This window comes from Vitis riparia, chromosome 19 (genome assembly GCF_004353265.1).
Source record: "Vitis riparia cultivar Riparia Gloire de Montpellier isolate 1030 chromosome 19, EGFV_Vit.rip_1.0, whole genome shotgun sequence".
Taxonomy (NCBI): domain Eukaryota; kingdom Viridiplantae; phylum Streptophyta; class Magnoliopsida; order Vitales; family Vitaceae; genus Vitis; species Vitis riparia.
In genome coordinates this window covers 23292371-23357135 of record NC_048449.1, presented here as the reverse complement: position 1 = coordinate 23357135, position 64765 = coordinate 23292371, and the positions used below count along the sequence as shown (strand labels likewise).

Below are 64765 nucleotides of genomic sequence, written 5' to 3'. Positions count from 1 at the left end.
AAGTAATCTGAGATTTTCCTACAAGTACTATACTTGATCTGTCTTATTAAGTTATTTTTTTCTCACTAAGTTGTCGAGCTCACCTTTCTCTATTATTCCATTCTTCAGGCACAAGTGACATCGGTGAGGAAAGCTCATGATAGGAAGGGTGCTTTTATTAGAAACATATTTAGAGTTGATTATTTAGGATTCTTAACTTAACACCAAATCAATTTTTTATTTTTAAAATTTTCATTTAAGTGTTGGAAGGGAATAACAATGTAGGAAGGGCAGATTTAATAACAAGCAAAGCAATCAAATGCAAAAGAAATTTAGTTTAGTTGAAAGTAAAAAGGAATTGAATGTAATAGATGGAAGGCTTCACATATATATCCAAGAAAATAGATATCAGTTTATAAAAGGAATATATATATATATATATATATATAGTTACAAATTAACCAATAAATTCAAACTTTAAATCGGAATTCCACTACCCAATAAATCCATATATTAGAGTGATAGAAGAATGGAACAAGGGAAATCAGAAAAGAAATCTTGAGGACCCTTCACTGAGTTAGATGACAACACAAACGGAAGAAAAAAGGGGAAAAATGGAAGTGGTGGGGCTTACAATATTAATCTTTATAGAGTTTGAGAGTATGTATAGAAAACACGGGTATTACTGACATTCTGTATTCAATATAGTAATTAAATTGATTGTTAAGTTTTAAATTATTTTTGAAAATAATAAATCAAAACTGATATATTAATTTTACTGTTTTTGATATACACATTCATATTTTTTGAATTTAGGTAAATAAATTATAAATTAAAAAAAATATATTTAACAATTTAAATTCTTTAAAGAATTTTAAAATTTTTTTAATTCTTAAAAGGAATTTTGAATTCAAAAAAATCGATCTAATTAATTGTAGATTAAATAAAAATATTTTAAAATATTATGTTCATGATTTAAAACTAAATGTGTACATGAAATAAAATTTTTTGATTCATTTAAATGTTAAAAATTTAAACTTTATTCATTATTCATATTAAATAAAATATTATTAAAAATTATTATTTTAATTAAATTATTATTATTATAATTATTATTATTATTATTATTATTAGATGTAATATCCTTATGTTTCAAACATATATTAAAATAATATTTTTTTTATAAAAGATAAAATTTATAATTCTTATAATATTATTATTCATGTTTTACTATAAACTATTTATTTTTTAATTTATTTATAATTATAAAAATATTTTCATTTTCAATAAGACTTGAATTAAATTTAATTTATATTATTGTAGACCCCGTATTTCGGCTCATGCGTTTCCCACTCGATGGCAAAACTCGCTTTTTATTTGAAAAATTATGATTTTTATTTATTAAGAAAATGACTTGGAATCAACACTTATTTTTGTTTTATTTTTAAAGGGTAAACAAAATAAGAAAGAAAAACCCTAAGTGTGACTCCTTATTTTGGAAAAGGTGGTCTGTGAAAAACTGGATCGGGTTCGAGGGTCAGGTTACTTATCGGGAAGGTACGGTAAAGACCATACCACCCCTCTAAGTCCTTAAAATCGGGTCTCTACTAATAAAATGAAGCAATGGTGGCAATTAACTAATTAATCATGGGTACCAAAATTAATAATCAAGCAAATGAGCATGTACAAGTCATAGTGAAAAGCAATATACACAAATAATGATGAAATCTAATTATGAAAATACACAAAATAAATAATAAGAGAATTATGCAGAATAATTTATTGAATTAAATAAATAAAAGATATTAAAAAAAAGTTTTAAAGAAATTTCAAAGGATTTTATTAAAAATGATTTTGAATTAATGATTTCAATTTATTTACTTACAAAAAAAGAATCAATTTATTTTCTCAACTTCGTTTGTATTCAATTTTCAAAAAAAGTTATTTACACTTAGTATCAAAAGAATTTATTACAAAATTCAATTTGGGCACAAAAATTATTTTTACTTGCTTTTACTAGAAAATAATGAATTTTTACAATTTTATTTACAAAAGTATTTAGATTCATTTTCATTTAAAAGAGTGATTTTTACAAATTATTTAAAATGACATAACTTTATTTGCAAAAGAAATTTTGGACAATTTTTATTAAACAAATAAATTTTTGGACAATTCTAAATGCATTTTTCTGAATTTTTATAAATAATAAAAAAACTTTCTTTTATTAAAAATAATATTTTAAAATTATTGTTTCATCAAAACACATTTACTGAATTCTTCCTCTCATTTAAACAAAATTTCTAGTTTGTTCGATGTTCAATTCTGTACACACAAGTAAATATACACAGATAAATATTTACAGAAATCAATAAAAATAAAACTAAATATAAATGAGAAATCAAATATATACCCCAATAGGCTTACAACAAGTTCAATGCTCCATTTACAGCTTTTCGAGTCTCACTTTGTTCCATGAAATTCCGTGCTCCACGTGTCATAAATTTATGCTCAGCCAACAGGTTCGCAGAACGAACCCATGCAAAAACAAAAATAGTCCAAGTTTCATATTAATTCACCACCAACAAATTAACTCAAATTTCATATTAATTCAACAATTCAAATATCACAAACAACAATTATTATTATAATCAAATTAAGCAAAATGAACAATAATAATAATGATAAATAATAATAATAATAATAATAATAGTAGTAGTAATGGGAAACGGAGGAAATGGGAAGGGGGTCGCCGACCGGCAGTGGCTCACCGGCGGCGACTGGTTGGTGTCCCGGCGGCGGTGAGAGGTTGAGTTTTTGAAAATAATAATAATAATAATAAAGAAAATAAGGAAAAAATGGAAAATGAAAGGAAAAAAATGGGAAGGAAATGAAGGAGTGTTCGGCCGAGGTGTAGTGGAGGAAGGGCTGTTAAGAGAAAGAAAAATGGAGGGGAAAGATGGGAAAAACCAGAGGAGAAAATGGAGGGGGGTCGGTAGCTGTCGGGGAATAAATGGGAAAAGATGAGAGAAAATGAAGGGGAGTTGGGGACCTCCGGCCGTTAGTGGAGTGTGGAGGAAAAAAACCAAAGAAGAAAAAATCAGGCCAAAAATGGGGGAGCCGACCACCAGTGGGTCTCCTGGGAGTAGCAGAAAAAGAGCCAAGGAAGAGGGGAATGGGGGGTCGGCCATCTTTGCCTTGGGAATGGGGGAGATCTTAAAAAAAAGGGAGAATTGTGTTTTGGGCCCAGCTGGGCCCAAAAATTAAGAGAAGGTCCATCTAACCGACCCATTTAAGCTGAAAACCCATAAGAAGTGTCAAAATTAAAAAGAAGGATATGCACTTTTATTAATTCCAAAAATAACCTTTGCTGATTATGAAAAAAAAAATAATAAACAAAAAAATCCAGGTTGGAATTTTGCCCTAATTTTGGTGTCTCTTTAGATTTCAAGCCTAGAAGCCATTTTCTTCTCTTCATCTCGAGTTCCTCCATCGCTTGCATCTCAATCTCTGCGGCTCTTTGGAATTTTGCCCTAATTTTGCTCTCTTCAGCATTTCAAGCCTATAAGTCATTTTCTTCTCTGCCTAGAAGTCGTTTTCGGCTTCTCTTCTCTGCCTAGAAGCCGTTTTCTTCTCTGCCTAGAAGTCGTTTTCGGCTTCTCTTCTCTGCCTAGAAGCCGTTTTTTCTGTTCGTCCCGAGTTTCTCCATCGCTTGCATCTCAATCTCTGCGGCTTTTTGGAATTTTGCCTAATTTTGGTCTCTCTTCAGCATTTCAAGCCTAGAAGCCGTTTTCTTCTCTTCCTCCCGAGCACCTTCATTGCTTGCATCTCAATCTCTGCGGCTCTTTCATTTTTTCTCGCATTCGTCTCTCTCGAAAATTTCAATAAGGTATGGATTTCAGTTGGGTCTCTCTTGTTGCATATTTGAGGTTAGTAGATTGCTAAGCAAGGTTACATTTAGTTGTTAGATCCTTCTCATCCTTTATTTTTTGCTGTATTATAATATTTGTTTACATGGGTTTTTGCCCTTTTTTAGTTTGGTTGAATTGATTTCCTTGTCAGAAAACAACAAAACTGAAGGAATGGGAATCTTGTTCTATGACATAAACTCATATTTTAGTCGGTTTGTGCTTTGTAAATATGTTTTTCCAGCTGCTTTTAAATTTTTCATTCTAAAGAAAGAGATTATGATGTGTCTTTGGCTTGTCACCAGCTTCTCAATTTTTAGGAAAGAATCGGATTTTTGAAGGCTTCATGGTACCATAAGCTTGCCAATGCATTGATCTTCCAGTTTTTAGTTCTCCATGCCCTTAATATCATTAAGACCCAAGAGAACTTTTAAAATTTCCTTTAGATTTGCTGGGTTGAACAAAGAACTTGCACACACACAGAGTTCATGTGGAGCAACTTGTTAAAACTGTTTTTTTTACTGAAGTGACCATTTCATTTTCTTAGCTTTTGCTTGAATATTAAATTATATGGGGTAGACATCTCCAAACTCATTTCTCGAAAACAAAGATAGGTTCTTGAATAAAGAACTTTGAAACAGTACACGCACATGTAGGACATGAAGTGGAGATTGAACTTCATTTTTTAACAAAATCTTCTATAGGCTGCACTTGTTTTTCTTCTTTTTTGGGTATTTATTCAAAATTTATATGGTTAGAGCACTTTACTTGCTTCTTTTCTAGAACATACAATTAAAAAATGTCTAATTAAAACATAGTTACTAAGCTACCAAAGATGAGTTTTCCAACTCTGTTTTGGTTCTCATTAGATATATAGTTTACATTTTTGGGTTGGCAATTATTCTTCTGGAATTGTAAGGAACCAAAATTGCAGACTTCTACATCAATTGGATGTGTGTTGATAAAAGATTTCTATTGTTGTGGTGGGTTGCTTTTACTTCTCTTCCCCTTAAGTTATCTAGCTCATCTATCAATACATTGGTATTGCAAGGAACCTCCTCCACCTCTTCGTGCACTTGTTTGAGTTTTAATACATTTGTAATTTGATTGGCATAGAAGTCCTATTATTGCTATTTTACTTTGCAAAGAATAGTCTGTACGCATGTGTTCCATGGTGTACATGTTAAAGTTTATGGTCACTGATGTGAACCCTTGTACAGTTGTGCCATAAGAACATTCAACATTTAGTAATGATGGCTGGAGGTTGATTCTGTTGCGTATGAGAAACCATTACCCATATTCATATTTTGTTTATTAGTGCCTATCTTAAAATAATCTTACTGTTGACAATGGTTAGAATAATCAAAAGGAGCAACAAAAATTATTTTTTAAGACTTTAAAGTCACATTTTTTTGTATATACATTTTTTAAAATATAACTTTTTCGTATGGGAACATAGTATATTGTGAGATGAAAAAACTTTTAAGATCACATTGAATATGCATTATTGTTTGTTCAACAATATAAATTTGTGCTTTATTTCAATAGGTTGATGGATGCCACAAATAGAATATACTGTCATATTTTCGTGGGAGGCAAACTTGTCCAAAAAAATGATGGCCTTTGGGAATATGTTGGTGGAAGAAGCAAAGGTATTCACATTTATAAAGGAATGACATTTGAAGAATTCACTCACAAGGTGTTAGAAAAATTCGACATTTCCCTTCATGTGAGGAGGATGCACTACACCCTCAAGTTTAACCCTAGAGTCATCCAAGATTTAGAAGATGAGGATGACTTGGATAACGTGGTTTCCCACATTGATGACTTTGCAAATGTGTACATAGTTGAGTCACCCGGTGTGGAAGCCATAGAGGCAAATATACCGAATACACAGTTGGCACTTGGGTAATGCGTTTTCACTTGGATGTCTATTTAAAATTTGATGAATATCAATTTTACGCATTATGTAGTCTAATTTTGGTTATGAATGTAAATGCAGAGGTCCACATCCTACGTTTCCTTCGTCTAATGCATCATGCGATGCAAGTCCTAATACTATGATGTTATCAAGAGGTTTTGCATCGCGTTGTGCAGATAGTGAGTACACCCCTTTGGAATCGAATCGGTTTCGTGAGGCAATATTAGGTTCCGGACATACATTTAAGAATGCAGATGAGTTTCGGAATGCAATATACCAAATGTCATTAGCTGGAAGGTTTCAATACAAGTACAAGAAAAATTCACCTACTCATATGTTAGTAAAGTGTTCGGTTGAGGATTGTCCTTGGAAGATAACAGCTCATGCTGTTGAAGGAAATGAAATATTGTGAGTTTATACTTACCAAGTTAATCATAATGATATAGCTCAAGATGAGTGTTCAACTAAGGTGCGGGTTTCTTCCAAGAGAGGTGTTGTTGTTGTTGAAGACGTGTTTAGAACAACTCCAGAATACCTTCCTCGACAACTTTGCAAGGATTTTGAACGTGATCATGGAGTTCAATTAACTTATAACCAAGCATGGCATCTTAAAGAGAAGGCAAAAGAGCGTTTATATGGATCTCCACGTGAGTCCTACGCGTTTTTGCCTTGGTTATGCCATAGGCTAAGGGAAATTAACCCTGGAACTATTGCCGAGTACACTTCTCATGAAGGTCACTTCAAGCAATTGTTCATTGCCCATGCATTTTCAATTCAAGGGTTCACCATGGGGTGTCGACCAGTATTAGCAATTGATTCTTGCCACCTAAGTGGTCCATACAAAGGAGCTCCTTTGTCTGCCATTGCATATGACGTAGATGATGGAATGTTCCCTCTAGCCTTGGGTGTGGTTGGTTCAGAAAATTATGAGGATTGGTATTGGTTCTTGGAGAAATTGAAGGGGATCCTAGATGGTCAAGAAGTAATTATTATATCAGATAGACATCAAGGGATATTGCGTAGTGTTTCGGAGTTATTTGGGGTAGAAAATCACGCCTATTGTTATCGACATGTGAAAGAGAACTTTTCAAGCTTCTTCAATAGGCAAAACCTAAGGGGAAAGAAAGGGAAAGAAGATGCTTTGTTGCTTTTAGACAACATTGCATATGCTCGGTTGGATATAGACTACAATGAGGCGTTTGAAAAACTTGTGCGTTTTAATGGCGACCTAGCAAGGTGGGTTGCGGAGAATAGTCTGGAGCATTGGGCGATGTCAAAGTTCCTTAAAAAACGTTGGGATAAAATGACAACTAATATTGCAGAGTCCTTCAATGCGTGGTTAAGAGAGAAACGACACCAAACAATTTATACGTTGTTGTTGATGCACATGGATAAGCTTGTAGCCATGTTGGACACCCATATGCGTGGTACAGATAAGTGGAAGAGTGTGGTTGGACCCAAACAGAGGAAAAGCTAATGTCAAATATCACGAGATCTGCTCAGATTACTATGATGCCCTATTTGGGTGGGACGTTCAAGGTTTTTACTGGAGATGTTTATTTGGTTGTGGATATGCAGCAACATAAGTGTACATGTCTAACATGGCAAATGTCCGGGTTGCCATGTCCACATGTATGTGCTATGATCCGCACATTGAGACACGATGTGTATGACTATATCGACCCATGTTTTAAAGTCTCCACCCAACATTTGATTTACTCGGGTCAATTTCAACCATTACCAACACACAACATGCCTAAAGTTTGTGAGGCTGGGACTTTGCAAGATGGCTAAGGCAACGTATTTCCTAGTCTCCAACCCCCGCAAGTGAGACGTCCTCCAGGAAGACCCTGACAAAGGCGTATTGAGTCACAATTTAGCCATAAGAGAGCTATTCATTACTCTCGATGCAATGGCATAGGTCACAATCGATCTAAATGTAATAATCCATTGTCGTGACATGTTCATTTCTTTGCTTGTAAGGTTTTCATTTTGTGTACAATCCCTCATTGTTCCATTATTTGCTTTATGGTCATGGGGTTGTTGCTTTTGGATGTTATGTATTGTCTTTATTATAGACACGATGCACTACTTTTTTATTTTTTTTTATAAGACTACTTTTTAATTTTCATTATTTGGAGTTGCTTTCATTACTGATTTAATTTGAAATTGCACTTTCAATGTGGTATCCTTTAACTTGATGTATACTTTCACTTCCCTATTTTACGTATGTCCTACTCACATCATTGGATGCGTGCATTTTTCTTGTCACTTAGCTGAACTTTCATAGTATTGTACTATACTTGCTGTCTAGTTATTCAGTTGGTCAGTTTAGTTGTGCATAACATTCTACTTTTCTATGCCCAATGATGCAGTTATAATATTAACAATGGCTGGTAATGGCCTAGATGGTTCTGCTGCTAGTTCACTCCCACTCTCGGTATGGTTCATCATACTTGCTTATCTTTGTTGTTTTTTGCATTCTTCCGTTGCCAACATACTATTTGAGAGGTTTTCGTTTCTCTGGTAAAGTGCCACAAGAACTTATAATCTATAGTCATGCAATTTTAATGTATTGTGAGAACATAAATCAGAATGCATATTGGTATCAAAATGGGTAAATTTTCATTTTATGATATTTTACATATTTGAATTGGTGTGAACAAATGACTCCCTTGTTTATATATAATCTGAAATCATTTTATGAAATTTTCATTTTCAAATACCTTTTAAGTTAGTATATATATATATATATTATGCATGAAATTTAAGTGATTTCTTCATCTCCCTTATTATAGTTACCATGTATCAGTTATGTTGGAAAGTTCTCTAATATTGCAGTTTTAACAATTCAACGTTTATTTATTAAATACTATTATATCAGCTTTGTAAGTTGTAGGGTAATATTTGTGTACAATTTGGTAATATGGAAAATGTGGTTCACTAATGCCATATAAAATTATGCTTTAGGGATCTAATGGTCTTCGCTATACAGCTGTGGGGATAGGCAAAAACCATGTCCTCTAGGAGGAGGGAGGAGGGTAGAGAAAGGGATAAAGAGAGGTGTTCTAGTAGGAATGGTGATGGGGATGGGATTAATGCTAATGGATATACTAAAAGTATGTTCGGTTGTGTCATCTCAAACCATATTTTATAAAACCTATAAAAGTTTTAAGTCAAAATGAACTTCCTTACCTAGTGTAATGATTGGATTAAGTGAATATTGTTTCTTCTACGGAAAAAAATTATTTCTACTTCGCAAGATATTTTAGTTATTTAGGTTTGTGCAATAATTTATGAGAGAGAAGGAAGATATCTTAAACATTTTCCCAATCATAGACATGTAACTGTAGGACTTGAGATTTGGGGTCCTTTACAATCAATTTGAAATCTTCATTCCACTCAGGGTCTAATGTCTTCATCTTAATAGAAGTTTTCTTTGCTGGAAGCCTCTCCCCACTTAGACTGAGTTTAACATAAGGATCAGATGCTCCAAGGATGTCCATCTTCAAGAGTTTGCATGCCCGTACAACCTTTACATGTAATAACCCCACAGGCTTCTTGATAGGTGCTCTATCAAAATAAAAAGAAAATAAATAGAAGGATATATTTTAATGTTAATCTACGTTAGAAGTTACAAGCTAAATCTGATCTGACAATTGAAAACCTCTGTATTTTTTCTTGGACCCTTTTCCCCATATGTAAGAACATATTGATTGAATTTCAAGTCATGACTCATGAGCTCAATGCTAATTGCTAAAAGCACCCATATGTGGAATTTGCCTAACCATGTAATGAGGATGATGAATAAACTGTTGTTTCTGGTTCTACTACTACTAAGATTATTTCACAGAGAAAACTCATAATTCCATATTGAAAACTTACACCAGAGCATCAAGAATAGGCATTTCAAGAGTTTGGGGGCAAAGGTAGAGGCTAGCCACTTGTCTTCTTATAGTTTTCTGCTGACAGACAAAGAAGGTAAACAAACACATTAAAAATATTATGAGAAAAATATGAAACTTGAGTATAATCAAAACAAAGACATTAACAAAAGAAATAAGAAAAAGAAGAAGAATGTTTATAGCCACTACAATTATAAAATTTATACTTCAAATATTGTAGGCTATTAAAAGACTTCTAACCATATGCACTTCAAAAACCCAGGGCATCAATATGTACAAATAAATCAATGGAATATCAATATGTGTTTATGCATGCATAAGACATAAATCCAGAATCCTGATTAACTTTCTTAAGAAGTCATAAAGGGGAGAAAAATTGGGACCCCAACACTCAGACTTCACAGTCCACATTCCAACTTGTTATGAGGCTCCAAGTTTCTTTTCTCTTTCCCTTGCTTTTTCATCAATAAATAATCCAACTATTCAAGTTTGCATACCCTTTTCTTGGTTATTTCCTTTTTTATTTTTATAGGTAACCCTTACCTCTTTAGCCACTTGAGCCAGGTCCCCAAGGCAAAATGATCACAATTATTTATGGGGACCTCAATGGTATTGAGACATTAGTCTTCTTTTTGCTTCACTTTCTAAGTGATTTAAATATGAAGGTGGAGAGCCATGCCTTGCCAATTTCTCAGTGCCTTGGACTCTGGACATACCTTTTTTTCGGGTGGCAAATTCTGTATTATTTTTTGTCTGTAAGATTCAAACAATTGACTGAAGCAAGGTGCATAGCTCTTTAGACACTTCATATATCAGTATTTTGAACCAGTAACGAAAATTCATTTACGCTGATTCAAGCACTGACCAAGCAAACTGATGTGGCAAACTTGTACCCAATGTGGCTTTTGCCAGGAGCAGTACAAACATTTAAAATTGCTCATGTATATCTTCTTGTAGAATCCTTACGACAATGAAAATAATTCTATAAGTTAACAAAAAAAAAAAAAAAAAGTCACAACACATAACTTTATAATGTATTATATTACAATTATGTGGCGAAGCATAATTACAATTTCTTCACCTGTAAATGGGTACGCAGCCAAGCTGTTGAAACTCTAGTTGAGTCTTGCCTTATATTACAATTTTCATTTTTTAGGCAAACAGGAAACTTGTAATTAAGCAGGATATTATAAGTGTATGTTGTGAACTATGTTTTGGTTTGAAGACTGATGCATTGGCATAACACATAACTTAATGCTAGTTACTATGCTGTGGTAATGAAGGAGAACTGCTGTTGAAGTTCCAAGTGTAACAAGCAGTGTCATAACTTCTACTTGAAACTATGTTCGATGTTTCTTACCTTAGTTGATGTTCTTGTTGTATTGGGCATCTACCAGTTGGAGTTTATGGTTTCCAAACTCCTCTTCATTCATTTAATTCTCCAACACTCATGGATTCATCTTATTTATTCTTGTTTTCAAGCGTAAAGATACTCTTTGTTTACTATTCTACAAAAAATCATGTAGTAGCATTTCATAGTGTGTCAGTACCTAATTTGAAATGCCCACTTCCTCTATTCTGCAAATTTTAGATTATTATGCCCATTGAATCAGATTCAATCCTCAAAACTTTCACAAGTTTAAATTAATAGTCCTAGGTTTCATTTATTTTCCCATGAATCCTCACTCAGCTAACAACTTAGGTAGGAATGAACTTTGGTCAACACATGATTCGTGGTATCAAATGATAGTGTACAATTCTTCAATGATAGTTATTACCATGTGGGAATATTCTCAACAGAAACTTGGATTCCAAACCTTGTCCATGTTCAATGGCAGTAGCAAAGTGCTTGCTCTAGCAGTTCCTCCTGATTTTGTGTATGTCAGAAGTATCAAAAGGAGCAGGTTAAACCGCTTTTAAATAGCCAGAAGAATGAAAAGAACAGGGAAAATAAAGAAACCTCTTTAAGTTTTTTCTCTTGCTCACATCCATGAATGCAAGGCCCTTAGCAGCCACCATGTTGTTCGGTATAGTGGAAAACACTTGGGGGAATACAATTATTGTAAAGAAAATTCCTGACACAAAACCCAGTGTGTGCAAGGGAATACGAATACAAGGCCATTGAGTTTGTGAGCTTTTATTTCCACCTTCTCAAGCATTTTATTGTAAGCATGTTAAGGCAATGAAAGAAATTTGTTTTTCCATAGCATTTTCTGTTTACTCCATTTGTTCGTTGTTGTTGAATATCACAAATTCATTACCAAGGATTTTTGTTCTATCAAGTTGTCTTACAATCTAAATGGGAATTAAATAGGATTATTCATTGATTTGTTGATGGTTTCTTTCTCTAATAGAATTAGTCAATTTATTTGCATAAATTGATTTGATTTCTTTCTTTTATATATCATGTAGTATTCTCATATTTATTTTTGCACTTTTATAGTCTATTCTGTACATTTTTACTGTTATTAGCTATTCTATATAGGCTTATTCATAAATTTACAATCCTCCCTCTTATAGGATATCTCACTGTCAGTAGCACCCAACCCCATCTAATGTCTTACCCTATTGTATATTATTTCTAAATACAAGCAGACAAATCTTTGTAACTTTGAGAAATGACAGCTTTACTTTTTCACTTATTTTTTGCATTACCAACTACAAAAATGTTGTTATTCCTAACATGTCCATGTTGTCAAACATTACATACAGGGCACATTAATGTTTACACGATGCTCAGTTGCAAAATTTAAGAAACTCTGCAACCGGTTACCAGAGGAAAAAATACAAGCCATAAGAGACCTCCAATTTGGAGGTCTCTTAAACTTAAACTGCACAGAGGTGCGCCACAACATTTGTATCTTTCTAATCCAACATTTCAATGTTGAATTTAGACGGATAGAGTTCTCAGCCCAGAAACACTATCCTGTTACAACCATCGATGTTGGCCTCATTTTCGGCCTCCTAACAGAAGGGCGGATTTTGCAGGTGACCTCTACATCATCAGAGCATCCATTTGGGACTATTCGGGCATGCGAGGAGAAACTTCTGGACTTACCTGTAGGTGAGGAGTTCCGTAGAGCATTCATTTACTACGCATGTGCCACATTGTTGGCCCCCACGTCTAGGCTCAATGGTTGCCATAACTTGTGGCATACCATCCATGAGGATGGATTCCGAAATGACGTTAATTGGGCCCAGTTTGTGCTTGACCAACTGGTTGAGGGAATTAGGCGATACCAACAATCTAAGACCTCTTGGGTACATGGCTGCGTTTTATTTCTACAGGTAGTGAACTTATTCAGTCTTTGTCTCCCATTTTGTTATATAATTTTATTCCACAACATAGTCACATTTGCCTACTAATGTTTGTATTTATTATGCAGCTGCATTATGTCATTAAATTCCAAATTCCTTCAGTCCAAGTCCCCATTACAGTGCCCTCAGCATTGGCATGGACTGATGATTTGATTAAGCGACAACTAGTCGCTGAGATAAAGGAGTTTGGAGCATTCGGACATGCTGAGATTGATTTTGTAAGTTATGCATGCATACATATATTGTCATTACCAGCATAACACTCATTATTTAAGTACTAATCTTCAGTGCTAATTATAGGCGTCCTAGAGATCTCCAACCGTAGAGAGTACTATGGAGCCAGAGACTAATGTGGACCATGACACAAATGTTGATGCTGAAAATAGTGATGTAAGCTGTTAATTTTTTAAAAACTTAATAAATGTTCATTTCATTGTCATTGTAATTTATTTTTACTTCTTAACTACAAAGAAATATGTTCTTGTCACATTTTGTTCTCAAAGATTGACATCAATATCATGTCATAGGAAATATGGCATCAATATCATGATGCAGAACGAGCAATCGACCAATATCAACGGGGCATTCAGCAGCAGCTGAGAATAATGCGTGGCCTTATGCATAAGTTAGGGACTCGAAGACATAGTGGGGTAAATTCAGATGCGGGTGGTCACTCTAGCTATGCACCAGCCAACACTCCCACAGCCGATGACCATGCATTTCTTGGTGATGAGTACATGGCTTTGCATGCTGCAGACCATGTGCTAGACACACCAGATCGCATTGTCGCCCCTGAGTATGAGTTGCAGCCTAGTGTACCCATTAATGTAGTAAGCAGTAAGTGATAAAATTTATGCAAACACCCATATGGTTAACATAATGTATACCTTTGCTGACTAGTTCTAAATCTCGTATTGCAGATGGTGAAGAACAACCAGAAGGTAATGTTGTCCCCACAAATAGGAACGTCCGGAGACGCCGAGTGCGTCAAATGGCTCCAAACCTGTTGTCCCCATACATATCCCAACCATAAACCAAACAATCTGCCATTAAAATCGACCTAAAACAAGCAGCTGCACTGGTATTTGGAGAGGATTTGGATGCTAGGTAACATACTTCAGTGACACTCCTCTCATTGTATGATAGTGAAAACACAAAAACTAAATTGTATTTGTTTGTAACAGTGAGGAACTAGTGTCTATGCATGACACTATCCTAACCAGAGGCAATTTGGGCTGCTTCGAAGGGAATGGGTGGATAGGAAACGACGTGCATATCACTTCTTATCCCTCTTTATGCATTATTTTAAGTTTGAAAATGAAAGTGTGGTTCTAATATAATTAGTTGCTTACACTTTTATGATATACGAAATCAGGTCGTCGATGCCTACTGTAGATTGTTGCAGTATGAACATGAACCGAAGTCGAAACTGTTTCTATCCCCCTACATAGTTGTAATGATGACTATTCCATTAAATCCTTGCTTAACTTTATTTTTTGTCTTGAACCAAGCATCACCTACAATGACAAACTTGATATTATCCCCTATTTGACATGCAGGAAATGGTAATCCCCTCCCAGGCAAAACACTTAGTGAGGGAGGCAGTTATTGGACGCTTTGAACCACATCTGTATCAGATTGATATTCCATATGTCAATGTTAACGAGGTGGATTCCTATGTTTAATGCTTGGATTTGTATTTTTATTGCATGAAGGTACAATATTTAGATGTATGTTTAATGGCAGTCTATTGGTGCAGGTCTTCTTACCGGTTCTCATAAAGAACCATTGGACATTGTATGTATATGACCTAGCAAACAGGAGAATCCAACTGCTAGATTCTCGTCCTGGTAGGAAGAAGACAATGTTGAGTGGAGTTCAACAAAATCTGGTAAAGTAACAAGCAACAACTAATAATTTGTTAGGTATGTCTTCCCATAAAAATTTCAATTGTTGCGTTAATAAATGTTTCAGGCCAAGGTTGTCCTGTGGTTGGCTGCCCACAAAAAAGAGGTATCACCTTATGATTTGAGGACATTCAATTTCATAACACCTGATGTACCCCTCCAACCTAATGAGTGAGTGTTGACCTTGCAGTCCGGGATATTGTATAGGATTGCAACTTATTTTAAGTTCATCTCTTATTTATAATTCCACACTTAATAACGTTTTGGTAATTATATTGACGTAGGCACGATTGCGGAGTTTTTGTAGTGAAATTCATGGAATTGTGGTCAATGTGGGGGTTCTCCAAATCAATCGATGTGGTACGTAGGAGGAATTATCTATGACTATCTCATTAATGTTAAAATAGTTAGAAAAGCCTAATTAATTAATTTGCTGATTTGTTACTATCAACTTGAATGAATGCAGGGGAAATTGAAACATTACAGGTTGAAGATCATGGGGAGTATGTTGTTCTCGGCACAAAATGCACACCGAGACCGTGTCCGGAGAGATTAAAGGGGATTGTAATTTGTGATAAGATTGTATAAAGTTAGCACATTTGTATGTAATTTATGGTGGACAAATGTAGTTCTTTAAATTGTTTTTTTGGTGCCATATGCGGAAATGAACACTGGGATTATGGGATTAGTCGGAGTTTGATTGTTTTTTTACTTAAGTTGATTGTCATTGCATTGTAAGTAAATAGGGAGAATTAAATATTATTAGAATGAATCAGGAAGAGACTTGATGTCAGTAACTATTCTTCGTGGCTGTATGCATCTTCTTGATCAGGCTGACAGTGAGAGAGTAGACAAATCTGAGGTCAGTGGAGATAGACTAAAGGAGGCACAACATATTAACAGATCTCTCTCTGTTCTAGGGGATGTCATCTCTGCCCTTGCCCAGAAGAGTCCACATGTCCCTTACAGGAATAGTCAAGTAACAAAACTTCTTCAAGACTCACTTGGTAAGAATAAACTAATGCATTTTCAGAGTATGAACCTCATATTTGATTCTGTTTTCTTTAATTTTATTTTTTAAATTATAATATGGCTTTTGGATTGTAATTCTCTTTAGGGGGGCAAGCCAAGACATTAATGTTTGTTCACATTAGCCCTGAACCGGATGCTGATGGAGAAATAATTAGCACAGTTAAATTTGCAGAGCGATTTCCCATGGTAGAACTTGGTGCTGCTCGTGTAAACAAGGATAGAGCAGATGTCAACAATTCAGTACTGAAGATTGATGATTTTGGATTTGCAAGGTAAAATTCATATTATCTTTTACATTTTGTATGTGGGTTTTGATGGTGATTACTTTTCAAATCTTTTTGAGCAAGCCTATAAGATTCTTTCTTTTAATACATTCCTTTTCTTTTGATTTTTTTTGTTTATATTTCTTTTTAGAGAACACTTGATGGTCTGACTTTTAGCAAAACCAAGTTGTGATATTAACATTACATGGCAAAGTTTTAACAAGTTTTCCTCTGTTTGTATTCCAAAATGATTCAACAAACTGGACTTTCTCATGAGTCTCCTGATTTCAAAGGGTGTAAATATTCATTGAAATGAAACCTGTTCTCTTTCATTTTAAAAATCCTTTTGTTTAACGTTTCTAGTTTCTAGTACAGCTAAATGGGTTATATAGTTAAGGTCCTTTAAATAAGTTTATATGTTCCAATTCTTTTTTGGCAGATCTCTACAACCTAGAGGTCTTGCAGAAACATTGTGTGGTTCACCACTATAAGAATCCATCCATTTTCTCGCATAACCTTCTCCTATTAACTTCAACCAAATACGCAGGCAGATCTCTGGAGTGTTTGTGCCATTCTCTTTCAACTTGTGACTGGAAGAACACCGTTTACATGAAACAATCATATACAGGTTCTTTTTTCTTTTTCTTTTTTTTAGCACATCTGAAATAGTTAGTTGTAGTGGTTGGGTTTTCAACTTGGTTTAATTATTGATTCTTTTTGTGTTTAATTTAAGTAGTAATAATTCTGTAGCTATGTTTAATTTGTCTTTCTTTGTGCCCGTTGCACTATAGGTTAGAGTTGCATGCCTACCGTTGCACTATAGAGGCATTGCATGCATCAGGACCCTTAAGTTGGGAGTAAGAAACACTGGTGACAAACCTTCGTCTTTCTCTCCATATATCAAATGATGAACATTTGATGGAGCTAAGGAATTTAGTTTCTGCTGATATTAGCATTCCAATTAGTTGACAGGAAAAACTTGGAGTTCTTTTTCCCCTTTTTTCTTTTTTGTAAGTAGAATCTTTTTTACTTGATGGCTTCAAAACATTGTAAGAAACAGAATAACTGTTTTTTCTGCTACTTCTTTTTTAGTTATACATGTTATGGTCTAGTTTGGAACATTTGTACCACCAATTCTTACAAAGTAATGAATGTTTTGATGCTCACCTTTGTGTATATACTCTCTTCTTTCTCCAGTCCTTTGTGGATTATCCTATTTAATCGTTTTTCATTAAAATGTAAAATACATTTTTTGTCATAAAATACAATCTATTTGTTGTAGGTATGCCACAAAATATGCAAATCAGTGGCAAATATAAAAATTGTGATATCTGATTCCCCCATTTAAGGATTTGTATCTTAAGAGATGCAACAATTGAAGTAAGGTTTAGTTACATGAATTTACTGCTCTTGTTTTCAACCCTTGTGATTTTAAAGATGTTATTATGTTGCCAAGGACCTGGTGGGTTTTTACTGATGAATTTCCTTGATTTCCTTTTTGCATTGGATGCATCTTTTTCAGTTTTGTTCCTTTTAAGTGGAGTTCATAAGATTCCTCTTTTTTGGAATTCCTTTACTTCCATGCTCTCTACTTTATATGAATATTTTTTAAGGCCTACTTTTCAAATGATCTGATTTCCACCATACCATGTGGCAAGATAAGCAGTTTGATTTGAGGACATTATTGATGCCTCCCCTGCATTTTCCAGGGCCAAAGCATGAGGCTTGTACACCTTGCTTCCAAGTGTCTAAAGATGATGTTGGGATTTCCCACCTTTGTCTTGGTGTAGACAATGGGGCAATATCGGCATCAAAGTGGCTACAAAATAGGACAGCTTATGATGATGCACTGGTACCTTTAATTTATTTGGTTGCTGCATTCTTTCATCGATGGTCGTCTGTGAGCCTTAAATTTGTGTTTAGCTGAATGATGTAAGACCAGAATCTTGTGGCTGCCATGGGGTTTCCTGGTATGTGGATGCTTGGAAGGTTTTTTCCCAAACCTTTGCCTTGGCTCATCCATGTTACATCTTTTTCTTGCTGATGTGTGTTTTGCTCTTGACTTATTGTGAAGTTCTTCATAACCTTGAGCTATCCTCTTTTTTTGGTTTCTTTTTCTAGGAAGCTTTGCTTGATTTTCTTCATTTTTGCAAATTGATTTCTTTTTATATGTTGAAATCTGGAATCTAGAATTGAATAGTAGCTTGGATGAGGGTCATGATTTTTTTATTTTTTTATTTTTTAATGAAACTCTTAGTTGAAGAGACCCCTTTCAAACTCTATGCCTGGTATGATATGGGAGTCTGTACTTATATGACAATTGTCCAATGATTGATCTTTCCGTATGCTTATACATATACTGGTCTAGAAATGTCATATGAATCCTAGGAGGGATAACACGTTGTTTAAGAAGCCAAAAAGCAACCAATTCCAGGGAAAAAAGTGGCAACAAACTTCCTGTTAGTTGGAAGTCAAATGCATAACAAATGGAACATGACAAAACTTAACCTTTTATTTTGGTAGGTGAACTCCAAATGTTATTAAAAGCACCATAAAGAGAGGTGAATCCCAGATACATGCTAAGAGTAGAAGAAACAGTGAAAAAGAATGAAAAAAGGAACAAGAACGACCCCGTTCCTGCTTATGTCCGGACAGAGCCTCAACCATGCACATAAAATACATTTGCGAGATGATCTCCTTCATTTTGTGTCCCTTAATTCCACCACCTCAAATGAACCTTTATTATACTCTTTCTAATCTACCCTCTGCACCTTTTTTCTTCTGTTCCAGATAAACTTTCCATGCCAGCTAATTGGCAATTTAGCACCTTATGCACTGTCCTAGGAAGGACCTGCAAAACCCTTTTTCTTGAGATTGATTGAGGCTCTTTAATTATGGTTTTGACAATCTGTTCTCAGATTAAAACATTGATATTCTTGATGTGGAAGCATTGCATTTTTTAATTTTCCCTACATTTTATTGTTGATAGTATTGTAGTAGTTCTTATTCATGTGTTCTATAAGTACAGAACTGTTCATGCTACTGTAGCTTGCATTAGGAGGGGTGTTTGAGGCTTTATGTTTGTTTTTATCTATGTTACAGACATGTGACCAGGATTAAATCTAAGTGAGGACTAAAATGAAAGATCGGTAAGGCTTTAGGGTTCTATCTTCTTATAAATGGATGTTATGATTTATGAGAACATTATCAGGGCCTTTTTATTTATGGATTTTGCCTAGGGCGTTTACTTTTAATTTATTTTTGAGAATGTTTGGATTTCTTGTATTAACAACCTCAAGGAAGTTTCTTTACTTCCCCTGCAAACTTGAGGCTTTGGTAGGGATCAAGAGTATGTTTTTGTAATCTCAAACTTGTAGATGTCTCACCTCTGTGTATGACCATCTGCTTTCAATATTCAAATATAATCCTGGGGCTGTAGTTGTGACATTTCTACAAGGATGTACCTGATACCATTACAGCTTGTGGAAATGTTGATGGGATTTGGTTTTAATAGTGTTGCTTTTTTTAACTAAGAACTTTTAATCATTTTTGTTGCTTGTTTAACTAAGCACTTTGTGAGTCCATGTCTTAGTTCATTGGTAATGCTTCCTAGCCTTTTCAGCTTCAGAGGTTTCCTCATGACCCCCTTCCCAAAACCAAATCTCTGTTATAAGGGTGCCCAAACTGTGGTGTTACCGTAGTTGTGTTGTTACATTTCCTAGTTCTGCCCAACCAATGGATGTAACCGGTGATCAAGGTGCCCACTAATTTGGTGAACCCAGCTCACCATATATCATCTGTGTTTTTTTAAGGATCAAATTGGTACTTGCAATCTGCTTTCTTTTTGCATACAATTTTGGGCATATGTAATATCTAACAATGTTAGCATTAATGTAAATTAGTCTACATACAGCATTAGGATTGTTTATTATCCAAGTTATACTGGAAGCTTGGAAAGTCATAGCTCGGCACCTTCTGGGACTTCACAAGGATCCATGGATATAGGAGATGCTTTAGAGCAACCATCAACTCACTACATGACAAGGATTAAGTCATTGCAGCAATGTGCATCTGTCATCACTGAATTGGTAAATGAGAAGGTAACTTATCAATCCTACTTTAGAAATCAACTCTCCTTATTTTATCCTGTAATAAATTATTTTGTCGGTTAAAAGTGCAAGCATGGTTTCTGGGTGGCGCTGGACTAAATCTGCCCCAATACTGAATAACTCTAGATCACTTGTTCAAATTTGTTTCTCCTGTAGGTCTTTTTAATTTAGGATATTGTATAGGAATCATCAGCTAAATAACCATTGACCAATCATTGTAGAGCCACAATCCTGGCTCCATATAAATGGATTGGGATCCCCATAAGCTTTGGTGTGACTTAGTATCTGAGGTTAAATCTTTTCTTGCCTAATTGGAAGTGATCAGTATATTTAGCATCGGAAAACTGTTTTTTGTTTAAAACATGAAAATTTTTGTGTTAAGAACAATGTGTCAAGTAAATTCATAGATGCAATGTCTCATGCTAAAGTAGTATTTGAGAGCTCATTTCCATATAGACATTAACTTATTATTGATTCCTGGTCTCTATATGTGTGCCACATGCATACTGGTTTGTGGTAGACTCACCTTGTGGTATGTTTTACAGTACCATGTATTATTTCTGCTGATACAAACTTTTTTTAACAAACAATTTGTATATCTTTAAATGACTACATTGTATCTTTTTCATCAAAAAGATTGAGGCATGCCCATCATTACCACCTGAAGTATATTGAAACAAGTCAACAACACTCCTACATGCCTCCTTGATCCAGTGTGTGCCCAGTTTAGTTTTAACATATTGTTACTACCATAATGTCACTACAAACTCCATTTCGCTACACATTGACGTTTCTATGTTTGCCAACGAACTGTTTTTTATCATATGTTTCTACCTTGCATCATTCAATAAGGACATTCTTTTTTGGTGGATTGTTTTATTAGAAAACAGGGAGTTCTGGTTTTGATGGCATTTTTTGCTATGGCAAGTTCAAAAAATGGGATCAGTTGGGAGGTCAATTGATGTTGCAAGTTTTAAGAATTATGAAGAATTATGCTAGGCAATTGAATGCATGTTTGGAGTTAAAGGTGTGCTCAACGACGAGAAAGGCTCGGGTTGGAAAATGGTGTATGTGGATTATGAGAATGATGTACTTCTTGTTGGGGATGATCCCTGGAAGTAAGTTTTGTTCTGTTGTTTTGTGCATGCATGAACTATAGAACCCAGATCTACTGAACCCCCACTATACCATTATAGTAACTAGACCAATACATTATCATAGTAAAATTAACCAGAAATAAAGTCAGTATATACCTACATTTTTAGGATCATTTTGCTGGCATTCTGGTGGGGACTATTTATAGTTCACTTTCTTGCTATATCTTGCTTTCACAGCTTATGTTTTTAGTAGTTTGTGTTTTTCATTTCGAACAACTAGCACTATGGGTTTGATTCTGCAATTAGACATATTTCCAATGCTTATCAATGTTCCTCTGCCAGTGAGTTTGTTGGTTTTGAGTCTATAACCCATCACCACAAAGGAACTTCTGTTACAAATCATAATGCTTTAAACGAAGCCTTAAGAATATATTAATGCTCATCTCTAGACATCCATATTCTAGCCATGGTTGGGTCTATGCGTTGTTCTCTCCTTACCCATTGGGGCATAGGTTACTTCCATATTTCACCTAATGCAGAAGGCACTTTTTAATCACCACTATGTTGTTTCCTGTACAGGGTTGCCATTCTCCGCTATTTAGATTTCTTAACGAAAATTGAGAATTGAAACTGATGGAAGAAAAAGGTGATTGATGAGAAATTAAACCAAGTGGAATGCTATATCTTGTGGTCCTAGACTCTCCAATGGTTCATCCCTAGACAAAAACATGTCCTTCCCATGTGCTTTTGAAAGATATATCTTCAGCTTTTAGATTCTCTCTGTTTTCGTATTTATTGCATCTTTTGCATTTCAATAGCCTATACTTTGTTGTTGCATATTGTGCATTTATATGGGTTTCCATGATTCCTTTTGCATGTTTACACCTCTACTTCCACTCTTCTATAGATACTTTTTTCTCAGATTTAGGCCCTATCTTCTTTCAGATGAATTATTTTTAATGAAATTACCTCTGTATTTCAGACCATTGAGATTCTTTTCAGCAAAAAGATATTATTGAACATGGAGGTTAGTTGACACTTTCCTTTTATTGCTATGCTAATTCACAAATGATAGAATGTTTCAATTTTTTTCCCATTCAATTTTTTGTTCATTGCTATCAAATTGAAGATTTCTGTTTGATTCTATTGGTACATCATTGTTAACTGTATGAAAGCATGCTTTTGTAGAGGCATTTATTAAAATATTAAAATTTAATTTTTTTTGTAATAGTATCTATCATTTCATCCAACCAGAAGAGTTTCTCCAATTCTATGCATTTTTCTAGAATACACAGACAATCCTGACCTTTCAAGCCATTAAATTGAAATCTGGCTTACTGATGCAAAAGAATTACTAATTTAATCAAAGTAGTTTTTTTATCACTTGCATTATTTTTTCTTTTCTAGATCTTATCAGCTCAGTGTTTGTGCTGACATATAGACTGGTTCATAAATTCATGTTTCCCTAGAAGATTGAATTCAGAAGTCTCAATTTCTTGAGATGTGAAAGCATGCCAGATAAATGGTGTCCCTTGTCAGGCAATGTTAGTGGAAAATTTATCATTTCATTCAAGAGAACTTTATATTTGTTTTGACTTCCCATGTTGGTTGAATGCATTCCCTGGACTTGGTTAGTTTATTTTCTGTTCTACTTCAATCCATACCAAAACCAAACAATAGAAACAAGGTGACAATGACAGGACAGTTAGATGTTCCAGGACAACAATGAACCCTTCATGCAATTCTGGAATTGTTAATAAAATTTTCTATCCGACTAAATTCTTGTAATCAGAAAGATTAAGCTAATATTGGTTTTTTCATGATCCTGATTCCTTTGTGGAATTTTATGTCAGTAGTTTTAATTCTTTGGTGTCAACACATTTTTAAGATATCTCAATTTCCAGGGCCATACTCCAATCTTCTGTGTTGGTGTTTTGGATTCTCTGGCAGTGGAATTGAAGGCGACAAAGGATTTCTCCAAGTTATATGTTGGCATTGCAATACTTGGGTATATTGCTTCCATTCCAGAATCCGTCAACACCCGAGCCTTTTCTCATCTTCTCACTTTCATGGGCCATAGATATCCCAAGGTATGTGGTGCACACAAAATATTATCACTTTTATTGAATTTTAAACCCTCAAAATTTTGCCTCTCAATTATATAATAAACTGTCCCTTGCTGATGGATTGGTTTTTTGCTATCTCCCTTAGATCCAGAAGGCTTCTGCTGAACAAGTTTACTTTGTCCTCCTGCAAAATGGAGAGCTTGTGACAGAGGATAAGATGGAGAAAGCGCTTGAAATTATTTCCAAAACTTGATGGGAAGGTGATATAGAAGAAGCAAAACAGCGACGATTAGAGTTGCATGATATGGCTGGTCTAGAAACAGGGCTACTTCCCAAAATTGGGAATGGAGCATCAAATAGGGATGGTGAGAAGAGGCCAACAGCCAGTAATGAGAATGCATCATACTCTTCCTTAGTTGGGTCAACTAGGTTCTGATTGACTTGAATTAAACCATCTTTCATGTTTGTTGTACATTTTCGTCACTTCTCTTCACCTTAGACATCTACCTCTCTAGCTTTTCCTGCATGTCGCACAATTTGCATGACATAAGTCTTGTTTGGATAGACTTATTAGAAGCGCAAGGCATTTTTTTTTTTTTTTTGTTATACATAATATTTTTATGTGCCCGTTTTAGCTTCTGCTGTTCAATAGAAGTCGGTGAAAGTTTCGAAGGGAAAGTTATATCACTTGAAAAATTCGTCTAAAGCCTTTAGCGACTTAGGGAAAGTTTCAGAATGTCGGAGCCCATAACTTAATTGAAGCACATGAGCATGCCATCACATGTTGACAGTGTCACATGACGTGCCCATAAGTCATGCAGTGCCTATTGGCAGTGTCATGCCCAGTCGATTTGCCATTGAATATCTGATCACTTGCTGTTGGTTGTTCCAATGGTGAAGATGGAAACCTTGGCTTCATCAGGGGCTCATCATCAATCCTGGCAACCTTGGGTGTACACAGCCTCAATGCAAGCTTAGGCAATCTGGGTGCTGAAATGCAAATGGCTCTAGCTTAGGCCTTTTGTTTTAGCTTTTGTTTGGTTGAAGTTGGAATGTAGTGTATGAATTATAAATGCAATTCTACATGTGAAACTAGAATAGGAACCCTTTTAGTAGATGTAATGCTATGGAGGATGATGTACCACTGTCAGAAATTAAATCAGTTGATATTTCTGCCAGAGCAATTACTTCCTTCATTTGACAAAGTTCTTAAATTAAATTGGGTATCTCTGTTTAGTTCATAAGGCCTTCGGTGGTGGCTTTATATAAGAGGGCAAGATGTGTAGGTGAAACCAAGTTGCGTGCTTGCATTCCTTAATTGGAAGGGAGAAGGAAAAGGATTACAATTCAGGAATCCAAAGCCCCGAAGGGAAAGCAAAAGGATCTCAGCGAAGAATGATCTTGCAATAAGGGTAGAATTATGAGTAATTGATCTCATCCATCAACTGTCTACAGTCATAAGAAAATACGCCATTATTCTTTTAGAAAATTGCACTAGAAAATATGTCATGAATATTCATTCCTTTCGTTTCTCTACTCTTATGCCTTATACATCATCAGACTGCATGTTCATGGGGGTTTTGAACAAAAATAACTTGTTTTCAAAAAATATTCTCTAAAGTAAATCCCCTATCAAAATAAATTCTAAATTGGTGTTTCTCAATCATGTGGATGCCATGTGGTTTGAGATCTTTTTTTTTTTTCATATATATATATATATATATATAACATTTTTTTCGTGTGGCTTTTTCATTTTTTTGTCCTAGGTTTTTTTTGTGGGCAAAATTGCTCATGGCTTGGTAATGAGAACCCACTTTGCCCTTGGGTTAGTTGGGTGGATATTGGCTTGATTGATTACAATAATAAGGTTTTTCAGAGACTTATAGTCAATATTTGTGTTTAAATTATCAATGGACTCCTACTTTAGTATTAGGAACTAGCAAGTTCAGACAAGAGAAAAGGGAAACTCAAGAATAATCCATAATCACTTGAAAATTATTAGTCTTTATTTTGGAAGCTATTATGTATGATTTTAAATTTTATTATTAACCATTCTCAGAATGCAACAGCTCCACACCTTAAAAGTAATCATTCGGCACATCGAAAAATGGCGATCATCATCCCAAAATTTTAGACTAATGGGAATGACACCGTTCAAGCACAAAACACATTTGCATCACTAAGTACTTGGTTAAAAAGCAAATCTATCAAGTCAATTCTCGTTAGATTACAGGCAGGTTACCTCTATAATTCCTAATTTACAACTGTTACAATTATTGAAGCACGTGTTTGTCATACAAAGCAAGATGTCTCTCTTGCTGGGATTCCTGAACTGAAGCAGCTCAACCCCATAATGATGTTTTGTGAGTTCTTCCATAAGTGTCAGCACAATGAATTTTGTATAGTCCTCTAGGTTCGTATGTTGGTTGTTGTTGTTCCTCACGTTTAGAAAAAGTAAGACAGACACCCTTGTGCACCCTTGTACTTTTAGTACATTGGCCTTGTACACTTAGTGTAAATGCCTTGTACAATTGCAGAAATTCAACCTAGATCATACAACATAACTAGTGCATATGGATAAGTTAACCACGTTCCAATGTCATGGCTCACCGAGTTGGGGAAAAATGACACCAAATCGAGGTTCCCATTCATCATAAGCCCGCTATCTAATCCAATGAATGTGTACGAAGGGAAATGAGGAATGTCCCCCTTAGAAAAAATAAATGAGCAAGCAATTTTTTCAAAAGCATTTCAAATCCTTCAGGATAGGCACCCTTGTACACACTTGTACAGTTAGCACATTTGCTTTGTACACTTAGTGTAAATGCCTTGTCCAGTCACCAAATCCCTAATAGGTACATATTTTCAAGTGAATATGGGTGGGTAACCAATGTTTCCATTACCATGGACTAGGGAAAATGACAAAAAGGTTTACCCTAATTTCGATTCATATTCATCATTACTAGGGAAGCTAATAGGATGAATGAACATGGTAGACATCAATTAAATTGCATGCAGTGCGTGTGTTATCAAGCAACATGTGTGAGGATTGTTCCCAACGTTTGGAAAAAGTAAGATAGAAGCCCTTGTACACCCTTGTACTTTTAGTACATTGGCCTTGTACACTTAGTGTAAATGCCTTGTACAGTTGCAGAAATTCAACCTAGATCATACAACATAACTAGTGCATATGACTGGGTTAACCACGTTCCAATGTCATGGCTCACCGAGTTGGGGAAAAATGACACCAAATCTAGGTTCCCATTCATCATAAGCGCGCTATCTCATCCAATGAATGTGTACAAAGGGAAATGAGAAATGTCCCCCTTAGAAAAAATAAATGAGCAAGCAATTTTTTCAAAAGCATTTCAAATCCTTCAAGATAGGCACCCTTGTACACACTTGTACAGTTAGCACATTTGCTTTGTACACTTAGTGTGAATGCCTTGTACAGTCACCAAATCCCTAATAGGTACATATTTTCAAGTGAATATGGTTGGGTAACCAATGTTTCCATTACCATGGACTAGGGAAAATGACAAAAATGTTTACCCTAATTTCGGTTCATATTCATCATTACTAGGGAAGCTAATAGGATGAATGAACATGGTAGACATCAATTAAATTGCATGCAGTGCGTGTGTTATCAAGCAACATGTGTGAGGATTGTTCCCCACGTTTGGAAAAAGTAAGATAGACACCCTTATACACCCTTGTACTTTTAGTACATTGGCCTTGTACACTTAGTGCAAATGCCTTGTATAGTTGCAGAAATTCAACCTAGATCATACAACATAACTAGTGTATATGGTTGGGTTAACCACGTTCCAATGTCATGGCTCACCGAGTTGGGGAAAAATGACACCAAATCGAGGTTCCTATTCATCATAAGCGCGCTATCTCATCCAATGAATGTGTACGAAGGGAAATGAGGAATGTCCCCCTTAGAAAAAATAAATGAGCAAGCAATTTTTTCAAAAGCATTTCAAATCCTTCAAGATAGGCACCCTTGTACACACTTGTACAGTTAGCACATGTGCTTTGTATACTTAGTGTAAATGCCTTATCCAGTCACCAAATCCCTAATAGGTACATATTTTCAAGTGAATATGGGTGGGTAACCAATGTTTCCATTACCATGGACTAGGGAAAATGACACAAAAGTTTACCCTAATTTCGGTTCATATTCATCATTACTAGGGAAGCTAATAGGATGAATGAACATGGTAGACATCAATTAAATTGCATGCAGTGCGTGTGTTATCAAGCAACATGTGTGAGGATTGTTCCCAACGTTTGGAAAAAGTAAGATAGACACCTTTGTACACCCTTGTACTTTTAGTACATTGGCCTTGTACACTTAGTGTAAATGCCTTGTACAGTTGCAGAAATTCAACCTAGATCATACAACATAACTAGTGCATATGGCTGGTTTAACCACGTTCCAATGTCATGGCTCACCAAGTTGGGGAAAAATGACACCAAATCGAGGTTCCCAATCATCGTAAGCGCGCTATCTTATCCAATGAATGTGTACGAAGGGAAATGAGGAATGTCCCCCTTAGAAAAAATAAATGAGCAAGCAATTTTTTCAAAAGCATTTCAAATCCTTCAAGATAGGGGCACCCTTGTACACACTTGTATAGTTAGCACATTTGCTTTGTAAACTTAGTGTAAATGCCTTGTCCGGTCACCAAATACCTAATAGGTACATATTTTCAAGTGAATATGGGTGGGTAACCAATGTTTCCATTACCATGGACTAGGGAAAATGACAAAAATGTTTACCCTAATTTCGATTCATATTCATCATTACTAGGGAAGCTAATAGGATGAATGAACATGGTAGACATCAATTAAATTGCATGCAGTGCGTGTGTTATCAAGCAACATGTGTGAGGATTGTTCCCCACGTTTGGAAAAAGTAAGATAGAAACCCTTGTACACCCTTGTACTTTTAGTACATTGGCCTTGTACACTTAGTGTAAATGCCTTGTACAGTTGGAGAAATTCAACCTAGATACAACATAAATAGTGCATATGTCTGGGTTAACCACGTTCCAATGTCATGGCTAACCGAGTTGGGAAAAAATGACACCAAATCGAGGTTCCTATTCATCATAAGCGCGCTATCTCATCCAATGAATGTGTACGAAGGGAAATGAGGAATGTCCCCCTTAGAAAAAATAAATGAGCAAGCAATTTTTTCAAAAGCATTTCAAATCCTTCAAGATAGGCACCCTTGTACACACTTGTATAGTTAGCACATTTGCTTTGTACACTTAGTGTAAATGCCTTGTCCAGTCACCAAATCCCTAATAGGTACATATTTTCAAGTGAATATGGGTGGGTAACCAATATTTCCATTACCATGGACTAGGGAAAACGACAAAAATGTTTACCCTAATTTCGATTCATATTCATCATTCCTAGGGAAGCTAATAGAATGAATTAACATGGTAGACATCAAATAAAATGCATGCAATGAGTGTTATCAAGCAACATGTCTGAGGATTGTTCCCCACGTTTGGAAAAAGTAAGATAGAAACCCTTGTACACCCTTGTACTTTTAGTACATTAGCCTTGTACACTTAGTTTAAATGCCTTGTACAGTTGCAGAAATTCCACCTAGATACAATAGAACTAGTGCATATGGCCAGGTTAACCACGTTCCAATGTCATGGCTCACTGAAAAGGGGAAAAATGACACTAAATCGAGGTTCTTATTCATCATAAGCGCGTTATCTCATCCAATGAATGTGTAGAAATGGAAATGAGGAATGTCTATGAGGAATGTCACCCTTAGAAAAATAAAATGAGCAAGCAATTTATTCAAAACCATTTGAAATCCTTCAACATAGGTAGCATTGTACACACTTGTACAGTTAGCACATTTGCATTGTACACTTAGTGTAAATGTCTTATACAATGGCAAAAATTTGACATACCTAAAACTAAAAGCGTGCATATGGGTGAGCTACCATGTTCCAATGTGATGCCTAAGGGAAAATGGGGAAGAGAAAAGGGGGAAGTGAAACCCAATATAGGTTCCTATTTATCATTATTGTGGTTGGTCATCCAATCAACATGTATGAAGTAATAAAATTGAACGGGATGAGTGCGTGATCAAGGAATGTGTGTGAGGGAATGTTCCTCATCCTTTCAAAATGGAAATGATTTTAAAACATTGCAAATACTTCAACATAGGTACATTTGTACACCCTTGTACATTAAGCACAAGTACCTTGTACACTTAGTGTAAATGTCTTGTACACAGACATAAATTCCATACAACCACTACTGAATGTGTACTCATGCATAGGTTAATCATGTTTGCAATCTTTTGGTTAATAAAATAAGGAAAAACTGAAGTCTTAATTTGTTCCCTATACTTTTGTAACAATACAAGAAAATTAAAAAATAGCAATCTGTCCATTAATGTGAAGTTATTCGAAGTTAATTCCAACTTTCCAACTAGAATTCAAAATAAGATTATATGTTAAGCATGACAAATTATTATTCAAACATATATTTTATTCAGTAAAAAGCATGCCTAAAGATGGGTTCCATTCAACTAGTGAACAGTTTTTTAAACATCACATGTGGCACCAGGCCTAACAATAGTCTATAATTTACAAGGAAACTCTGAAGAAGACCAAAATGCTTCTAACTGTGGCTCACTTTTAGAGTACTCACCATTTTCTCATCCAAGCAATTCTTCAAAGCCAAACATGGATAGAAAAACAAGCCAAATCTCATATTTTGATCACAAAATATTATAATTTCCAGTATTGCAAGTACTGATTGTGGTATTACTCATGATGGGTGTGATCAGGCACTGGGCGAGACGATTTCCAAAAGAGAAGACCAGGTTCCAGAGACTCCAAAAACCAGTCCAAGAACCAGAATGGCCACATCCAAGGCCATGTCTTTCCTGCTCAACTGATCCTTGAAGACTATCAGATGAAACAAATAGGGCAACACAAAGGCCAGAACACAACACACACTGCTGCCCACTAGAGATAAGAAGTCTGCGAAATTGGGGACCATCAGAGCCACCAGGATCACCCCCAGCACCGCCACCCATCTCAGCCAGAGGCAGTAGGCGCCATCATGGAACCGCCTCTCCATCACTTCATAGACGGGGTTCATCATGAGAGGAAAAGTGAAGAAGAGGTTCACACAGGGACCCAATTGAACCATGATGCTCAGCGGACCTTGCCCCAGATTGGTGGTGATAATGTCTTTGGTTTCTTCCCCGAATGCGAAGTAGCCCAAAGCGCCGAATCCTCCGTACATCACAGAAATGAAGGCCATGGACACGGCGAGAACTTTTCCGAATTTGTCTTTGTCTTTAGCCTCTTATTCTAATGGCAATACCATGCCGATTCCTTCAAAGGCGTAGACAGCAATGCCCAGACCATAGAATAAAACAGATAAACCCCCAAAAGCCCGCAAGGCAGGCCTTTGCTTTAGAAAAATCAATACATCTTCCACCATAACCACGCCCATGGCTCCGATCTCGACCACATCCGCAAAAATACTCAAGGGAGCTAAGTGAGTCAGCGTGGGAATCGAATTCAACCCCAGTTGAAACGGAAAGCAACCCCAGATGTAGAGCGATTTGGGAGTTAAACCCAGAATCGGAATCAAGGGCGAGCTGTTGGAAACGTACGCCAGACTATTGGCAATGAAGATGAGGTAGTTGATGCAGAACCCAGCCTGGGAGAGAACGATCATGGCGTCCACGGCGATCCGTCCGAAGGCCAGAACATAGCAAATAATTCAGCAAAATAATTCAGACCCCCATCATTTGGATTTGGGAATGATCATTGATAAAATACCTACAAAAGCTTTTCTAAAATGCTCACAATCCTCGGCTGCTGAAGAAAGCGATTGAGGGACAGTTAAGGTCGGCATCGTTTGTGCGTATGTTGTTTACAGAGGGGGAGAAAAAGGTAGGAAGATTCACAATTTTCACTCTGGTGACATGGCATTTCAAGTTTACCAGTTGTGAAACCCATTAATTTACAACCATTTGAGTTGGAAACGTAAAGGGCATTTTCGTCTGTTAACATCTGATATCCTTATCATTAATTAGATCAGTTAGATGGACCTTCTCTTAATTTTTGGGCCCAGCTGGGCCCAAAACACAATTCTCCCTAAAAAAAATTCAAAAAAGAAAGAGCTCATGAATGGGGGCCGGCCAAAAAGAAAAAGAAAGGGGAAAAACATAATAAAAAAAATGAAATAGGGAGAATAGGGGTATGGCTTGGACGTGGGGTGATGGGGGTAGGTAGGGGAGTGAGAGGAGAGAGGAGAGAGAAATGAAGGAAATAAAAGAAAAAATAAAAATAAAAATAAAATAATAATAATAATAATAATAAAATAATAATAATAGTAATAATAAATAACATAAAAGAAAAAATAAAATATAATAATAATAATAAAATAATATACAAAATAATAAAAACTAAGAAATAAATGGTGAGTGGATAAAAAAAATACATGTAATCGAGATTTAAAATCTATAAACAAAATTGGGTTCAAAATTAATGTAAAATAAAAATAAGACAAATTTTGGGGTTTATAATTATATAAGTTGAATTTTCATTGTTTTTAAAATACTAAAACAAAAAAATTATTTTTAAAAATAACTTATCCAAATAAGTTTTTAATTTGTTTTTCATTTTTAAAAACTGTTTTTAAATACAACTTGTCAAACTCCCTTACTTTTATGAAGCAGTAGAAAGTTGTTTATTATTCTTTAACTTAAAAATAATTTTTAAAAACATGTTCCAAAAACCAAGGTCAAATAGGTCATTCTATTTTAAAAACTTATTAAATTATCTTAATCTCGTACAATTTGAACAAAAAATGAATTAAATTTAAATTAACACGAATATTTTAAAAAGACCAAATATGACTTAAATGGTTTTTTTTTTCTTCTTTTTATCAATAAATTTTATATCTTAAATTTACTTAATTTAATTGAGAAATTAATCTAAAATAAATTTGTAAAATTTTAAAATCAAAACTGAAATTCTATCACAAGCCACACTTTTTACCTCATAATTTATCAAATTCTTAACAAACTTAAATTCCATAAATTTCTATAAATTTCTTATACAAAAAAAAAATAACAAAAATAACAACAGTAACAATCATAAAATTTATATTAAAAATGAATTTACTCCAATTATTTAAAAGAAATTAAAAAATAGGATTTGATACTCTTTTCTAAATAAAAAACTCTAAAAGTTAATGAATTGATTTCCACGATATTCCAATCACAAACCCATAAATTGGACACACATAAAAACAAAGTGTTAATTAAAAATTTTCTAATATTTTCTTAGCAACAAAGTATAATTAGAAATTCTAATAATTATATAATCACCAATTTCCTATTAAGTAAGGAATTTAACATTATAAAAATTTTATTATGGTAATAAATTGTGATGTTTCTTCGTTCAATCATCCAAATTCAAGATAAGACATGTTTGCCTTTCCTTTTAAGTAGCAGTCATGTCATGTTTGTTGTTAATAATGCTGACATCCAAGTTTACTGTTTCCTTATCATTTCTTTCTTTTTGATACTATTCCAGTAGACCACTCTGTCGAGGGCCCATAAACATAAGCCGGTAACTATTCACACTCTCATCTCTCCCACTGCAATCCATCACTTGTGAATTTGATCCTCATATCTGCTTTGCTTCAATTTTCCCACTCTTTGCTTTTGCCATGGATTTTGTGAGCCCAGCCTTGGACATTGCCTCTTGCTTGTGGGATTATACTGCCAAGCGTGCTGTTTACATCCGTGAGCTCCCAGAAAACCTCAACTCTCTAAGAACTGCAATGGAGGACCTCAAGAACGTCTATGAAGAAGTGAAGGAAAAGGTGGACCGTGAAGAGAAACTTCGGAAGAAACGTACTCGTGCAATGGACGGCTGGATCCAGAGCTTAGAAGCCATGGAAAAAGAAGTGAATGATTTGTTGGCAAAAGGTGATGAAGAAATCCAGAAGAAATGTCTTGGAACCTGTTGTCCCAAAAACTACCGTGCCAGCTACAAGATTGGGAAGATGGTTCGTGGAAAGATGGATGAGGTGGCTTTAAAGAAGACGGAGGGCTTCAATTTTAGTGTGGTGGCTGAACCTCTGCCCAGTCCTACCGTGATCGAGAGGCCTCTGGACAAGATGGTGGGCTTAGATTCATTGTTTGACCACGTTTGTATGCAACTCCAGGATGACAAAGTAGGAAGTGTCGGATTATATGGCATGGGGGGTGTGGGCAAAACCACCCTCTTGACCAGGATTAACAATGAGTTCCTCAAAACCAGGGTTGAGTTTGATGCAGTGATTTGGGTGACTGTGTCCAGACCAGCTAATGTGGAAAAGGTCCAGCAAGTTCTTTTCAATAAATTGGAGATTCCTAGTTTCCAATGGAAAGGTAGGAGTGAGGATGAAAGGAAAGACGCAATATTCAACGTCTTGAAGACGAAGAAATTCCTCCTCTTATTGGATGATATATGGGAGCCTCTTGATCTCTTTGCAGTGGGGATTCCTCCTGTAAATGATGGAAGTAAGTCCAAGGTAGTATTTACTACCCGTTTTTCAACTGTATGCCGAGATATGGGAGCTAAGAAGAGGATTGAAGTCAAGTGCTTGGAATGGGCGGAAGCATTTGCTCTGTTTCAGATATATGTAGGCAAGGACACTATAAATTCCCACCCACATATACCAAAGCTGGCGGAGATTGTTGCCAGAGTGTGACGGCCTCCCACTTGCCCTCATCACCATAGGACGAGCAATGGCAGGAGTAAAAACACCCGAGGAATGGGAGAAAAAAAATACAAATGTTGAAGAATTATCCAAAAAATCATGCATGCCTACTGGAGGTGAATGACAATATTGATCATTATCTAGGGGAACGAGCAAGATTTGTGAAGATGCATGATGTCATACGTGATATGGCTTTGTGGTTATCTTGTCAAAATGGGAATAAGAAGCAAAACAGATTTGTGGTTGTAGATGGAAGTGAATTGGTTACTTCTCAAGAAGTTGAAAAATGGAAGGGCACACAAAGGATATCCTGTCTCTGCTACTTTTGAAGAACTCATGGAACCACCATCTTTTCCTAATCTTCAGACTTTGCTGCTAGTTGTCAATCCGAGGAGACCATTATCATTTCCAAGTGGGTTCTTCACAGATATGCCTCTTATAACAGTTTTGGACTTTGCAAGCCTTGATAATTTAGTTGCATTGCCTAGGAACATTGGCAAATTAGTTAGTCTACAGTATCTTAATTTGTCTGATACAGGGATACGAAGGATACCAAGGGAGCTTAGGAATTTAAAAAAAAATTAAGGGTTTTGATTTTGAATCAAATGTTAGAACTTAACGAAATTCCATCTCAAGTCATATCAGGTCTTTCTTCCTTGCAGTTGTTTAGTATTATTGATTCCCAGGAAGATATCCCGGGAGATTATAGAGCCTTATTAGAGGAGTTAGAGGGGTTGAAATGCATGGGAGAAGTTTTCATTAGTCTCTATTCTGTTCCTTCCATCCAAACATTATTGAACTCTCGTAAGTTACAAAGGTGCTTGAAAATCTTACAAGTATTCTGTCCGGATATAAACTTACTCCACCTGTTATTTCCTTATCTGGAGAAGCTTGTGGTCATGCATTGTTGGAAGTTGGAAGATGTGACAATCAATTTGGAAAAGGAAGTGGTCCACTCAACATTCCCAAGGCATCGGTACTTGTACCATCTTTCTGAAGTAAAAATAGCAAATTGTGAAAAATTGATGAAATTGACATGTCTTATTTATGCTCCAAATCTTAAGTTGCTAAACATTCTAGACTGTGCCTCTTTGGAAGAAGTGATACTAGTTGGCGAGTGTGGAGTTTCAGAAATGGAATCCGATTTGGGCCTGTTTTCAAGACTTGTTCTTGTCAATTTGCGGAGTCTACCAAAGCTAAGGAGTATATGCGAATGGAGCTTGCTCTTTCCTTCTTTAAGAGTGATGAATGTGGTTCGATGTCCAAATTTAAGGAAACTGCCTTTTGATTCCAACATCAAAATTAGTAAGAATTTAGAGGAAATCAAGGGAGAACAAGAATGGTGGGCCGAGTTGGAGTGGGAGGACCAAACCATTAAGCACAACCTCACTCCATATTTCAAGCCTCAAGACTGGTAGATCCACTTCCATGCATGTCCAGGTACTTTCATTTTTTTTTCTTCTTAGTTTATTTTATTTTTTATTTTTCATATTATTATTACTATTTTATAGTATAAAATGCATGTACTGGATACAGAAGACAACTAATTAATTGTCAAATTTGGTTAGTTACGATGATGTTGGTTTGATTTTCCCAAAAACTTATTTTTGCTATAGTAGACTTCCTATGATTTTCGCAAAAAGGCATTAAACTTCTTTGTGCAAGATTTACATTAATCTTTGAAATATTTTAATTATAGAAATAGGTGGTGTTTGTTTTTTTGGCTTTTTGTTAAAAACAATTTGTTTTAAAAATTTAGGTTGTTTGATTTTCTACTTTTTCATGACTTATTATAAACTTTTTATTAAATAGAAAAAGTCAAAATATGTAGCTTTTTCTAAATAAAAAAAATAATACATTAGTTTTTCTTTACTTTTTAATACTTAATAAAAATAAAATACTACAAAAACAAACAACTTAATATTTAACATTATTAAGCATTAAGGTTCTATTTAGAATTAAGTAAAAAAAAAAAAACAAACACTATCTTATTCAAATGATTTTTTCTCAGTTGTAAACACCTCAAAGATTCTCATTGAAAATTCTCTTTGTTTTGTTAAATTCATTTAAATTAATTTACCATTTAGATATTCCTCATAGACTTTTTATCACTAAGATTCCTTTACACATTTTTTTATGCTTCAGATAATATAGTTTTTCCTCTAAGCTAATTTAAGGAAATTGTACCGAGTACAAATTAAATCTTCTAAATTTTAGAAATTTAAGAAATAAAAAGTTTGTGCAAGCATATTTAATTTGCATCCCCAATTCAAGTAATTCATACTTAAATAAGCAAATTAATTTTCTTCTCTTTTTTTTTAATCTTTATTAATATTATTATTATGTGTTTTTTTCTTTTTTAGGCTAAATATTTGGGGAGATTTTCAAGAAGATCTTTGAGAAATTTCCAATTACCCAACACCATGTGAAATGTTGATTATATGTCATATTTTCTATTTGTATGTGGTATGAGTAAACTCTAAATTGTGATGACATGTTTTGTTTATGTACCATGTGATCTTAATGTATTGTTGTCATCTTAATGTGTTCTTATTTAATTATATGCATCTACTAGTTATTAATCCTAATGTGTTGTTCTCATCGCTTTTCTTTTTCATTTTATACAAACTCTTATTTGAATAGAAAAGTACACAAAATTGGACTTAGTTTTAGATATGATCTTTGTCTTTACCATTCATTTAGATTTATCCAAAAACTAGGAGAGAATTTTCCTTATTTGGTGTGACATAAAAGTATTTTCAAAACCTATTGTTTTCATGGTAAAATAGAAAGATTAAGGTGGTGTTTGTATTTTGGTGGAATAGAGAAAACTAAAATATTTAGCTTTTTCTATTCAGTTAATTAACCAATATAATTAAAGTGAATTTGTTATCAATATGTTCAATTTAGTTATATTAATTGATATCAACATGTATTTTTAACTGAATAGAAAAAATCAATATTTTCATAATCGAATCGGTCATTGAACCGAAAAAGTTATCTGTTCACGGTTCACTAGTCGGATTGGCGGTCGAACTGATGACATCATAAATATATAGTTTATAAATTATTAAATTTTAAAATAATAATAAAAATAAAAATAATAATTTATATATTATTTAAAAATTACAATTTTATTTGAAAATCATAAATTAAAATTGAAATCATAATTTTAATTTAAAATTTGAAATTTTAAAATTTGTTTTTAAATCAAAAACTTGTTTTAAAATAATAAATTATTTAAAATTGTAAAATCAAAAATTTATTTAAAATTATAATGTTTTCATTAATTTAAATTAAAATTATAAGTTTTAAAAATTATAAAGTAAAAATATAATAAATATAAAAGAAGATAAATAATAATGAGATGAGGTAAAAAATAAAAATAAAAATAAAATATCTGGAAGAATGAAGGATTGGGGGGAGGGGGGAGAGTTCTGCCGGTAGGAGAGCAACATTCGACTGACCAGTGGCCGGCAACAATAGCTTGGTGCGACAGTGGGAGGTGGTAGCCACATGGGAAGGGTTGTTGGAAAAAAAAAAAAGGTTGAACCAAACGATTCGGAGGGAACCGTTCGGTTCATCCGGTTCGCCGATCGAACCATTGATTCAACCAGTCTGATTCTGACCCAACCACTTTTTGGTCCAATTGACCGAACCGGATCGGAATCATGACTAGTCAGCTATCGGATCGGCCGGTCCGATCTGGTTTTTAAAACCATGGAAAAAACTAAATATTTTGACTTTTCTATTCAACTAAAAAAAAAACACCACCTAATAATTTTTTTTTTTATTAAACCTAGGGCATTTTCTTTTTCATTGTTTTCTTTTTCTTTTTTCTCACACTTCCATGATCAAAGTGGATGTGAAAAAATTTGACATAAAAAACTTCTTAGTCAAACTATAGAAAAATTGAACTTGGGGTAAATTGAGCAAAACACTAAAATTAGGGGAATTCCATAAGTAAATTATAAAATTTTGGTTATTTGAATTTCCTAAGGTTATGTTTGGTTATTGAAAAAATTGAGAGAAAATATGAGGGAAAGAAATATAGAAGAAAAGTGGAAGGAAAGAAAAAATGAAGAAAAATTAAAAAAAGATTTAAAATCAATAAATTATTTTTATTTTCTTATTTAAATTCATTTTAACTTATTTTTCTCCAATATATAAAGATCAAATAATTTTAAATTTATAAATTTCTAACTAATTTTAATTACATTAGATTTTATTTTGTATTTTTCACGGTGAAACTAAATATGAGAAAACCATTTTCTTTAATATTTTTTTCTTTTTTTAATATTTTCGAGGAACCAAATATAACCTGAAACTCTTTTGAATTGATCTTTTACAAAAGAATATGATTTGGATATTGTATTCATGATTCAAAGCTTTCGAATAAAAAATAAATTATAGCAATGCAATATTTTGAATGTAAAAGAAGTTAAAATTTTTATGCATGGTTACTATTATAAGGGTAGTTATTTTTTACTACTAAAAATATTATTATTTTTATTTAATTAAAAATATTTTCAGTTTTAAATTTAAAAATTTTTAAAAATACGATTTTTAAATATAAATCAATCACTAAAATGGTCATTACTTTTATTATTTACTATAAATAAATAAATCAATCACTAAAGTGATTATTCTTAGTTCCAAAATATACAAATCTAAAGTTATCTTCCTTTACCTTTTGGATAAACTAGAATTAGGTTAATTTGAAATGAATCACCTACCCAATCATTGTTCAAAAATCAGTTTAAATGATACTCTAAATTTTTTAAAATGACTTTAAATTTTTTTAAACACTTAATTTTTTTTAAATACTTAAAAACACTTCCATACATTTTAAAAGGCTTTTAACTCTTCAAAAATCTCTTCAAGATGGTTCTAAATAGTTACTACTAAATCACTTACATTTTCAAAAAGATGCAATTAGTCATGTATATTATATCCAAAATGCTCCAAGAAACTAAAAATTGGCTAAATGTCTAAATTGAAAAATTGTAATAATAAAATGTAGCATTGACCATAAATGCACTGTGAATAAGCTCATTTCTTAACTTTAATTCCATTTTTTACTAGAATTAACTTAGAATTTAGAATGATAAGAATTGTTGTATCATAGGAAGAAGTTTTTCCACCAGTTTAACGTGACAAGAGCCTATCAGCTTTCTAGTGTATTTGACAATGATTTTAAGAAGTGTTTTTGGTTTTTCTAATACTTGAAAGATAAAAAAAAATTTAAGTATTAAAAATGATAGAAACAATTCCTAGAATAAAGATCAAACAAACTCTTTAAGTAGCATCTTTCACATTTCCAACCTATAAGCCAAAGAACATGCAAAATCTCTAACAGACTAACATGACTTTTTTGAAGAGAATGAAATAAATTTATGGATTCAAGTGTTCTCTGTAAGGATTACCCAAACTACTCGCAGAAATACCCAAGTGTTAGATCTCATCCTATAACCCATTCAAGATCTCATATTAATAGCCTAAAAACAACAAGATCATGTTATAACCCAAAATCAAAATCATGTTAAATCATCAAGAAAAATAAATCAGAAGTGTACATGGATCCATTGTGACGCAGTAAAATGAGGTTTTAGTCTTTCACGTCTAAACCTTTCTTCTTCAAAGAGAAAACCCTTATTTCACTCAATGATGGGATATGAGTATATTCTCTAAATCTGTTTAGACTAGGGACCTTAACCTATTTATAGTTTTTTATGTTTTTATTTTATTTTTGGCCCATCATAAAAATAAAATAAAATCAAGTCCTCTCTATGCATTAAAGCCCATATTTAATGAGATGCCTAAGCAAAGCAAAAAAACAAGCAAACAAACACTAATTTGATTACTTTAATGGGCTAAACGAAAATGATATCTAATAAATTACAATTAATCAACATATGTGAGCCCACTTTAATAATTTCCCAACAATCTCCCACTTGGCCACACATGTCACTTTACATTTGTACATTATTAAACAACTTTATGAGCTCAATATTTGTTATCTTCATCAAGTAACATCTTTAAACAATTTGGTCCATCCATTATACCAATATAGGATCAAAGCGATCTTCATTACATATTTCGTAACTAGGCCAATCAATGGACACATATATCAATATAATCAACAACATAGATCAAGTGTGGATGCATAGCATGAAAATTTCATGCAATGTGATCCCTTAACATGCCTATTTCAAACTGGTCCAACTTTATAACTTAAAAGAGTTAAAATAACACACTTTCAAACTTTATGTAAAACTCTACAATTTAAAAAATGTAATTTTATTTTAGAGGTTTCAATAAAGAAAGAACAATACTTAAGTTTGATAAACAAAAAAAAAACATGTCAATAACAAATGAACATCAACTAACAAACTCCCACTATATTAGCATATCACTAAGATGAACTACACCCATACAAGCTACATGCTCATGGAACACTTTAGGTGATAAACCCTTAGTGAGTAGATCCACAATCATGAAGTTTGTACTAATATGTTCAGTGGATACTTGAATAATCATAACTCTTTCCATAGCAACCAGAAACCTTAAGCCAATATGCTTCAATTTTGATGAGCTTCTATTATTCTTATAATACAATTCAACAGCTTTGTTATCACACTTTATCCTCAATAGTCTTTCAATGCCATCAACAATACATACTCTAGTAATAAAATTTTGTAGTCATATTCCTTGATTCGTTGCCTCATAACAAGCTATAAATTCTGCTTCCATGGTGGAAGTAGTTATGAGTGATTGCTTGACACTCTTCCATGACACAACTTCTCCAACCAACACGAAAACATAGCCAAAAGTGGATCTTTTGCTATCAAGGCAACCAGCAAAGTCGAAGTCAAAATACCCCATGATTTCTAAATGATCAAATCTCTGATATGTGAACATGAAATCTTTTGTTCTCTATAAATATCGCATAGCCCTCTTAATTGCTCTCCAATGATCCATTTCTGGGTTACTTAAATATCTGCCAAGCATACCAACTATATACACAATATCCATACACATAGAAACTTGAGCATAAATAAGACTCCTTACTACTGAAGCATAAGGAATCTTCTCCATCTTTTTCTTCTCAATTTCGTTCCTTGGGCATTGAAGCAAATTGAATTTATCAACCTTAGCAATGGGCGTATCTCTTAGTGCACAATCCTTTATGCCAAATCTACTAAGCACTTTATCAATATATGTCTTTCATGCTAAGCTAAGGATACCATGAGAACAATCTCGATGAATCTGTATGCCCAACACAAAAAATGCATTACCAAGATCTTCAAAATAGTTTGCAAGAAATCTCATAGTTTCATGACTTGATAAATTGTTAAATGTATATTCTCATATATTTCTAAGGGTGTTTATATAGGATACACAAGGCTATTTCAGGACAGCCAACTGTACAAAATAATCAACAACCATGTAGAATAAATCACAACTATTCGACAACTATACAAATGGTTGTACATAGTTGTACCAATAGTTGGACTTAGTTGTACCGACAGTTGACTGTCTCCCTCAAGTTGGTGCATAGATATTGCACATGCCCAACTTAGGTAATGATGCATAAAATGGACCACTAGTAACAACATGAGTCATCATATCCAATGATTCCAATTACAATGATTTCACAAAATCTACATATTTGGGTTGACCATTTCTACCGCCTATAATTGTTACAATAATATGCCTTATTTCAATTCCATTTCCATCCATCATGGTTGCTTTCATTTCCTACCACAAAAGAATAGTCAACAAAAAATGGAATAAAAAAGAGAACAAAAGAATTAGGTATAGAAACCTTCAAGTTATGCCCTCAAAATTTGTGAGAGGCAACCTTTTCAACCTTGTCATTCCTAATCTTCATTTCATTGATTTCTTTCAAGAGCTTATCAACAAACATTGCATTGCCACTAGGTTTTCCAACTATCGAAGCAAAGTGGAATGCCAATAGAAGCCATGTTGGTGAAGGGCAACAGAAGTAAGATGTTTGCACTTTCTTAAAAGAGATAATATCAAAGAGAATCAATTTAACAACCTAAATAAAAATGAGAAAACTATAGATTAGGCTTCATGAAATAGAACAATATCAAATTTGTGGGTGTTTGGGGATTTAGGGTTTTAAAGGAAGAACAAAGAAGGAGGAAGAAGTTAATTGTAGGTATTTTGGTGTTTCAAATTACAAATTTACCCTCACTTATTAAGTAACGTGCACAACACATGACATTTTCGTTCAATCATATTAACACTGTTCAACAAAAAAAAGGTACAATGTCGATCTTTAAGAAGCTTAGAGAGCAAGTTGTTGGATTTTAAACATGAGGGGGGGCAATGAATAAAACATGCAATAGGTTGAGAGGGCAAAATGTATTAAACCTTTCATTTAAATTAATATATATATTTTTAGAAAGTATTTTTCAAAATAGTTTTTGCATCATTAATTTAATTTTTTATTTATAATTTAAAAATAGGAAATAATGTTGATTTTCAATTATTTATAAAAAAGTTTTAAATGCAATGAAAAATCCAAACATCAGTTAAAATAAGGGAGAATTATGCTAGATCTAGCATGTGAAGAGTGGTGCAATAAAGACAAGAGAGTTTCATAAATATTGGGTCCCACTAGCTTGAGTTGTTACAATTAATTATTTGGGACAATTTTTATGATATCTGATTTGGTAAGTCAAATCGGTATTTTTGTCCATTACTATTTCATATCCTTGTCATCAATTATGGGTGATATGAGGATGTATGTTGGATCAATTTTTAGGCTCATCTTACTTAAAAGCACAATTCTCCCTATTGTTTTTATTTAATGTTGATTTAAAAAAATTGTACGATTCAATTTTCTCCTCAAATTAAGTCATCAATTAGAAATTTGTGAATTATAAATTACCTAATTGCAAATTTTGCATCCTCAATTCACGTAGCAATTTGTTCTCAAATAAGGAAATTAATTTCCTTCTTTTTTCTTCTAGGCTAAATTTTTGGGCAGACATTCAAGATCTTTTTGAAATTTCTAATTACCAAACACCATCTACAATGTTAAATTGTGTAATGTTTTATTATTATTATTATTATTATTTGTATGTTCTATGAGTAAACTCTAAATTATGATGGTTATTTTTTTTGTCATGGACCATGAAATCAAAGTTGTAGCTTATCAAATTTAATATTTATATGCTTCTAAAAAGTATGCAAAACTGCATTTAATTTTGGATATGATCTTAACCTAACCATTGAAAAAAATTAAGAAGAAAATTCTTTCAAAAATGTGTGGAAAAATTTCATAGAAGAAACTTAAAATTACATAAAAGCCTTAGGGTAAATGGAGCAAAACACAAAATTATGGCAATTCTAGCGGTAAATTAGAATATTTAGGTTATATAAATTTTCTGAAACTCATATGTATTAATTTTTTTCATAAAAGGTTATAATTTGAATATTGTATTCATAATTCAGAGTAAAGTTTTCAAACTAAAATAAATAAATAAAAATCATAAAAATACAATATTTTGAGTTCAAAGAATTACAATTTTTATATATGGTCACTGCTACAAGGGTGGTTATTTTTTACCATTAAAATATTATTATTTGTATTTAATTAAAAAAAAATTCAAAATTGTTCTTAGCTTTTTAATTAAAACATTTTAAAAATAAAACTTCTAAATATAAAATCAACCATATGACTAGATCATTACTTTTTCCTCACTATTGAAGCCAAAACAAACCAATATATACGAGTACAATATAAAAAGAAGTGATTTTTTAAGTTAAGCATCTACATGTTATATCTCAAAATTCAGTTCTCTAAAACAAAATAAAATAAAATAAACCCATATTACTTCTTCCATTTTAAAAAAACTAAATATTTTATAATAATTAAAAAAATAGAAAAACAAACAATATATAATTAAAAAGCAAATTCTTTCAATAAAAAAATTAAAAAAAAAACAAACACCCACTTAATTTTTATAGGAAAATGCTTTCAAAAACATTTTTTAACCCTTCCAAAATCACTCTAAAACAGCTCTAAATAAGTTTCATTTCACTGTCAAACTAATTACATTTTTAAAAAAATGCAATTGGCCATGCACTTACAAAGAAACCAGAAATTGAATAAATGTTCAAATTGACAAATTGCAATAACAAAATGTAATATTGACTCAAAACACAGACAATTCCTACCTAAGTTTTGTGAAATGCCTTGGAAAGGGGGCCTTTCAACCAACCATTTAACATAACAAAGTTTCAAGTAATATCTTCCACACCCCCAACCTGTAAGGCCAAAGAATAATGCAAAGACTCTTAACAGACCAACAATACATTTTTCAGAAGAATGAAATAAATTTACTGTCTTCCAAGTGTTCTCAATGTACTCAAATATTTTAAATTGTTAGTAAGATATAATTGAAAATGTTTATAAAAGAAAAGAAAAAGGGTCTAAGCAGACGATTCTTGTCGCAGCCTCTTACCACTTTGAAAAGATAAGAAAGGGGGCAACTCACCCCAGAGTTAGCATACAACATTAATATTCCGCAGGTAAAACACAGAGAAAAAAAAATTGTGTTTATCTTTCAATGGAAAGGAGGGGGAGGGGGGTGTTGGGTGAGCATAATTTGCAAATATCAGAATCTGAAATCCGGAGGAACGTCCATTGCCCAGGCAAATTTTGCCAGGAGAGACTTATTGAATATCTGCACAAGATAGGAAACATTAAGGAAGAAATTGAGGATTCACTGGTGAAGAAATAGATGAACTGTATCGTATTAAAAATAATTGCAAAAGCTATTCACCTTCTCAATGGGAACTTCTTGTCGTTTACACCATGCAACCGAGATCCTGGGGTCAAGGTAGTTGATCTTTGAGGTACCCAATGCAACAGTTTTTAGATCCTCTTCGTATCCTTGTCCCGCTCCATTTTCTCAATCTTTGCATTTGTTTGAGCTATCTTCCTCTCTAATCTGTATGTTCTAAATTAGTCAGCCACAAAAAATAGCATATCAACCCAAGATTATTATGTGCAAAAAAAGGACACGTTTGTATTACGCTTCAGGGGTCAGGTTCCTTCGCTTCCCATCAGCATCCTTCAAAGGGGCTTCCCCTTCTTGGCTCTAGCTAAATCTGTTTTCAGCCCATTAAGAACACCCTACATACAAGAAGAGAATCAGTTCAAGAAAAATGAATGTGAGAGTTAGGGAAGCAGACAAACTGCTCTGAAATTTCTGGTTTTTGAAAGGACTCCACAGCTAAGAAGGTCCAGAGAAGTTCCCAATTCTCCAATGATAGACTTGGACTATGAAAATGCTCCTTCGCATCAGCAGAAACCGATGCACATCGATGAATTATGAAGTAAGAGCTCCCCTCCCATCTCATCACATTGTGTACCCTTGTAAGGCCCCAGCATTACTTCTAAGATTCTAAAAATCGTAATTACCTTCATTTCATCTATCTTCTCAGTCAACCTTGTCATTTGTGCTGTATGAGACTTCGAGATAGTCCGTTGATGGTTACAAATGATAGCAACCTACAATAAGTCATACAATATTAACTTCAAGTCATCATAAAGGAACTCAAAATTGATGCTGAATGTTACCAGCAATGAAATGTCTTTACCTCCTTGTTTGCATGCTGATAAACTATGACTTTCTGTGCAACATCTCCTTCCTTGGTGTCTTTATTCAACTGTCATCAGCCAAAACAAATTCGAACAAAATAAACATTAGCAAGAAATTGAATAAAAACATCCTACAAAAGAATAAACCCATAAGAAAAAGGAAATTCTTGTAATGTCTAAGAAACAAAAACGGGAGCAAACGACCATCAACTATTTTTAATGCCTCAAAGATAAACCTAAACCTAATGTGAAAAAAATTTCATCTAATAGAGTGATTTAAATTCTTTTATTTATTTATTTATTTATTTACTTTTATTTATTCACTTATTTATTTATTTTGATAGGCTACTTGGGAATGAATGTTCCTTTATATTCTGATAGGCTAACAAAAAGTGGTCACCAATATTATACAAATTAATATTAACAGGGATTAAGTTAGAATTGCTAGTATGCAACTGCACTTCAAGACTGAACTAAGTCAATTCCGATTCTCATAAACTGTGATCCAAGTTACAACACTCCTCTAAAATATGAACCATCATTCCCAGATGTATGATAATGAAGCAAAGAACTATAATTGAAAAAATTGTAGCAAAGTGTGATTTCAGGTCAAAAGAGGACCATATTGAATACTATCATTGAAAATTGGCCAAATGTAGATTTTAAGTGGTCTTTGTAAATTATAAGGAACACACAAGTACCAGATTCATCTTACCATCTCATCCAATGTGATAGATGCATTATATGTACGGAAAACCTTTGCTGTGAGGCCCGGCATTAGTTCCTTTAGATGAGCATTTAGTTTACTGGTATCCAGCTTGTCAAAAAGATCATCACTACCACTTTTCCCTGAAGAAGAAAATATGACAAAATAAAAAATATTTATGGGCTGGTTCATGAAATTGAAAACATATGTTGTGATACAAAGGGTCATTTACTCACCCACTCGGAACTGTTCAATTGCCTTGTATACAGGAAGCTCAACTTCAACTGTCTTTTCATATCTAATTGAATCTTTACCGAGGAAATCAAACTGGATTATCAGAGCAGGAGTTCATTTGCCATTAGTTAAAACAAGTTAGAATGAGAAACAATCTGGAATTGTCAATGTACTCCTACTTTCAGAGCAGCTGAAGTTTCACAAAGTCAAACAGAACTTCCATACCAAATTTGGTTTTGTTTTCAACTTCATAGAAATTGTGAAAATTGGTTTTGTTTTTGCAATAAATAAATCTAACAGAATCAACATTTGAAAACATTGCTATCAGAGAGAGACAAATCAATCATACCTGCAAGGAATTTGGCGGTTCAGGTATTACATTTTCTACTTTCAAGGTACAGCAACCAACAGTATCCGCCTCATCATCATCCTGCAGAAAGGCAACCATTATATGAAGAAAGCTTGATAACTCATTTTTCCAATCCATTCAACCTACTTTTTCCAATGCCTAGTTGTAACTACCACTAATATTTTTTCTTTATATTTATACACTATTTTGTTCCTTGTGCCTTTAACAAGGGACTGATTTTGATTCAACTTTAAGTTGCTCAAAGGATGATAAGAGGACAAAAGAACTGCACAACTTGGATCAAGGTAGTTAGAATTGGCATCAAATTTTTTCATTAAACATAGGACATCAATGTAGAAAGATGAATGGAAAACAAGGAATTTAAACCCTTTTTCACTGTTTTGTTAAGACTCCTTACTACTAAAACAGGCCATTGCCCAAAACCCAGTACAAACTTCTCCCATGTTTATAGGAAAGCTACCATTGACAAGGTTTTGCCACCTGTCTTAGTTGATAGTTCCATGAGTGCTGATATAGGGTTATCAAACAATTCAAACCTATAACATCACCTATTGAAGCTGAACCTAAGGAACCAAACCACTGTATGGTTTTCTAAATGAGGCATTGGAAAAGAATAGCCTATTAAGGAGGGGGTGGAATGGAGATACAGGGAGAAGAGACAGTGGTACTTAGGAGGGGAAGTGCCAGTTCCACATGAGAAGGAGCTCTGGAAGTGTACAAGGCAAGTGCAGGATAACTTCTCAATGTTCATTTCTTTAGTGTATTGAGGGGCACAGAGAAGATCCTAGCATGATGTTTGGCACAGAAATAGGCTGTTGACGGAGATTCCAACACCTAGAAAAGATCGCTGAAAACAGGAGACATCACATTAACAGAACATTGCAAATGCTTAGTGGATGGAGAACACTATGCTCCTAAGTTTACCAGATATTTCTATTACAAGAAGCAGGATATCATTTATATGGTCAAGTAGTTGATAGAGATTCAAAGATGATAATGGATGGAGGACATCCAAAATAAAATTATACTTCAATGTTGTATCAATGGACCCTGAAAGAGATATTGACAATGGCAGCATCAAAGTAAATTTGGGCCTAATGATGACTGAGAAAATCCTAGTTAATGGGTGCTGCACATGCAAGAGGGACAAGGAGGAAGTCAATCACTTTATTATTACTATTTTTAATTTTCTTTTTCTTTTCTTTTATTTTTTTTTATTTTTTATTTTATATAAAAGGGAACCTTTAATTACTCTTGTGGCCATTAGCCAGTAGGTCAGGATCTTTGGGCAGCGTACTTGTACTTTGGAATGAAGTGATTCCTCCAGATCAATGAGGAGGCTGCTACGTAGTGGGCACAACAAATTTGTAACAAAAATAGGAGAAAGGTGTTGAGAACAGCTTCCATTAGATTTGACATGATAATAGTTTTCTAATGGAAGCTATTAAAAAACTAAAAAAACAATTTAATAGTTTTCTTTTCCTTATCTACACACATATCCGTGAGAATGCATGCACATGTGTGTATGATGAACTGGCATTACATTAGAGGAGGAATTTATAGAGCTGTTCTTATGATGAATCAGAAATTTAGGAACTTTGTGCGTGTGGGATTGATAGGCTGCAATTGGATCCCTATACTCTTAAAAAGCATTCCAAGACTGAAAGTTGAAGGTCGTTTTGCAGTTCTTCAAAAGGATATGCTCCCAATGCTTAGTAGGGTTGAAAAGAAAACTTCAATTCAGAAGGGTCCAACAGGTTGTCGGTAGTAAAGGTGTTCTACAAGTTGCAGGGTGTGGAAGATGGACATCCTTAATTAAGTGAAGTCTCGACTCACGGGAACGATTTGAGCAGTTTACTATCCCTCAAAAGTGGCTTTCTCATGCAGACCAGGATTAGTGGTAAATGCTGAACAGTGGATGTAAAAGATAGCAATCTCAAGGAGGTGTACAACATGCAAAAGGATGGCTGAGTAAGTAAACCTTCTCTTTGCTTACTGTTTGGTACCCCAGGAGCTTTGGGATTTTCCTTTTGCAGAGTCCTTTGATTGTGCCAAGATCACAAAGGATCTGTTTTGTTGATGGTTGATTATTGTTGAGAATGCAGATTGAAAGAACATTCAGAAGTTAAGCTTCCTTGACTCATTTGTACGCCTCTTTGACTCATTTGTACATTTGGGAGGCACATCACACAGAAGAATCTTTGACAATGCACATCCAACATCTTTGAAATTAAAATAAATTTCCCTTAGGCTATGTTTGGTTCCCGAAAATTTTGAAGGAAAATGCGAGGGAAAGAAAATAAAAAGGAAGAAAAGTAAAAGGAAATAAAAAGTGAAGAAAAATTAAAAATAAAATAAAATAAAATCAATAAATTATTATTATTATTATTATTATTTATTTATTTTTTATAAATAAACCTGAAGTATATTATCAAAAGGCAAACAGCCACAAAGCATACAAGATGTATACAAGGTAGCCTAAACCTCTAAGAGTAAGCTATGAAACAAAAAAACCTCACCAACCCTTAAGTGAAAGCTAACCACTCCAAAAAACCTATAAGAGATGAGGACTCCTCTCCAATATACACACTAGCCTAACTCCACAAATTACAAACAAAAGAATTTTTGAGTTTCTGTATTGCTAAAGAGCCCCCCCCCCCCTAAAAGCTAATCTATTTCTTTCCTTTCAAACCGTCCAAAAATTACACAACGGAATGGATTTCCAGATCTTTTTCCTTTTTTTGCCCACAAAAGGGCCCCTCCAACTAGATAACATCTCTTTTACTATTTCAGGGAACACCCACTGAATGCCAAACAAGGCAAGGACAATCTCCCTAAGGACTCTGTCCACTATACAGTGTAAAAAAATATGATTTACAATTTCTTCTTCACAGCCGCACAAAAAACAACGATTTGGGAGCTGCCACCCTCTTTTTTGGAGTCTATCTAGGGTAAAAACCTTCCCCCACGTAGCCTCCCAAGCAAAAAAGGCAACTTTGGTTAGGGCCTCTATCCACCCAAATGCAATTCTTCGAGAAGGAAATGTCATTGGGAGCAAACAGCAGATTGTACGCTTCCTTAACACCAAACTTTCCATTTCCCCCACCCTTCCAAGTAACTGAATCCTCCTCTAAAGTTAGCCTGTAGCCCCTCAAAATAGTTAACAAGTCTCCTCCCAAATCTAGCTCTCAATCATTAAAAGCTCTAATGAATCTTAGATTTCATCCTCCCTGACCAAAAAACGAATCCCACACTTCATCCACCGTTGCATTCCTATGGACAGCCAAAGCATATAATTGGGGCAAGCTTTAAGACAGCGCTGCAATGCCACACCAATGATCAGTCTAGAATCTTATTTTAGTGCCATTACCAACTTTGAACTCTATATTTTCCCAGCCCCAGTTTGTTTCCTTCAAAATCTCCTTCCAAACCCCCACTCCAAACGTCCCATTAGCCTCATTTGTCCTCCAACCCAGGCCCTCTTGCCCATACTTCACCAAAATCACCTTCTTCCAAAGGTTTTCCTTTTCACAGGCAAATCTCCATGTCCATTTTCCAAGCAAGGCCTTGTTCAAAAGAGCTAGCTTCCTTATGCCTAGTCCACCCTTCTCCTTATTCGCACACACCACCTCCCATTTAACTAAGTGAACTTTTCTCTCCAAATTTCCCCCTCCCCATAGAAAATCTCTTTGTAAATTTTCTAGTCTTCTTGCAACTACCTTGGGCATTCGAAAGAGAGACATCTGGTAGAGGGGCATACTAGCCATCATGCTCTTTATGAGAGTGATTCTTCCGCCTTTGGAAATACATTGTCTTTTCCAAAGCACTAATCTCCTCCGCACTCTCTCTTCCACCCCATCCCACACAAAAAGAGAATTATGATGAGCCCCTAAGAGTAGGCCCAAGTAAGAAGAGGACAAAGACCCCACCCTACACCCTAACTCCACCGCCAATTCCTCAACCTCTTCCACCTCACCAACTGGAAAGATTTCACTTTTATCCAAGTTGATTCTTAAGCCAGACGCAGCTTCAAACCAAAACAAAGTCCAGTTCAAATAAGTTAGATGCTCTTTCTTTGCCTCATAGAAAACAACTGTATCATCAGCAAAAAGCAAATGAGAAATATTCATTTCCGTCCTTCCTCTTCCCCGAATTCTGCACCCTAAGAGAAAGCCCCCATCAATAGCCCTTGTTATGAGAACACTCAACACTTCCATTCCCATAACAAAGAGGTAAGGAGATAAGGGGTCTCCTTGACGCAGCCCCTTGGAACTCGAAAAGAACCCTGTCAACACCCCATTAACCAAGACAGAAAACTTAACTGTTGAAATGCATCTCCACATCCATCCCATCCACTTAGACCCAAAGCCCATCTTTTGCATAACCCTCATTAGAAAGTGCCAATTGATGTTGTCATAAGTTTTTTCATATATCCAATTTACAGATTAGCCCTTTCTCTTTTCTTTTTTACCAAGAATCAATCACCTCATTTGCTATTAGAGAAGCATCCAAGATCTGTCTACTCATCACAAATGCATTTTGATCCAACGAAACCACTTTTCCTATCACCTTCTTAAGCCTGTTTGCCAACACCTTAGCCAACAATTCATATAGTCCCCCTAACAATCTTATAGGTCGGAAATCCCTAAGGTCCTCAGCCCCTCCTTTCTTTGGGATTAGCACCAGAAAAGTAGTATTTAGGCTTTTGACAAAGAAACTTTGATCATAAAATTCCTTAAACAATTCCAAGATCTCCTCATTCACAAAGTCCGAACAAGTTTGCCAAAAAGCCACTGTGAATCCATCCGGGCCTGGGGCTTTATCATCATTCATTTCCATCAAAGCAAAACTGATTTCTTCCTCAGAGAAAGGTAGTTCCAAACTCTCAACTTCTTGGGTACTTAGATGATTGAGTTGCAGCCCCTCAATATCAGCTTTCCATTCTGAATTTTCTAATAACAACTGATGAAAAGCATTAGCTACCCTTTCCCTCACATCTTGCTCCTCAGTCAGCCACACCCCATTTATCTTAATTTTATCCAAAGAGTTATTTCTACGGTGGGCATTTGCCATCCGGTGAAAGAAACCTGTGTTCTTATCCCCTTCCTTTAACCATATTTCCCTTGAAAGTTGTCTCCAATGAATTTCTTCCAATAGAACCCACTTTTTATAATTTTCCTTTGCTTCCTTTTTTATCTTTGTTTCCTTTTCTGACAAACTCCTCTCACTTTCCACCAAATCCCAAAACTCCACTTGTTGAAAAGCTGAATTTTTGTTTAATTCCAGCCTTCCAAAAACGTCCCTATTCCAAAATCTGATTTTTTTGTTTTACCTCTTTCAGCTTAGCAACCAGTTTAAAACTAGCACTGCCTCTTACAACAGTCCCCTGCCACCAGCTCCGTAGGAGATCCTTGAAACCTTCTACTTTGAGCCACATATTTTCAAATCTAAAAGGGGAAGGTCCTCTTCTTAACCCACCACCCTCTAGCAAAATAGGGAAATGATCTGAAGTAGGTCTAGGCAGCCTGCTCTGAAGGACTCCACTGAACTGGTCAAGCCAATTTTGAGTCACTAGAAATCTTTCCAATCTAGCCCAAGGCTGATTATTCTATCCCCCATTCCAAGTGAGCAATCCCCCTTGCAAAGGTAAGTCTACTAGCCCTAACTCATCAACAATCTAGGCAAATCTTCTCGTCGCTGTTGTTAACCTCCCCTACCTACTTCATTCCCTTTGAAATAGAATGATATTGAAATCACCCCCTAAACACCAGGGGTCTTCCCAAATTCCTCTGATCGCCCCTAGCTCTTCCCATAGGCATTCCCTTTCCTCTCTAGTGAACGGACCATATACTCCTATGAACATCCAGACAAACCCATATTCCACATTTTTGAACCTACAAGAGACTAAAAATTGACCTACCTCCAAAGCTAGTACTTCCAATGTCCTTTTATCCCAACAGATCAAAATTCCTCCCGCTGAGCCAGAAGCATCCAAGGCCTCCCAATCTAAAAATCTCCTAGTGCCCAAATTCCTCACCACACCCTCAGTCATTGCATGAATTTTCGTCTCCTGAAGACCAAATAAATCCACCCTCTGATTTCTTCTGAGAGCCTTTATTAACTTCCTTTTGGAGCTGTCATTTGCTCCATGCACATTCCAACTCAACAATCTGATCTTCATTAGACTTTTGTGATCTAACACCCTCTTCCCTGCATGGAGCATTTTTGCTTTTTCCCTCCCTCATAGTTAATTGAGCACTCTAATCTCTTTAGCTCCCTTTCAAATTTTGATTTCTCCAATAAACCTTTACTATGAATTCTCTCCCTTCTTTTTCTGATTTTAATAAAAAAAAAACTAGAATGTCCTTCTCCACCCCTCTGTCGAGAAGCCCAGGAAATTGTTGAAACTTGCCAGGCTGCTTTCCTCCCAACTATTCTCCTCCCAATCCCTATCTTCCTGTGGCTCACATTGAGCTGAACACAACTCCACTTTTCTTTCTTTATTTCTACCATTATTCACCTCTATCAAATCCCAACATGTCGTGGGTGCACCCTCTGTAATCCCAAATCCAGTGACCATACGCAACGGTATCTCCCCCTGGACTGCCTCACTAACTGCCACCGAATAGTCGTAATACTCCCCCAATGGAGTCCGACCAAAAGGAAAAGAAAGAGATGGAGAGGGCCCAGAAACCCTTTTTCCCCAAGAAGCAAAAACATTCCCATACCTCATAGCTTCTTCAATTAAGGCATGATCGGTCTTCGACCTCTCCACTGTTTGTTGTTCTTCTGCTAGCTGCTTTCTCAAACCTTCCATCACCCAAATTTTAATAAACTCTGATTCTGAGTTACTCCAATTGCTTGGGCCAGACCAGGCCGGAGAATGGGCCAAATCATTCTGGGCACTATCCACTAGCGGAAGCTGAGATGGGCCTGGGTCCCCATCCAAGTCATCAATCCCAATAGCCTTGTTGTTCTCCTCTTCACCAGCCCACCAAAATCCCTTTAGCGATGTTGGCCCATCTTCAGCCACTGTAGCCCCTTTTGAATTTAAATTCGCTACTGGGCCTAACTTAGAGAGCCCACCTGCCAACTTAAGATTTCTTGGATCCACTACTGGGCTTGACTTAGAAGGCCCACTCAACAGCTTAAGACCTTTAGGGGGCCGGGCCACCAACCCATTTTGACTTGGGTCCAAATTTCGCCCCGACCCACTCGCCTGCCCCCACGTCCCTTCGGCCGGCTGCTACAGAACCTCGAGCCTTGCGTCGCCCTCCTCTTCCACCACGCGTTGGCCAGCGCGTGCATTAACGTCACCCCCAACCTCATCTCTTGAGTTGTTTGCCTTCCCTCAACTGTCGAACGGAATCTTCCTCAATGACGACCTAATCTCCCACCATAGAACCAAGGAGTAGCATACCTCGTCGATCCAAATCTCCAGCACGTGAGGTAGGTCTTCGTCGTTCGTCTTCACCGGAATTCTAGCCCACTGTAATTCCTCCAAATTCTCCGTCTAGGAATCGATTGCTAAAAAGCAACCGTATTCCTCCCCCACCCTTCTCAAAATGATCGGATCCCATAAGAAGACTGATAACCCCACGATTCTTACCCAAGCCTCACTTCTTTTCTCTCCTTCAACCAAGCACCCTGTCTTAGGGCTCCAGCTCTCCAAACGCAAAAGCAACCCTCCAGACGAAATCTTCCCATAGTTGAGCACTCGCTTAGCTTCAGCGATCAATTCAAATTCCAACAGCACCTTACCCTTTTCCATCTTTGCCAATCCTAGCTTGCCTTTTAGCCCCCAAGTTTTTGCCATTAGGCTCCCCAATTTTTCTAAGTCTTCTCCTCTCGCTGAACTAGGGTTCCAATATCCAACGAGGCAATGATCCAATTTTTTCAAATTTCTGCTACATTCCTTCTCTCCTACCTCCACCCTGACTAGATTTCTACCTCTGTCCCTCGGCATCTTCACCGCGTCTTGTTCTGCCTTCTTTCCCTCCTTCTGGTGACTATTCCCAAACTCCGTAACATCTCCGCCATGGTAAGCCAACCTCCCCTTTCTCCTCTACCTTTCGGGATGAAGATACTGTAACGCTTCTTCTCCAGATCCACAACACCTAACCGGAGAAAGCCCCCCCATTCTCATCTCGCACCAGGGAGTAAGATCTCCCATTTTCTTTCAACCCCTTTCCCATCTTCCAATTATCACTTCTTTGATGCACTGAATCAGGCTTTCTAGAAGGAACCCTAGACTCGCCGATCCCAACCTGACCCAAGAAGAGATTCCTCTCTTTCTCTCCACAATAATAGCTCGCGGTCTTCCTTTCTTCTCCTCTACTTCGATCTCAAACACCTTTGATTCCACTCCGAAACTACGCCCCTTCAAACTCTTCCGAGACCCCGATCGATTTTCTCTCTTCGCACTCACTAACACTCTCGCTCTCTCTCTCCCATCAGGAAACCTTACCATATTTTTATATACTACTTCAAACTCATTTCACTTATTTTTCCTCTTCTATATAAAGATTAAACAATTTAAGAATTTATAAATTTATAACTAATTTTAATTATGTTTGATTTTCTTTTGTATTTTCCCTACTAAAACTAAACATAAAAAAATCATTTTCCTTAGTATTTTTTTTTTCTTTTCTTAGTACTTTTTGAAAACCAAACATGGTCTTAAGTATCTTTCCAAAAAAAAAAAAAAAATTGCCCATTTACCTCTCTCTTTCCAAAATACAATACTTTTATTTTGACTACTAAGCTTTGTTATTTTTCTCTTGGATAATAAAATCCATATTGTAAAATCCTTTTTTTTTTAAGGAAAAAAAATGTAAAATTTAAGGATTCCATGTTGAAAAATAAAAATAAATAAATATATAATAAAAATAGCATAATTATATGTATGAATTGAACTTGATGAAACCCTTATCTCATTTTGTCTCCTCTGAGACCACAAACAAATGTCTATCATGTGTAAAGTTTATTTACAGGTTTTCCATCGGCTACCTATCTAACACAACCTTTCTATGAAAGATAAAGTTGATAAACCCTAAATGTAAGATTTTCGAAATGCTTTCTCCAAGTTCAAAGTACTAAATCATTTTGCAACTATTCTTAGCAAAGGTCAAAAATTTATTCATTAGTAAAAGAACATTAGGGGAAATATAAAATAAAATAAAATAAAATAAATCCAAAAACAGTATACCTTCTCGTTGCCTGCCCTTAGAGCTAGTTTATCAATAAGATAGGTAGCAACTGCTATCTGCCGCTTTGTAATATCTTTACTTACAAAATCCTTAGTGTATGTTGCTCTGATGTCTTTTATATAGTTCTGCACACAAAATAAAATCTAATGAGAAGCCACAATTATAAATAATTAAATGCACAAGCTTATAGGAAATTGCATATAAGCCACCTTTAGTTTCCTTGCTTTCTCATATTTCTCCTTGTCACTTTGACCCTTCAAGGAACTGCTAGCCGCCAAAAATACGTACTTGAATTCCTTTGGGTTGATTGGATCATTCCAGAAAGCTAACCATGTAACAGTATTGTCGTGCTTTACTTCTTTCCAGCTGCCAAATATAACTATTTAGTTACAACATTCCATAGAAAGTAGCCCCTTGTCCTTCAAAACATCTTAAATGATAAATGCTTTCCCCCCCTCCCCAAAGAGATTCTCAAGCACAAAACCTTTCACCAGGTATAGGACATTCAGGAATTGGAGAGTTCTTTCCAATATTAATAGTAATGTCACTAGGATGAATCCGTCTTTTCAGCTTTCCCATCTGACACCACAGATATAGACAATCAACGGAAAATTAAAAATGAATAACTTTAGAAATAGTGCAAATGCTTTCAGATATATCCTCCCATATAAAATATTCCAATTGAGTACTGTATTGTCAGTAGGAAGATGTCGCTATAACCTTTGGATGCTCCCCACGGCCTCGGAACAACCCAGGGGGTTCAACTCTAAAGTTTCCAACCTGAAATTGAAATAACAATTAGAAATTTCGTGAAAAAAAAAAAAAAGTGAATGAATGCATGACATACTACATTTACCATATTATAAAAGCCAATAAATACACATGTAGGTGAACCTAGAATATAGGAATGTAAACAGAAAAAAGAAAGAAAAATCATAGACCATATCAATTTGGTAAGTACTAGTTACATAGCATTGTATTTGTTTACTAAGACTTGGTTTAAACATACTAATGACACTTCCACCATGAAAATGATAGGATGAAATCACAAGAACAATGTCACTTTGCACCACACGACAAAGAGCATCCACTGTTCATATTCAAAGCTAGCAAATCAAACAAGATGACTTCCAATCAAACATAAAGGAGTTCATCAAGGTGTTATCTAGATTAGCATTCTTGTCCATGTATTTTAAAATTGGACCTAATACTTTCAACACATCTTCATTCTACAATACACAGTGGGGAATGGAATATACTACAATTACTGAAGGCTCTCAAATAATGGGTATGGATATTGATCTAAGCAAATCATCTGAACATCTATACTCATTTGGCATCCGGAATTCCAATAATCCATCAGCACCAGCCAAAACATATGCTATGTATAACAATTATCATAATGCAAGATTAATCAAAGCACTCAGAGCAAGGTATAACAATCCCCAAGCCCATTATACAAGTGCATAAATTAAAGTTAAAGAGGTAACCTTCTCTTTGACACCATCAACAATAGCCCACATATATTTCTCCTCTAGTTTCAATTTCTCTTCTTTTAAGGTCTTCTTCTCCTGCATAAACAGAAACTCTAATGAGTTTGAGAACAGAAAATATCTACAAAATATCTTGTTTAAATAAGATTATCTAATTTGGCATATACCTTGATATATGTATATAAATTGGCATATTGAGTTTATGCAGACATACTAACAGTCAATTTATCAACAGATACCAGTGGCTCTTACACAGAAGCACGTTGACAAAATTAATAATAAATGAAGGATATTCAAACATTCTACTGAATTCAACAAGGAGAGCACTGTTTTTAATAAAAAAAAATAGCAATTGTATATTTCCATATCCTAATATTCAAACATTCTATCTCACCTTGATGACCTACACCACCACTCAAACCCTTAAAAAAGATATCCAAATTAAACCTAATTGGTAATACAAGTTATACAACTGTTATAATGTGGCATATTTTAGGTGAATAGAATTGACAACAAAGCTGATTTCCTATCAGAAAATAAAAATAAAAAATAAAAAAATAAAAAAAATAAAAAATAAATAAACAACACCAACAAAGCAATTGAAGTCCAAAGAACTAAATAGAAAATAGGTTTAGTATCCTAAATAATGCTTAAACAAAAACTCCAAATTGGCTGTTAAGGTCATAAAAGAATATAGTAAAACAAAAAATATATAATGCTTCACCAAAAGCTCCTAATCAACTGGAAAAATCACTCACATTGAGCACATAAATGTTGCACAGAGTAGGGAAACTGAATGGTTATGATTGAGCCTTGAGTGTCAAGTTTATTGGTCAATCAAACATCTTTGCTTTATGGCACACCTTGTTGACAACAATTATTCCAAAATAGGAGAAGTGAATTTTGGAAGCAATTTCTAAAATATTAATTCTTGGTACTTGCTCAGTTCCATAATCAATTTATCAGGTTCACAATACTTATCCTATTCCATATCTTATTGCAAATGAAGGCTACCAACTTACTTCAGTACTCATTTGTTTTTTCTTTTCCTTTTCCTCCTGATGCCATTCGTATATAGGAGTGAAATCACAATCATCCAGTCTCTGAATCACATGGTTCTTTCCAAGTATTTTTCTCCAATCAGCCATGAAATTCTCCTTGAATTTCTCTTTTTGCATGTAGTCCGTGTCTAACATCACAGCAAACATTGTGGCAACCTGAATACCAAAGATGGCGTATGTAAAACAAGTGTTGTTCACACATAGATAGAATTCATATTTACATCACAGGGAGAGATACACTCACCTCCTCTTGTTCAGGAGTCAAGTCAACTGGTTTCCCCTTGTAGAGCATCTTCACCCCATGAGGCTTGTACGGAGGCGGAAAAATGACACCATTATGAACCAAGGTAGTCCACTTCTGCCCTTCACCAGAGCTAGGTGGCACTTTTGTCGACTTAGAGTATTTCGAATTTTTCTCCATCTTCTTGGACTTAATGTCTTTGGTTTTCTTAAACGAAGTAGAAGAAACAACTTTTGTTACCTTTTGCTTTGCTGGCACTGGTTTGTTGCCTGAGCTAGCTCCTGATTTCTTCATTCTCTGGGAAATAGGCATATCGTCATCGTCATCATCTTCCACCTTCGGTTCTGCTTTTGCAGTTGCATGCGTAACTTTGAATGGCTGTGCAGATTGACCAGAAATCTTTGGCTTTTTAACCAGCGAAGACTGACCCAAAGAAGAATTAACCCCATCTAGAGGTCTCTTCTTATTTAGGACTGTGGGAGACTTATCCCTCTTATCAGTTCCACCATTTTGATTAACTTTCAAAGGCAGAGGCTTCTTCTCATCCGATTTCAGTTGGAACTTCGATGACAATGGAATTTTATCATCGTCATCATCATCCTCTTCCTTCTTGACACCACCAACCCCCCCTCTTCCCAAACCGACATTGTTAGAGCTCCCCTTCCCCTTTGGCAACCCAGAAGAAAGCCTAACACTAAGTGGTTTATCATCCTCAGAATCGCTATCCAATTCAGCCTTTTTATTTTGCGCCTCCACTTTTGAATTACCCACCACTACCCCCCTGCCCACCTGCTGCGGCGGCGTCTTAACTGACCCCGTCACCCGCCCCGATCCCTTGGCAGGCATGGGCGGGGCCATTCCCTTGTCCTTCTTTTGCCCATTGGAATGGGCATCATCAGGCCGTTTTGAACCCGAAATGGATTGAATTTTAAGCCTGGAATTATTATTTGAAGCTGAACTGTTACTACTCCTTTTGAAAACTAATGGCCTCTCGTCATCATCATCGTCGTCTACCTCGTTATTAAACATTTTCGGATTAACACAAGCTTCCACAGCCATTATTCAGCTGCCCCAGCTCTTTTTCAATGCCCACAGCTCAAATAGGTTTCTCAAACCACCGCCCGTTCTTTTGGTTTTTGCAACATACAAGGATAGATTACAGACCAAAATGAATGAAACTGAGAATCAGAAATTGAAAACAAGAGAAGATATGAGAATTCGAGGTTGAATTTGGATTTTTAAAAAAATCGTACCTTAGAGGAATTTGTTGGTGGGTTAGGGTTAGGGTTTTCTCACGTCTTCTGCTCCGTTCACGAAACCCATAGAGAAAAAATGGAGGAAAGAACCGGGGAAAGGACCTTTTATTGGGCTGCTTATGTGGGCTTGAACCGGGTTATGGGCCGCCCCGGCTCAAAACCTATTCAAATAATATATATATATATATTATATTATTTTCAGATTTTTTTGTTGAACTCTTTTCCAAAACATTGATAAATAGACTCATTTAAACTTCTTTTTAAGATCTCTCCTCTTCCATGACCCCAGAAGAAGATGCAAATTTGAGAGGATTGAGGGAACAATTTTTTTCATTAAGAATAATTCATTATTGCCTTTTCCCGGTTCATCCCCCTATTTGTATAAGCTATTATAAAAACTACAAATCCTAGTGGTTCGTTATTTCCTTTTGAAATTAAATAAAATTAGAAACTAATTAAAATAGGAATTAAGGACTTAATAGAAGTTCACTCGGAATAGAATTATTTCGATTGTAACATCTCTATTCAAATTTTGTCTCTTTAATTTTTTAAGATATGAAAAGCTAACACCTTTGATACAAAAGAAGAAGAAATGGGGAATGTTTGATAAAATTATTTATATATGGTACAAAAGAGGAGAAAGTTGGTTTTGCCTCATTAATTTTAATATATATATATATAAAAGAACCTTAAATTTTATAAATTGGTTTTATCTTCGTCAACTTAAAAATATTTTAAAATACATACATTTTTTCATAAATCAAATAATTAATTCCTAAAATAACTCTTTACTTGATAATATTAAATAAAAATTAAAAAATTAATTTATCATTTTAAGTTAATAAAAGTATCTTTTATATATATATGTTATAATTTTTTATTATATAATATGAGATACAAATCATTATGAAAATTTTATAAGACTCTCGAGTGATAAATAAAATTATTTCTAATTATTTAGTTAATAATGATTTTATATTTTATATTATATAAATCCCTCTATTTTTTTAATAAAATTGAATAAAATTTCTATTGGATGACATTAACAATAAAATAAAAAATTTAAAAAAACTTAAAAGCTCAAAGTATAAAAATAAAATGTTGACTTTCCATAAAATACGTTACTAAAAAATATAGATACCAAGAAAGAGAAATATAAGTGTCAATATTTTATTTTATTTTTTTAATTTAAAAGTTTTTTGGTTTTAATTATATTTAATTTTTAACTATTTTAATTTTAATTGTATTTTTAATTTTTAAAATTTTTATTTTATTGTGATTCAATATTCATTGGGATGTTTGTTTTTGGAGAGAAAAAAAAAAATCCTAAATCAGTTCTCATGGTCCAAAAAAAAATGAAAAATCAACTAAAAAAGAGATGAGTTCTTTACAATTAAACATTTAATCTAAGTGTCTATTTGTTAATTGATGTTATTAACATAACAAATAAAAGAGTCGTTCAATAAATAATTATATGACTTATGAAAATATATATATATTTTAAAATATTTTTAAATTGATGAAAATAAAACTAATTTATAAAATTCCAGGTTTTTTTTTCTAATTTTTTTTTTCAAATTAGTTAATTATTAACCACTTTTAACATTAAAGGGAGTTAAATTTCTTCTTATTGCATGTAATATACTATTTTTTTTCTCCTTTATTTTTAAGAGGTTAAATTTCTGGTTATTGATTTTTTTTTTTTTTTTTTGCTTAGACCATAACATCACAATAAAATGATAAATAGTTAAGTGCGCATGTCATGGACCAATATTGGGCTCACGAACACATATTGGGCTTGGGCTTTTGTCCGACTACAACCACAGTCTTTAAAATCTAACCGCAGCTCCTCTAAGAGCCCAAGTTGCAATCCAGGCTACTTGAAGGAATCTAGCAATATCTTCTACCTGTGTGGTAACATTTTCAAAATACTCTTAAAATCATTTTTCAATTTTTTTTTTATTTTTAATTCAAATATATATCAAAAAAAAATTTCTCGATTTATTCTCCATAAAATACTATGAATATATGTTATCATTAAAAGTTTATTTTTCATATTTCAAGTGTTTGGTAAAACTCTTCATAAAAAAAAAATGAAATTACTTCAAATGTGTTTTAAAAAATCATCATGTTTTCCACTTGTTTTGTAAGTTATAATATTGTTTTCTATTCCAAAAAATAAATAAAAATTTAGAGTCTGTGTGACCATGTGAAAACAGTTTTCTATTTTTAAAAACAAAAAATTATTTTTAAAAATTTCTAACACTATTTGACCGTTGTTTTTTAGAAATAATTTTTAAAAATAAGGTAAAATATAAAATAATTTTTAAAGAACAAATGGTAGCTTTTTTTCACTAGATTTGTAAAACAAAAAGAAAACATAAGTCCATTTATTTATGTTTTCTTAAACTTGTTTTTAAAAACTGTTTTTTTGTTTTTTAACTTAAAAATTGTGTTTAAAATCTATTTTTAGAAAACATGACCAAAATGACCATTATTTTTAAGACAGTTTCCGAGTAAACCTTTTAAGTTTAAATGTGTAAATAAGCACCTCAACTCAAAAATTACAGGCTTTTAATAATAATAATAATAAATAATAATAATAATAATAATAAAATTTTTTTTATCAATTCTCTTACTCTTGAAGAGTGTCAACATAGGTTAAGAGAAAATCATAATTTATTGATATTTTAGTTCTTGGAAAGTATGCGGGGAAAAAATAGAGAAAAAAGAAAAATAAAAAGAAAAAATATAAACACTTTTCCTTATTTGAAAAGTTACTAATTAAAAGAAAATTAAATCCTTAAAATGCATTTCCCTATCTTTTTTTTATTAGCTTTTTCCCTTCTTTTTTTCACATTATCTAAATATTAAAAAAAAATTATTTTTTTTAACAATTTTTTTCCAAATCATCCTTGAATTCCTATAGTATCCTGAAGTTATTTATAATGTTGTAAAGTTAGTTTAGTCTTTGAACAATTTCATAATGCTCCTGCGATGATGATCCGAAGTGGGAGAATAGTTGACAAGAAGACAATTTACATAACAAATGTGAGAACCTTCTATAAAATGTAATCAAGTTCAAGTTAGACTCTAATTGGTTGATTGAGTTGTATAAGATCAAGTTCAGATTAGATAAGGTTATGTTGAGTTAAAGGTTATTATAATAATTTTTTTAGTTTGTTTTACATTTGCATCAAATTTTAAATAATAAATAATTATAGTAATGTTGTAAAATAAAAGAATTAAAAGAAGAAAAAGGTGAAAATAATTAGGAATACTTAGAAAAAATAAACTATTATTTTATTATTAAGTTTCTTCTTTATTTAAGAGTTTACAAAGAAATTTATATCAATATGAAGATTATTTATAAGTTTTGATATTTCGATAAATTATTATATTTTATAACAAATAACTTTTATATAAGATATAAAAACGGTTAGAAACTTATTTTGAAAAAGTAATCGTTTTTTTTATCTTAAAAAATTTTGTTACCTTAAAATTTAATAATAATAATTAATAATTAATAATATTAAATTGTTGAGCCTAAGAATCATCCAAATGATTGTGGAAATTCATTTAAATGTGTGAGTTGACCAATCAACACAAGTGGTTGCTGGTCAAGTGTGACACTTTAAGTCCAACTCAATCTCTTAGGACTTCACCTAGCCTTGGAACGACTTAAGCCTGACCTTGTAATGATTCTAAATGTACAACATCAACTTTGTTTTCACATCGGATCATACACCTGAAATGAAAAAAAATAAAAAAATAAAATATTCACTGCAATTGGATGAAAGACACTAAAGAGTCATGGAGTTGAAATTATTAGAGAATTTGTGAGAAATTTGATTTTTCCAGGTCACATGCCCTCTTCGAAAATTCATAACCCTATACTCATTCACGGGATTTTTTTTTTTTCAAAATATGATGAAGATGGATAAGAATGAATGAAAAAAAATTTATAAGGATTAAAACTATGTTTGAGAGCTTTTCTTTGTTTTGTAGAATAAAAAAAATATGAAAATACATTTGGTTGGCAATTGTTCCCAAAATGGTTTCTGGGACTTATTATGAAAATATAATATTTTAAAAATATATTTCAATAATTTTCAGTTATTTTTGGGATTGTTTTGAAAAATAATTTTATATTTAAAGGAGGACGAAACAATTACAAAGTTCTCTTGGGATGTCATGGAGCTTTCTCTTCTATTTAACACATTTTGTTCCATACCTAGAGTCACTATGTCACTAATATTATGTCATT

The 64765-nt window shown here is 34.2% G+C and overlaps 1 protein-coding gene, 2 long non-coding RNA genes and 3 pseudogenes across 3 annotated transcripts; 4 read left to right on the top strand and 2 right to left on the bottom strand.

The window, feature by feature from the left end:
* Positions 1–5556: 5556 nt before the first annotated feature.
* LOC117908348 lies at positions 5557–7282 on the top strand. The gene is made up of 3 exons (XM_034821936.1): positions 5557–5792; positions 5887–6032; positions 6252–7282. The coding sequence occupies exons 1-3, from the start codon at positions 5557–5559 to the stop codon at positions 7280–7282; spliced, it is 1413 nt and encodes a 470-aa protein (XP_034677827.1).
* Positions 7283–13953: 6671 nt separating this feature from the next.
* On the top strand, positions 13954–14472 carry LOC117908719. The gene is made up of 3 exons (XR_004650242.1): positions 13954–14135; positions 14213–14297; positions 14404–14472. It is a non-coding gene; the product is annotated as an uncharacterized LOC117908719 (long non-coding RNA).
* Positions 14473–21245: 6773 nt separating this feature from the next.
* Positions 21246–23520, top strand: LOC117908718. Its single transcript, XR_004650241.1, has 3 exons — positions 21246–21457; positions 22419–22463; positions 23341–23520. It is a non-coding gene; the product is annotated as an uncharacterized LOC117908718 (long non-coding RNA).
* Positions 23521–30234: 6714 nt separating this feature from the next.
* On the bottom strand, positions 30235–31422 carry LOC117908347 (annotated as a pseudogene).
* A 1824-nt stretch (positions 31423–33246) lies between these two features.
* LOC117908346 lies at positions 33247–35718 on the top strand (annotated as a pseudogene).
* An 8969-nt stretch (positions 35719–44687) lies between these two features.
* LOC117908915 lies at positions 44688–60570 on the bottom strand (annotated as a pseudogene).
* Positions 60571–64765: the final 4195 nt, after the last annotated feature.

Bases quoted from the DNA above. Each gene is read 5' to 3' on its own strand.
- LOC117908348 (XM_034821936.1), top strand. From the start codon at position 5,557: ATGACATTTGAAGAATTCACTCACAAGGTGTTAGAAAAATTCGACATT. The intron at 5,793-5,886 runs GTAATGCGTTTT...ATGTAAATGCAG, and splicing joins AATACACAGTTGGCACTTGG to AGGTCCACATCCTACGTTTC. The intron at 6,033-6,251 runs GTTCCGGACATA...ATAATGATATAG, and splicing joins GTTTCGTGAGGCAATATTAG to CTCAAGATGAGTGTTCAACT.